Genomic DNA, 72,089 nt, shown 5'->3' with positions numbered 1-72,089 from the left:
GTTCCACATTCCCTTAATTTGTTCTGCTGGCATTACCTGCTATGGAAGTTTTGTTTTTCGAATACTGGATCATACAATTATGGAAACCATGACAAATATTACGAGGTGAAGGTTTGTTTGAGTTCAAAAAGTGTTGCGCAGTGAACGTTGTAACAACAAATCGCATCGGACTAGCTCGGCTATGCTAGGAGATAAGTAGCGAGAGGTACGTTTCCCCGGCTGAGCTTGTGGTCATGTATGTTTAGCAATAAGAGCCCTTGAGTATACACATATTTTATTCATTTCGCTTGAGAGAGGCGAAGACGGCACGGGTCACATTGCACTTTCGGAACCTCGATAGGAGTGATCAGTCACACGAGGTGCCTTGAGATCCTCTTCCTTTGGTTCTCGTTGACTGAAATCTTCCATAGGAACCATCTATGCTCGGTCTATTACGCTCAGCAGTCTGGCATCGCAGTTTGGCAAACCGTTCCTCTTTATGCTCGGGCATTTCCGCTGCTTGCTTAGCCTTGTTACGCTCATTCTTCCTTTGCTGCAGCTTGCGCTACTGTTTACGCTCTGCCGGCGGCTGCGTTTCACTGGAGGCGAAACGGTAGCCGCTCGTGTGTTGTTCGACGTCATTGCACGTGAATGATCCCTAATCACCATCATCATCAGCCTACCTATACCCACTGCAGGGCGAAGGCCTCTCCCATATTTCTCCATTTAACCCGGTTCTTTGCTAGCTGTATCCACTTGACGGCTGCGAACTTCTTAACCTCATCCGCCCACCTAACTTTCTGCCGACCCCTGCTGTGCTTGCCTTCCCTTGGAATCCAGTTTGTTACCCTAAGCGACCATCGGTTTTCCTCTCTTCGTACGACATGTCCTGCCCATGCCCATTTATTCTTCACAATTTCCACTAGAATGTCGGTAACTTGAGTTATTTCTCTGACCCACTCTGCACGCTCCCTATCTCCTAATCTTACCCCTACCATTTTTCGTTCCATAGCCCTCTGGGTTGTCCTCAACTTAAGTAGAGCCCTCTTGGTTAGCCTCCACGTTTCAGCCTCATAGGCGAGTACATGTAAGACGCGACTGTTGCACACTTTCCTATTGAGCGATACCGGTAAGCTTCTAGTCATAATCTGCGAGTGGTTGCCAAATGGGCTCCATTCCAATCTTATTCATCTTGTTATATCCTTTTCATGGCCCGGATCGGCGGTTACTACCTGTCCTAAGTAGACATATTCGCCTACTACTTCCAGTGCTTCGCTGCCTAAAGTAAACTGCTGTTCCTTCCCGAGGCTGTTGAACATTCCCTTAGTCTTCTGCATATTGATTTTCAAGCCCAACTTTCTACCTTTCCTGTCTAGGTCATCAATCATTATTTGCAGTTCTTGCCCCGAGTTACTTAGCAAGGCAATGTCATCAGCAAATCGCAGATTACTGAGATATTCGCCATCTACCCTTATCCCTAACTGCTCCCCATTCCAAGTCTGAATACTTCTAAGAAAGCTGTGAATAGTACTGGGGAGATTGTGTCTCCTTGCCTAACATCTTTTCTTATGGGAATTTTGTTTCTTTATGCAGAACTATGGTTGCAGTGCAGCCACTATATATAACTTCCAGCACTCACGTACGGCTCGTCTACCCCCCGATTTCGCAATGCCTGCATCCCTGCCGAGGTTTCAACGGAGTGAAATGCTTTTTCGTAATATTTGAAGGCTATGTATAAGGGCTGGTTATATTCCGAACATTTTTCTATCACCTGGTTGATAGTATGGATATGATCGATAGTAGAGTACCGATTTCGAAAACCTGCTTGATCCTTTGCTTGATTGCAGTCTGACGTTGTCCTGATTCTATTAGCGATTACCTTAGTAAATACTTTATACGTAACAGACAGTAAGCTAATTGGGCTGTAATTTTTAAGGTTCTTAGAGTCCCCTTTCTTATGAATGAGGATAATGTTTGCATTCTTCCATGGTTTCGGAACCATCGATGACACCAGGCACTGCGTATACAGTGTGGTCTCTTTTTTAGCACGATATCCCCTCCGCCCTTCAACAAATCCGCAGTTATCTGATCCTCTCCAGCTGAGGTCCCTTTCTTCATAGTTTCTAACGCTTCCTTGACCTCGTCCTTCGTCACGGGTGGAACGTCTAACTGTTTTTCCCTACCGCCAATCTCCATACGGTCCTGACTGCTTTGGCTACTGTAGAGATCTGTATAGAACTCCTCGGTTACATTGACGATCTTGTCGATATTCGTGATGACGTTGCCCCCCTTGTCCCTTATCGTATACATCTGGTTTTTGCCTATGCCCAATTTCTTCTTTACCGCTTTAAGGCTTCCACCGTTCTTTACAGCAAGCTCAATTTTCTCCATGTTATACTTCCTTATATCGACCAACGTGCGCTTATTTATTTGCTTTGATATCTCGGCCAATTCTATCTCGTCTGTTGGATTGGAAGATTTTACACTCTCACGGTTCTAATCAAATCTTTCGTCTCTTATACAGCTTGCCGGAATCCTCTCTAACTATCCTACGCCTACTTCTACAGCGCTTTCAGTAATGATATCTCTGAAAGTATTGTACATTGCTTCTAGGGTAATGTCGCCATCCTCGGTTAGAGCTGAATATCTATTCTGTAGCGAGATTCTGAACTCTTCTGCCCTCCCTTTCACCGCTAATTCGTTGATGGGTTTCTTTCCTACTAATCTGTTGCTTTCCTTGTTCAGGTTTAGGTTAATTCGAGACCTCACCATCCTGTGGTCACTGCATTGCAACTTTCCCGATTACCTCTACACCTTGCATAATGGCGGGGGTTGAACACAGTATGAAGTCATTTTCATTTTCGTCTCTCCGTTAGCACTTTTCCATGTCCATTTCCAGTTCTTCTGTTTGCTGAAGAAGCTATTCATAATTCTTAAGTTATGGCACTGTGCAAACTCAACTGGCAACTCTCCTCTGCTGTTCCTAGAACCAATGCCATAGTCACCTACTGCCTGGTCTCCTGCCCGCTTTTTCCCTACCTTGGCACTGAAGTCGCCCATTAGTACTGCGTCTTTACTTTTCGCATTGCCGATTCTACATCTTCGTTAAAGCTTTCAACTGCCTGGTCATCATAACTACATGTAGGTGCATAGGCCTGTACAACCTTGAGCTTATAACGCTTATTAAGCCTAATTACGATGCCTGCCACCCTCTCGTTAATACTATAAAATTCATCTATATTACCCGCTATATACTTGTTGGCAAGGAGACCTACTCCTAGTTGTCGCCTCTCTGATGAACCTCCATAACCCAGTGCATGCCCATCCTTCAGTACAATATATGCCTCATTCGGCCCCTTAACCTCACTAATTTCTATGACATCCCATTTCATACCCTCTAGTTCCTCTACCAGCACTGTTAAACTAGCTTCACTAGCTAGGGGTCTAGCGTTAAACGTTGCCAGGGTCAGTTTCCAAGGGCGGCCTGTCCAGCGGAGCCTGGAATTCTTAGCACCCCCTGCTGCGTCACAGGTCTCACCGCTGCCGTGGTCAGTTGTTACGCAGCCGCTGGTGACTGAGGGCTGGGATTTTATGGAACTAATCATGAGAGGTTGCAACCAATTACTGCACCAGGGTGGCCAACTCCTGTTCTGGTGAGGGAGTGCGTTGTTGGAGGTGTTCACCGGCATCAGGTCGCACCCCAAACCTGTTTGTGCAATTCCATCGACACGCGAAGTTTTTTTTTAATCCCGTGGATTATTGCGTGGCACCGGGATTTGAGCCCCGGTACTCTTGTATGCGAGGCAAAAGTTCTGCTGCTACGCCACTGCTGCACCCTCCTAATGATCCCTCGGTGGTCGTAATTACTCCGTTGCTCTACACTACCGCTCTTCTTTTTTTCTTTCCACTTTCTCTCCCGCCTTTCTGCCTTCCCTCAGAGCGCGGGTCAGGTTTGCACAGAGCAAAGACAGATGCTGCGCCTTTCCTTTCCTCTGAACCTATTTTTATTGTTATTATTATTATTACACCGCATCTTGGCATCACCGCTTGCCAAGGAGTTCTTTTTGTTCGGGCATCTCTGCAACTCTGCATCTTATCGTCTCCGCTTGGCAAGACTTTCTTAAGACTCTTTGTTTGGGCACCGCACCTCACTCGCGAGGCAGCTGTCGTTTGGCGTATGAGCACTTGCGGTCAAACTGGCACACGACGAAATGCGATTCTGACTAGAGTAGCGCAGCTTTCGCTACATAAGAATGATACACCCAAAATTGAAGCGTCATCGAGAAGTCTTTCTGTAACGAAAGCTAGACTCGCACGAACTTTCGATTTCGCCTTGGCCGCATTCTGAGGAGTTACACAGCCGTTGACTAGCAACCGCGCCATGAGGAGGATGCCACGCGCTCGCAGCGACATTCGGAATAACGTCACACCGCGGGGTCGATGTCGGCATGAAAAAACAACAACAACTACAGCTGGAATCGAAGCTCCATCCCTCGAATTTCGAGCAAACGCTGTGCAAAATGCGCCACACCCAGAATCTTGTGTACCGCATCTCAATTCCCTTCTCCTGCGTGTTAATAATTGCAGTGATGATGATAGTCTTGTCAGCAGCGCATTTCAGACGAGCGTGTACTGAGCTTTGGACATGATAGGATTAGACTAGATAAAATTGACGGGATTGGATTGGACCCAATTTGAATGGTTTGGATTGAATTGGAAAGTATTGGATTGGATTGAATTTCACTGGAATGAAGTGTACTTGATTAGACTGGATCGGTGTACACTGGTTGGATGGTATTAGATTGTTTTTGTGAGGAGTGGGCAGCCCAGCACAAGGCACTATTGCTTTTGAAACGCATATTCTGGCCACCGCGAATTTTTCCTTCAGCACTCAGAAATAAGCTTTCCAAATGCCGACTTGTGCTGTAAGTTTTTAAGAATAATTGGGTGTAAATGTTTCTTCTGTACTGATTCCCATCATGGAAATGATCGGTGGAATGTTGGAAACTATTTTTCACATTCATGTCAAATAGTTGAGCTTGACGATGATGCACTGGCTGCCAGGCGCACTGAAAATTGCCAGCAGTGCCTTCAATTCGCCACTGATGCACCTGGTGCATGTACAAAGGGCACACGGGATAGGACACGAAATAAAGCGTGTTTTAATCCAGAAATATGCTCCTTCAGTGACATAAAAGTGAACCATTTGCCCTGAATAGCATAGACCATTATCCAAGGCTTACACTGCAGAGTGAATACTGTACCAGGCTGTGCTCTCTCTGGCTTCGTGTGGCTCTCCGCCGTCCGTACTGAGCATGCGCGAGGAGCGAGTAATGTCACTGCGCGCAAGTAGCGACCCTAGCCGTCGCCGCAGGGGGGTCGAGGATGATACCAGCTATGATGACTTGACCAAACATAAAGAGACGAAAGCTTTGCCAAGCGGAGACGCCGAGAGCAGAGCGAAATAAATAAGCGAGATCTACGGAGTAGTTAGAACCGCCTGGAGATCTTTAACGCGCAGTGATGTCAACGTTGACTGACAAAGCATAGCACACTGACTTCTCTCCATTTCGCCTTCATGGAAACGCAGCCGCCGGCAGAGCGTAAAAAGCGGAGCAAAGCAGCAGCAAAGAGCGACTGAGAGCAAGACGGCGATGAGAGCAATGAAGATGCCCGAACAGAGAGGGGGACGGTTTGCCAAACGGTGATGCCAGACTGCCGAGCGTAATATACCAAGACATAATCGCCGAGACGGGGGCTATGAGAAAGTTCAGTGAATGGGAATCAACAGAAGGGGATCTGACTCTCATTGCTAAACTAAGATGACCACAACAAGCTATGCAACGGAAACGTACCTCTCGCTACATATATCATGGCATAACTGAGCCGGATGATATAAAAGTGAAGAAGTGAGCGAAAAAATTAGCAATGGCTTAGCTCAGCTATGCCAGGGAAACGTACTTCTCGCTACGTATATCTTGGCATAGCTGAGCTAAGACAGTGCTAATTTGTTTTCTCACTGCGCTTTTATATCATCCAGCTCACAAATTTCCTCTCTTCAGGTTTCTTTTGGCTACTCTTTTAGTAGCTAGAGTTGACCATGCAAGAATTTCCCTACCTTTGATATTCCCTTGTTGCAGCAGTGATGATGTACTGATGACCTACAATAATATTGGCGGTTTTAGCGAAAGCTCTTTCAGAATAGTTTTTGCACGATTTCGCAAGGCAACAAACGATTTGATGGTTGTAACTATGGTTATGAATGAGATTGCTTTATAAGTACTCGCGATAGCGTATGTAATACCACTTTTTCTTTACGCGCTTGTTTCCATATTTTACTTGAAGGTAATTTTTGGGGAACGAAAGCACCCTAACCACTCAAGTTGATTCACATTTAACAAGACAATACCTGAAGTTCCTCACAGAGTAGTATAGCTAACGCGATAATACCCCTTTGTTGTCACCCTATACTCCCGGACAACTTCTGGCTATGCAGGCAGAGCTTCAATCGAAAACGTCATCTCACTGCACAGTGTAATATAGTCCCTTCGTAAAGGTCGAGGATCGTTATATAGGATATTACTTCTTTACGGGATTTTTCACGTTAATATTATATCACTACTCTATTACGACGCAAGGAAGGAGGAGGAAACAATTTTATTTAACGCATTACATTAAGCTCTAAGAATGTGCTGGGCCAGGGTCACCAAGGCCAACTGATCTTGCAGCTGGTCAGAGGCTAACCAAGCCCGCCACGTTGGGGGAGGAGGGTGTGGAAAGTGAGGAGATTGGAGGGCGACATGGCATGAAAAGATGCAATGCTCCAAGTTTGCATAGTGTTCTGGGCAATTTGGGCATGCAGGGAAATATATGATTCTGTATAGAAAAGATCGGGCAGGAGTAAGCAGTGTATTTAGTTGTATGCGTCTAAAAATGCGGATTTGCGTGGTAGTGAGAGATTTATCAGGAAGAGGAAGTGTACGGAAAGTTTCTCTAATGTTGTCGTAGTGAACGTTGATTTCTTTTTTGTAGTGAAGAGTAGTGTCCCACGTTGGTGGATAAGGCCAGGGAATCCCAGGCGCCCGGTGTTGAAGTTCACGGGCGAGGCGATGCACTAAGCTTTTGCAACGTTATTTCAGTGCATTTTGAAATGAATGCTGTACACTGAGCTAAATGGGTGGCTGCGCCATATGGTGGGAATCACCCGAAGTGTATGTTGGCTGCTTCTGCTGCGTCTTCGCGCCGGTTTCTGCACGCTTTCGCAGTGCGCTTGAATCAAGTTCACTTAAAGCCTTAAGGATTCTAAAGAAAGTTATTTCTGCGTTTTAGCCTGCTCAGGAACTTTAATTTAGAACAAAGGTTTAGCAAAAGACGAAACCATAACTCAAGTAGATATTCCAGAAATACATGGTGTAACACCGTGACGGAAGCTCCGCGCCCGTGGACTTGGCTGTATAGCCAGAAATAGTTTCGCTTGAATCTGAACTGTGTGGCTGACATCTATGGTGAACAAATTACTTGTGAATAAAACTTAATTCAGCCAACTTAAAATCTCGTCGTGCTTCAAAGAAACGCAAGATGGAAGATATCCCTCGTTTTTATGAAAGAAGTAATGAAAAAGTTTCCTGCCCTGCTGGCCTTATATAGGAACGAAATAGGACGCTGCAAAATTTACACTGAGTTTTTCCCCGATGCGCAATTATATGAAAATTCGCTATCATAAGGGTGGACAGAATTCACTCAAGTCTCTAGCGATGCGATACTTGAACAACGTTAAGTGCGGTTGTCCCTCTGAACAGATCAATACGGAAGACAGCAAAGGACATTTTTCTGAGATAAAAATGTGAGAGCGAATACAGCCCTTGTAAGTTATATAGCGCAAAAGGTATCAGCAACCACAACATGAACAACGCTCCCGTAGCGAGATGACGCCGTGGTTGGCTTACTTGGCCCAGGCCCACTTGAGAATCATGTCATGCTATAAGAATGCTATAAGAATAAAGGATCGCCTTTTTCTGTCGTAATGTGCACCGAGTACTGAAGTGTACTTTATCTTACGTTAATTGGACGCGATGAAGTGGCCTTGTATTAACAAGACTGAACTAAATTTGAACGCCGTGTTAGGTTTGAGGAGCAGCGGCAAGTTGGAATACTGCAAGAAGCATCGAGAAGGGCGTGGGGAAAGGGACAACATCATGCGATATGTCTTTACCAGCATGTACTCCGTTAGGTACGTTGAGTCCCAGAGAATACCTATAAACACATTTTAGCATTTCAAGTTGCGAGAAAACGTTTACTGCATGTCTGATTCCGTTCAGAGTTTGTAACATTGGCGAAATTATGTGCTTCCCGTCGATGTGGTTCAGTAAATACAGCCCACAACTGCCGCCACTGAGAACGCAGGTTTCTACTGTGTCCCGCCGCCGCTTTCCGATGGAGAGGAAATTGAAGGCCCCTGTGTGGCCTTCTATGAGTGCCCACTAAATATCTCGATCAAAAGCTTTTAAACACTACATTACGGCGTCTCTCACAGCTGAAACCACGTTCAGATGGTAAATGCTCTAACACATTGCGCTGGTTGTCATAAAGAATTAGTTCGTGGGAAGACAAATATTTAGTAAAATACAGTGGTTGTTTCCTGTAAATGCCTTATCTCTATTAAAGAGAAGCTGAAATGCTTTTTTTGTCATTTTCCCGAGATGTGCAAAATAGAATATATGAAAGCTGTAGATTAAGCTACAAAATGTTTTCGCGCTACCATATAAAGTTATGACGTACTATACTATTAAATTGGCGACAATTCTCCGGCTTCTCCTCACAGCAGTGTAGCAGCATGGTGAAACGAGACAAAAACGTCATTACTGGTTACGTTTAGGGTTTCAACATGTTTAGCCCAATTCATTCTGCGAATTACTCGATTCCTCCGAACGACGCCTCGCGACCTTTACCTTAATTGGCTTCGGTCTTTTTCCTCAGAGCAATCGTTTCCGCGTTGAAAATACATCATTTCCAGACATGACTTCATCACAGGTGTCCCCACTTGTCGCCGTGTACTGCGGAGAAAGCTGAATGCTGAAATAGTTTTTTTAGCGATTCTGTAGTGAATTTAATTTACGCATAACGGCTTGAGATTAATTAACTTTAGCCTTCACCCATTCGAGTAAATAAATTTAGTAGAATTTTTAAATCTCTTCTGCTTCCCTTTAACGATAGTTTCGTCTCTGTTGTGTTTGCAGAGGCCACTATGGAACGGAAAGTCTTTCAGCGGAATCTCCTGACGGTCACCCAAGGGCTGGCAGAAATTCTTGAACTACTACGAAGCCTGCAATTCTACAATTATTTTTAAGGCAATAATGACCACAATTCTTTAAGCGGTTCATAGCGCCAATACCTTGGCAGCGTGTACGTGGCCAGTAAACAAACCCGTCTGAAAAAGGTGTATCTCGGGTCTCCTTTGCGACAAATCGACAATGTCGCTTCTTGAATCTCCACCCATTTAGAGTTCACTGTAAGACGATTTTTATCTGTCCCTTTGTGATTTGTGCCAGCGGTCCCTTCATGTTGTTGGCAGCGTAGGAAATTACATTACCTCCTTAGTGTTCAGTGATCGTTTGAGTAAATTTCCATGAAACGAGGCCGAAGTTCCGTATGCCAAGGAAGATTGGAATTCGTGTTGCAATGGTGAAATTAAATAAAATAAATAAAACAAGTTTGAACGAGTGATAATCAACGCTCTTTTTTTTCCACAAGTACCCAGAATACTCATTTGGAGGCGGTATTACAAAGGCGCACACCAAACACACTAAGAACCAATTGTGAGCGTTCAGAGTACTGCATAACTAATAATTATAACACCACGCAAAAAAACAACGCCAACACAGCGAAACAAAATTAATGCTCGCTAAAGGAGAGAGAAAGATATCCTCAGAAAGCTACTATCCGAAGGAGTTTGAAAATTTCACACCTGGTACACTGAATGCAGAAAGTAGCCCACTGTAAGAAAAACTGCTCGAAATTTGTTGGAGGCACTCAGAACTCTCTGAAGTAAGGTCAGGCTTAAGACTTTCCTTCGACTGTTTGCACTCATTTGCCGCTTTTTCAGACAATAGCTTTTTCTCTTTTTTTTTAATGTTTCGCTCCGTTCTCTCTTTTTTTTCTAGGTCTTTTTGCTTTTTGCGGATTCCACGTTTTTTTCCCTTCATTGTTTTTGCTGTTTTACTGTTTTCATTAACAGAACTTGAAGATGGTCTAGATGTTGCAGTGTAACTTCACGAAAGGTAAACGCGCACAGGAAGACACACTCTCGAGTGCAGACTACCCAGCGCGTGTCCTGTGTCGTCTTCACTGATTGTCGTGCCGTCCTGTGTCGTCTTCTTTTGTACTTTTACTCTTTGTCAAGTTACTGTATTTTCTTTTATTAATCTTCCTGCTTTACTGTTCACTGATTGTTTTTTTTAATTGCAATGCAAATATGAGGCTTGATGAAGCTTTTCTGCTTTTCTGCATGGGTTGCACAGTTTCGAACTTTTTGCGCCACTTCCACGTCTCTGGCTATTTTGACATCTACGCAGGATATCGATGTCTATTGCTCTTTCGACGTCGAATTCACTTATCTGGATGTAAATAATCAACTAACTACTCCACATCAACAAAATTTGTGCATGAAGATATTTTCATCCTACACCTCATAAAGCAGTTATTTTGATCATAAATTACTTCACTCTTCGAGAGCTACAGTGTGACACCCTCTTCTGACGGACATTGTTTTAGCACTCTGTTAGCTTTAAAGGCCGCCGCATTAATAAATTTTGGAAAGACGAAACATGCATTAGAATGACATTGAGCAAACGTAACTAACCCCAAAATCACATGGATGGAGGATTTAGCCAAATTGACTGCAGGAACTTCAGTGGCAATATCAAATGGTGAGTTGTTGCACTCCGATATTGCGACGTTGTAGCGTATGGTTCTGGTTAGTTGGTTAGATAGTTATATGGGGTTTATCGCACATAATCAACAACGGCTATCATGCGCTGAACTCACGGTTAGATGTATGGATTACTGTATTTGCCCTGAAAAATTGGATTTCTTGAGAAATGTAAAACATTTGTGAAAAATGATCAAGTGGATGTTCTCCTAAATTCAGTCCTGGATAAAATAGTTGATTATGACTATAAAAAAACAGGTTTAGATGTCTGAATTACTATACTTGCCGAAAAAAAATATTTTTCTTGTTTAATGTTTAAAATTGTGAAAATTGAAAGTGCATGTTCTCCTAAAAGCAGTGTTGGATGAATTAGTATGTGCTGACTGTAAAATAAAGTAAAATGTTTTTCGCTCAGATCCTCGAGATATTTGCGTGCAAATAAATGTTTACTTATAGTTAGCTCATCACCACAGAATTTACATAGTTGTTTGTCTTTCTTTGTTAGTAAAACATTGTGCGTACGATCTGTGTGCCCTATATTTAGATGACATAGAACTACATCTCAATTCTTGATGTTTACATGGTTTCTGCTCTCTTAATGTTGTCTTCATATATTGGAACTTATGTTTTGTTTCATTGTTTCAAGCAGCCTTTTACTTGGCTCTTAGTTTGCTGTTCACTTGCAGCGGTGGCGTAGAGGTAGAGCATCCACCTCGCTTGCAAGATGACCGAGGTTCAAATCACTGTGCTGGGCAATTATCCACCCGATAAAAAAAAGAAATATCCGCCTGTCGATGGAATTGTATAAACAGGTTTGAGATGCGCCCTGATAACGGTGAACATCTTTAGGAACGCCCTCCTTCACAAGAAAATGAGTCGGTCACCCTGGTCCAGTAATTGGTCGAACTCTTCCATGAATATTTCTATAATACCTCTGTTCTCAGTCACCAGCGGCTGCGGAGCAACTCACCACAGCGGCGGTCAGACCTGTGACGCAGACAGGGATGCTAAGTATTCCTGGCTAAGCTGGAAAGGCCGCCATTGGAAGCTGACACTGGCAACGTTTAATGCTACAATACTAGCTAGTGAAACTGATTTAGCAGTGCTGTTAGAGAAACTAGAGGTTATGAAATGGGAAGTACTAGTGCTTAGCAAGGATAGGAGACCGAATGAGGCATATACTGGATTGAAGGACGAGCATGTACTATGTTATCGAGGTTGACCGGATGGGCGAGAAATAAGAGTATATTTTCCTCTTTCTACCTGACGTAAAACCCCGCTGATAATGTGTTGGCGAAGAGGATTCTGCACGCTAAAAACGGCCATACGCGCAGGACATAATAACATTTCTGAGTGCTTGGTAATCAGAGGTTTTGTATAAGTGTTCACGGAATGAAACTGTTTCTCCGAAGATAGATTCTTCAGTTTGTTATTTTGGAAAGCTACATGGGGGGGGGGGGGGGAACTCGTTCGACAATTGTTGTATGCTCTGTACTGAAGGCCTTCGTATAGCATGCAATGAAGAAAATGTGTATTGGTGGAAACAGGTGCTTCGATTTTATTGTTGCTGAAGAATACATAATGATCATGAGTATTACCTCCGTAACAGTCATTTGAGCAGAAGTAGAAATAACCTGAATATTAGCATGTTCATTTGTCACCAGTAAGTCACCTAGTTTATTCGTGCTGTGCAGCCCGAAATACTGGGCAATATGGTTAAGATGTAGGAGATTTTATCGAGAGGTAAGAAAAAGACGTCATATTACAATCTCCCTAAAGCTTCATCATTTTATCCAGTACTGCGGCAACATGGCATCAATAAATGACATGATCCACCAATGACCCAAGATGCAGTGCACATGTTAAAATGCCGGCTGTCTCTGGCCCAGCTCAAATCACTTTATTAAAGATACAATACAAATACACATTATGTAACCTCCAGTATCTAAGCAGAAGCACTTGTCCTCACAAAAGCTGCCGAGGGCATGCACACATCATATACACCGTGTGCCGTTTCCAAAAATAACTTGCAAATCATGAATGTTTATAGAATATGTGTCACATGGCATATCCAAGCACATGCACATGGGGAATAACATGGTGAAATTACAAACGTATTTATTTCTAAAGACTGCATGCAATATATATATATCGCGTGTCTTCTACTCTTCCACATGGCCAGATAGAAAAGAGCAGAAAAAATGCTATTGTTTGTGCCATCATTTCCTAGACATTGTAAAAACAAGGCAGTGATATCCAGTGCAATAAAAAACTAGCACATATAATTCACTAGGCAGAAATCAAATAGCCTTCCCTATATGACCATTCACTTATCTTGTAAAGGAGCACTGAACAAGGGTAAAGGGGGTAAGCCTTAGTTCGCAGGTTGAGCCAACGTCCCGACAAGTGGACTTGTCTTCGTCTGGGCAAAGCGATCATCACTGGCAGAGGTTTAATTATGCTTTTGCTTCCGAAGAAGAAAAGCTTGGGAGGGGGAGGATGCTTGCGAAGAAAGTAGGTCATGGAGTGAAAAAAATGTTTTTGCAGTAGGTATTTCTTATCCTGGAACCATGGATCCTGTGGCCGGCAGAAGAAATAAAAGTGGCAGAACCAGGAACAACCACAATGCCGGGCAGATGAATAGTCACTACTTAAGCAAGTTTGGTGCATCTACACCTTACAAAGCGACAAAGAAATGAACATAGCTAAGGGAGATAATTCTTAAAACTTTCTGCAAAAGGAGTAGGGGGAGAGAAGGACAAAGAAACAGAATAATAACTGCACAGTGAACCACAACCGACATGCATAAGAGAGGTCGAGGGCAAACTCAAGTAACAAGTTATAAGGAGGAAATGTGTTTGGAGAACCATCTGCAGCTTGCTATAGCGGAGGGGAATAGAGTGTACATCTACTGTGAATAAACTGTATAATTCGCGCTATGTGGGATTTGTTTTACCGAATAGTTATGATGCAGAGGGGATATACTTAAGGGATTCTAACATTAATTTAGAGATATTTATTCCTGCTGGTTGCAATGTTCTAAATTGATGAATTAGATATGCCTTTCTATGTTTTTTGTCCGTTGCAGATTTAAAGCTTGACATGAGAATATATAATTCAATTTCTTCGAACTTCTGGGCTTTGTGATTGAAATGCTGGGAAGTTGCTATCAGAAGGTATTTCCCTGTGTGTCCGATGGCCATTAGGCCTTATGTTCATTGGTTGCCCTGTCTCTCCGATGTGCGGCTTATGACACAAAGAGCATTCTAGAAGGTAGACAATGTTTGAAAATGTGCACATAAAGCCTGCTTTTATGTGAAAAGTAAAATCGCATGCATTACTTTTTAGCTATGGTGTCTTTTTGTATATGACTGCACGTCTTACATCTAGGTAGAGAGCAAGAATGTGGTTGTGTTGGATGCTTGTTGTCGAGTTTCGAATGTACTAGAACACCTCTGAGGTTTGCGTTACGTTTGTGTGTTACACTTACAAACATAAAATACAAACTTAACGCAAACCTCAGAGATATTCTAGTACATTCTGTCCTCTATAAGTATTCCACCTATTTTCGACCCACTCGACCAACTCGACCTATTTAACTCCACTACTGCTTTGCGCCATGGTGAATGCCGCGGGAGTATCCAGCCAATCGCATCTCTTCTGTACTCTGAGGAACCTGACGATGCGCCGCACTCTGGTGTGACTGCGATCAGCCCCCTTCACCTTCACCGATTCTGGAATTTGGCCAAAATATTTTTTTGTGGCTGCCCAAAATATAAGCTGCATCCTTTGCTGCCTTTAGAGTGACGTGCGCTGCGCCTCTGCATAAGGCTTTCACAGTCAGTCTCCACCACTGTTCTTTATTTGGAGGCCCACATTCCGGACCCTAACTCCGGTTCCCGCCTCCTAACTGTCAGAACAATCTTGCGGTCATATGAGGCTACTCCCGGTGTGGCTATACCTATTTTTGTGTACAACCCGGCCCTTCTTACTCACCGGTGGCCAAGGTTCCGCATGCTCCAGGTTATTTTCACGCAAAGAATTTTAACAAAAGGTAAACGACTTGCGCAAAAAGTAGATGAAGAAAGAGACGTGACAACAAGACAGAGCGCACTGTGTCTTGTTGTCGCGTCTCTTTCTTCATCTACTTTTTGCGCAAGTCGTTTACCTTTTGCTAATATGAACCAACTCGCCCAGAAGAGAGTACTTAAAGAATTTTAGCAAACATGATTTAGACCTCGGTACTCTGACTCCTACTGGTTGCTCAACGTCCATTGTCGATATCAATTTTTATACTATACTTCCATCTTATGTGAAGCACTTACCTTCAAGTCTAATAAACAGTCTCCTATCTGATAACCTTGAGAAGTTCTCCGATCCCACTGTAATCGTCACTGATGCATCTGTGACTGCGTAAAAAGGAGCGATTGCAATTTTTTCAGACTCTTTCCTTTAGGTTTCCGCTGTGCGTCCCGGATTACAGACCAATCATTTTAGCAGAGATTATGGCAATCGGCCTTGCCCTATTAAAAATTCCTCGCAAAAGATCAAACATAATATTTCGACAAGACTCTCTGTTTTGTTGTCACTGGAGTCAGGACGGGATGCCCTTTTGAGCCGGTCACTAAAGCATTTCATGTCAGGATGAGTGAAATAAATACGCTTCATCTGAGACCCCGGTCACTGCGGCCTTTTTCGAAACGAAGTGGCAGACGTTTTGGCTAAATCAGCTCTTGATGCCCCTGTTCTATGCACCATTCCTAATATTTGTTTTTTTGTAATGTCCCGTTTTCAGCCTTATCAATACATAGCCTCCTCATGCAATGATCTCTTGCTATCTACACCAGAATACCAACATCTCCCATACTCATGGAAAGTTCGTTCATGTAAATCATGGTAGAGTTAGGTAAGGCTGACTCTCATGAGATGCAGAATTCCCTGCCTAAATTTTCACTTATGCAGATGCGGGTTCAGGCCCACAAACCTTTGCGAGACTTGCGGTGAGATTGAAAACACTGAACATTTTCTTCTAGCTTGCCGAAGGATTTCACATCAGTGGAGGGTGCATTTAGAAATTCCAATAGCACAATTGGGATTTACGTTGTCGGTCCCGCTTCTGCTCTCCTTCGGAGCGAGTGCGAAAGGATTTGCGTTGCCTCAAACTTTTCAGTATTTTAGATGACTACATCACAGCTGCGGACACAATTCCTTGCTATTTGTATTCCAAATTTTCAAACTTCCAAATTTTTAGCTTCATAGTTTTTTCCTTTCGTTAAATTTTGTGATGTTAAATCTTAGGTTTTTGTTTCATTGAGAATTAATTTAACACACTAATTCAGTATCTGTAGGACATTTGAAAGTCCACACTGAACCCTGGCCAATCCCCCTTCGTCGGTATATGCCATTAATCAAGGAAGACGCAGAAGAAGAAGAAGAAGACGAAGAAGAAGAAGAGCTTCTCGCTGGCAACAGACTGTCGCTCGTCAGGGCACTTCTTGATCCGAAAACAATTTTTCTCTCGCCGATCATCCTCTGAGCCCTGGGTTACTCCAGCCAAGGTGCGTGTACTGCCTCCTGGTCTCGTTTTTATGATTTGGATTCGGACCTATTTCAGAGACACAAGGTAATGGGCCGCGCTGACGTTCCCTTCGCGTGATGGCTCTGCTGTGGTATCTGAGTTTCTGATAAGACCTTCATGTCTTCGAATGATGAGTTGCAGTTCTCCGCATATCAGCAATGCGCCAGAATAGGTGGCAGCATCGGTATTGGTATGTGCGGTTCAATATACTGAAGCCACTTTAGGGTAAGAGAGAAGGTTGATTTACCTTCACGCCATCGTGGCAATATGTGCGATCCCCAAGATGGGGCGTAGTCTCTGGAATTGCAAAGTTTGGATTAGGCGGACCTCTTTGGTGCGCGTTCTGGCATGTCTCGGTGTTACCGTGGGCGTTGCCTTGTCCTTTGTAAGCACCAGCGTAAAGAAATAAATCAAATATATGAATAAGTAATCTCTGCACCGGGCATCCATTCTCCATCCCTTGGAAGCCCAAGTCGAGCCGATTTTGCCGTACACGGGATTTTTTAGATCTTTATTGCCTTTGAGGCTGTAGGATACAATGTAACAGAACGGTACAGAACAATACTAAACAGTGCAGTATACAATAGAATATAGCACAATAATATACAGTGAAATATAATACAATATGATATAGTAGTTTGCAATAATTGCCTGCTACACAGCATCATGAAACATACATCATAAGTCTTCTTGTCCATCGAAAGCATGATAGTAGCGATGACAATGACGCTGCAATTAATGAATGACAATTATGACATTAGCAACGATAATGACGCAGCACTTGTGATAATGAACATGTGAACAAGGGTGATGCATCTTATGCGCCTGGAACGCTTAGGCTTTCACATTTCTGCAGTGTTGATTCTGCAGTGCTCTTGGAAATTTAGAGCTCAGCTCTTTGGCGCCCGTTCTTTGTTTCGCAGTAAGCATTAACATAATCACCGGCGCAAATACTGTCTTTCATAACCGCCTCCGCGCTATCCTATGGTACCATAGGATAGAGCGTCAAGGAAAGATGTGCCAGTGACAAAAGCTCTGATGTGGTTTAATTAGGTTACTAATCGGAGGCAATAACAATAATAATTAGTTCACAGAACAGGAAAGGCGCAATGTCCATCAGATCTACTCTGTGCACACCTTAACCGCGCCGTAAAGGTTGGAAGGAAGAGGAAAGGAACAGCGAGATGAGTGAAAGAGGTGCAGTAGCTGAGGGCTCCGTATTATTTCGACCACCTGGGGATCTTTACCGTGCACTGACTTTGCACAGCACACGGACGCCTCATCGTTTTGCCTCCATCGAAACTTGGAGCCAGTAAATAGGTTTGCAGGAAAGCAAAGGCCAAATATAGGTAACTCGCGAAATAGAACCTAGTTGGCACAGAATATGTGTGAAAAAAAAAACGGCGTCTGTATTTGGACATGCGCGACTTGCTCTAATTCTATGGCTCGCTCTGTCGAAAAGCTTCAACAGCTAAGGAGCTATGCTCAAATTTCGCATTACAAGGTATCGTAATCGTCGGCATTTTTTTTATGATATGAAGCTTTCGGTTCTGTATATTCACTTATACACTGTGGTATATTTTGTAATCTTTCGGGGTAACAAGCTGAGGTTTCAACAAAGGTGTTTTTCTGAATTGATTGAAGATGTTCCCGTTGTTTTCTCTTTTTTTCTTCTTTATCGAGTGTGGTCAACCGAACACTTGCTATACTTTGGGCATTTATAATGTGACAAACTTCGTAGAAATATTTCGTAACACTGCACCCTATTTTGCTTACTATAGCCTCAAGCTGGTCCCCAAAGACGGAATTGACCCTGGATGATTACGACCCGATGCCCGACGACGACCTAATCTGCGCCATCTGCCGCTCGGTGCTGCGGGAGCTGGTGGAGCGCCACTGCCGGCATATCTTCTGCCGTCAATGCACCGAGAAATGGGTTCGCACCGACAACAGCTGCCCCGTGTGCCGCGATCTGGACATCGGAGTCTTCAATCCCGATCTTCCACTCGTTCAGAATAGGCTTAACAACCTGAAGGTAAGTGCACCTGGTGCACCTAACCTTACTAAAGTACATTTTATTGTAAATATGTACCTGGCTTATCACAGAAAGAATGGCGAAAATCCCGTTTTTAAAGCGGATATTTATCGGCCATTTATTCCAACTTATGTATTCTAGAATTTTAATTAAAAAACCTCTTCTTTCAGTCAGTTTACAGCAAGTGGGATGCCTTTCTTTGTGACGTATTATTTGTACCTTTCGAGGACTTGCTTGTAGCCTTCTTGAACTGTTTTTCTGTCTGCCGTTGCCCTACTTGAATTGGAGGTGCTTGCTTTCGTGGTCTACGATTGCATCTTCGTCTTATTCGCTCGACCAGTGCATAGAATGCCTATATATACGATTGCACGTGCAGATATAGGTCTACTATGAAGCGTGACTAAATTGAACATTCAAAGAAATAATAAACCACTAATGCTTTCTAGAGACGGCGATTATAGGGAGAATCCTATGCGCTATTTGATACCTGGTCACTGCTGCCCCGTGAGTGCTGATGAGAGTGGTAACAAACCGCGCATAAAGTGTTCTTTGTAGGCAGATCTGTTCTGCGCCATTTGCTTTTGTGGGCAAGCTGTCAAAAATTATAGCAACTAATATGCACTACTACTGTGGCTTAACATAAAGGGTATGTAGATTAGATCAAATGGTTCCTGGCTATTAGTGCAAACCTTCACGGCTGAAAGACAAAAGAGAGTTAGTACTATGAACCTTTGTTCAAGTTTTATTTTGTATAACTGTCCATCATTATGGTATACTGTCGTAATCAAGACCGCGTTAATGTCTCGCGCTTTGGTGCTTGTGCAAAAAATGTGATATGTATTCCATGGAGTAAAACTTGACTTGAGATCAGAAGCTTATCAAAATGTTAAGTTACCGTAGCAGCACTGATATGCAGAAAAATATTGGGAGTGTGTTGACAATTTCTAGCCATAGATGAGTCCAGTAAACTGCCAACTTAAACTAATATTGGATGAAAGGTTGTGGTGCAGGATACATTGTTTCCAATGGATCCTTATTATTTTATATATGCGAAAGCTTTTGAATAGCGCGTGTGTATATGCTTTAGTCATGATGAAACATATTTATATTGTAAACATGGGTGAGGATTTCAATGCACAGAATTGTTATTAGTTGCTCGAAGACATAAATTGGAATGCAAATATATGTCAAAATTATATACAGACATTTTTTTTTGTTTCAATAAAATGAAATTAGAATGGGGTCTTAACATAACTGGACGCGGAACTCTGAATGCGTTCATATTCCCGCAAGGGAGCCTCATGTGCTCCGCTGTGATTCTTTTTTGAGATATCAATGTAAGCAATACGGCAGAATATTCCGGCGCTGTTTATGGCGTTCAGGAACTCGAAAATAGTATACATTAGTATTTTTGGTCCACTAAACTTAACTAGTTCAGAAGTGTGGTTTGTGGCACCCCATTCTCGTAACCTGCACTCAGTGGGTAAGTAGGGCCGGGCTAAAAAAAGGGTATATTAACGCGGTAGCGTTAAGGAGCTCGTGTCGCAGAAAAGCCAGTGTCGTCTGCGTCGGCGGCGTTGGCCGCGAGCGATAAATCTCGGCATGCACTTCATAAATAAAAAGCAACTTCCAAGATGGGCTGGGTGGGAATCGAACCAGCTGTCACCACCTGAGCGCTACTATTCAGTTACCGACGGGAATGCCTCGAACTTGTTTGGTCATTGACTAAATGTCGCCCTTATTTGTTTGGGATGCCCTTTTGTGCAGTGACAGACCACCATGCCTTGCGTTGGTTGTCGTCACGTAAGGACCCTACGGGGCGCTTAGGTTGCTGAACCTTGCGCTTACAGGAATACACATTTGGTATTGTCTGCCGATTGCATCAAGACGCTGACTGTTTTTCCCGCCATCCCGCCGATCTTCCTTGGATACTTCACTGTACTGGGGCCGACTTACGGACTCCGCTCACAATTATGTGAGCCTGACGTCAAAATAGCGCGTGATGCAGCATTGATACGTCAATCGTGACGAAGTACGAAATCGTCCAATTACCAGCAACTTGTAGCATGGCTTCGCCCCGGGAGTGCCGATTTCCTTTCAAACGTTATAGCCACAACCGTGGCACGAACCCGGTAAGGGACCGTCCCCTAACGTTTTGTAACATGACGTAATAAATACGCAATAAATAAAACAAAGTTTTATTTTGGCAAGGTACTATTTTTGATATTGAATATAGCATTAGGCGTAAGTAGAAGCGTTATTAGTCTTGTAATTTTACTCGCTGTTAGGTAACTTCGCATGCTTCGAGGGTGCGCGAGCGGCATCAAGGCGTGCACATGGCGGCCTGCAAGCAAACAACTGATTCCCTGACGAGGTGCTGTTTTAACGCGGTAGCGTTCAGTTGCTCGTGTCGCAGAAAAGCCGGTGTCGTCGGTGTCGGCGGCGATGGCCGTGAGCGATACATCCCGGCATGCACTTCATAAATAGAAAGCAACTTCCAAGATGGGCTGGGTGGGAATCTAACGAGGGTCTCCGGAGTGTGAGACGGAGACGCTATCATTCAGCCACGAGTCGATGCTTGAAAGCGGTACAAAAGCGCTTCTAGTGAATGCGGTGTTGCCTTAGAAACGTGCCGTAGAACGTTATACTGCAGTGTATATCGGTAATTATGAGCATGTTACTTAAAGAAGTCGCAGTTACATGAGTAGCGAAGTACGTGTCCGCTACATTTCTTCTGCGCTCTGCGCACATGCTGAGCCGTCTTGCGGCAAACACAGAAGAACCCCTCCTCGCAATGTGCGGCGCTGCCCCGACACGTGGCGCCACTCGCCCCTGACGTTTCGCCGTGCACCCTCACGGGTTTTAGAATCAAGCGTCTTTCCTTTCTTTAGATCACTATCTTCGCTCACCCGCTACTCCCCTTCGGGCCGCGTGGGTACCGGTGCGAGGATGCCCCGATATCCTTGCGTTTAATAAGTTTTCTCGACGAGACGCAATAACGCTATCGCGTTCACTCTTGAAGGCGAAGCTTAAGCGTCCTCCAAATTTTTATTTCCTCCGACCTGATGTTCACCTCTGCTGAGGTTAAAGGCATAGGAAATAACTGGCTTATTTGGTTTATGGTGTTTTACGTCCCAAAGAGACTCAGGCTCTCAGAGATGCTGCTGTAGAGGGCTGAGGAAATTTCTGCCGCCTGATTTCTTACCACCCACAGGCACCGCACACTTTACGAGTGCCTCAGTATTCGCCTCTGTCAAAAAGCTGCCGGCATTTGATCACGCGTCATCGGGTTGAGCAGTCCAGATGCTCAACCACTGACACTGCAGAGGGGACTTGGAAAAATTGTGTCTAATGAACTCGTTTTGCTCCTGGCTCAGTGATTCCTTCCATTGTAAGACACCCCTAAATACAGCTCGTGCGGCAAAATGCACATATGTCCCCTTCTTTAAATTGAATTTATGGCCGTGTAGTATTGTATCTGCCTCACATTAGGGAGGCACCAGCTTCCATCCTAGGCGCCACTGGTTACCTACCAGATATCCAATCGGATCAATATCCTCAGTCCTGATAATGTGCTTCTCAGAATGCTTGGTAAAGGGTTCTGGACAACCTCGTCGCTATGAAGGATCCCGTAATGCGTTCCTTTATCAATTTCAAGTGTATAAATTGAACAAGCAGCCATTTTTCAACTGAAGCGTTGCCCCTGCATTGGCTATAAAGGAACAAATATGTGGTGGTCTGTGGATGGAGCGAACGCCTCGTATTCTAGAGGTACCAGTTGTGGTTACTTAGCTGCCGGAGATTAAACGTTCTTTCAATGAGCACGAGATGTCCAGCAGCCAGTTTCGAGGCCTTTATAAGGTGTAGCGCTTGCGAACGGGCTCAGTAAAAATCGCCAATTTCTAGATCTTGCAAACTTTCAGAGTTTGTTATGTGTTTCAGGTTTTTGCTGATTGCAAACTAGGAGCAAACTATCAGTACTATAAAGCAAATTGTTAACATTTAATACGCAAAGAAACGACAGAACTCCGTAGCTTATATGCTTCAAAAATGTTAATAAACATCGATTGGTGCTGTCCGGATACCAAAGAAAGGCGAAGAGGTAGAAATTACGCTTATCTTTTCTGATTTGTTTTCGAATATGACTTACCTACCCTCCTTTTCGTTTTCAAAATCAGAAACTAGTGCAGATGCACTACTGAACGCACTGAAATATTCTCTCTTGTTAATCGCAGGTCAAGTGTGGCAACGCCGGTTGCACTGCCCGCGTGCCTGCAGACAGCTACGCTAGCCATGCCAGGTTGTGCGAGTACCGCGAGCTGGGCTCTCCCAAAGAGGCACGTCTACTGAGGACCCCATACGAGGCAGCCGACACTGAAGCCAACGCTCGCGGCTTACTCGCGTGCGAAAAGGGCTGCGGGCTGATATTCACCTCCGAGCGTCTTCAAAAGCCACAACTGTCTGGAGAAGCTCAGGCGCAAGCTTAATGGTGAACCTAAGTCTTCACCTTGCATTCATCATTTATTTGATAATACAAGTAACCATTTATTTATTCGGTGACTTCTTGAAACGAGAAATATTATCAATCGTATTTTGCACTAAAGCAACCTTGCCCACACATCCTTTCGCGGGAGATGTAGATTGTATCCTTGACTCAAGCATTACCTTCAGCTCACGTAACTGGCACTGCTATGGTGAAGGAGTGAGTGGATAGATCTTCTGCTCCTCTTGGCACCTTAGATGTGTTCCGAGCCGGGAGACTTCAAGAAACTGCAACATACATAGCTGTTCATGTGGCACCCAGCAATAGCAGAACCAACGAGAAAACAAACATGCATTACTGACGCTATGAAGTAGTCAAAAGATTTTGATGCTATGCTTTCCCCTCCTTCCTTTCCGCTTTCGTGCCTTATGCGAAAGTTCATGTGTCATCAGTCTTAAATTATTTGTTAATTGATTACATGATTATATAAAGAGAGATGTTGCAACCGCATGTATTTTTCATGGTTCATACGTGATGACGAGCTTCCGACTCGGCACTGTTGTCACTGTTCCACATTCCCTTAATTTGTTCTGCTGGCATTACCTGCTATGGAATTTTTGTTTTTCAAATACTGGATCATACAATTATGGAAACCATGACAAATATTACGAGGTGAAGGTTTGTTTGAGTTCAAAAAGTGTTGCGCAGTGAACGTTGTAACAACAAATCGCATCGGACTAGCTCGGTTATGCTAGGAGATAAGTAGCGAGAGGTACGTTTCCCCGGCTGAGCTTGTGGTCATGTATGTTTAGCAATAAGAGCCCTTGAGTATACACATATTTTATTCATTTCGCTTGAGAGAGGCGAAGACGGCACGGGTCACATTGCACTTTCGGAACCTCGGTAGGAGTGATCAGTCACACGAGGTGCCTTGAGATCCTCTTCCTTTGGTTCTCGTTGACTGAACTCTTCCATAGGCCCCATCTATGCTCGGTCTATTACGCTCAGCAGTCTGGCATCGCAGTTTGGCAAACCGTTCCTCTTTATGCTCGGGCATTTCCGCTGCTTGCTTAGCCTTGTTACGCTCATTCTCCCTTTGCTGCAGCTTGCGCTACTGTTTACGCTCTGCCGGCGGCTGCGTTTCACTGGAGGCGAAACGGTAGGCGCTCGTGTGTTGTTCGACGTCATTGCACGTGAATGATCCCTAATTACCATCATCATCAGCCTACCTATACCCACTGCAGGGCGAAGGCCTCTCCCATATTTCTCCATTTAACCCGGTTCTTTGCTAGCTGTATCCACTTGACGGCTGCGAACTTCTTAACCTCATCCGCCCACCTAACTTTCTGCCGACCCCTGCTGTGCTTGCCTTCCCTTGGAATCCAGTTTGTTACCCTAAGCGACCATCGGTTTTCCTCTCTTCGCACGACATGTCCTGCCCATGCCCATTTATTCTTCACAATTTCCACTAGAATGTCGGTAACTTGAGTTATTTCTCTGACCCACTCTGCACGCTCCCTATCTCATAATCTTACCCCTACCATTTTTCGTTCCATAGCCCTCTGGGTTGTCCTCAACTTAAGTAGAGCCCTCTTGGTTAGCCTCCACGTTTCAGCCTCATAGGCGAGTACATGTAAGACGCGACTGTTGCACACTTTCCTCTTGAGCGATACCGGTAAGCTTCTAGTCATAATCTGCGAGTGGTTGCCAAATGGGCTCCATCCCGATCTTATTCTTCTAGTTATATCCTTTTCATGGTCCAGATCTGCGGTTACTACTTGTCCTAAGTAGACATATTCTTCTACTACTTAAAGTGCTTCGCTGCCTAACGTAAACTGCTGTTCCTTCCCGAGGCTGTTGAACATTCTCTTATTTTTCTGCATATTGATTTTCAAGCCCACCTTTCTACTTTTTCTGTCTAGGTCATCAATCATTATTAGCAGTTCATCCCCCGAGTTACTTAGCAAGGCAATGTCATCAGCAAATCGCAGATTACTGAGATATTCTCCATCTACCCTTATCCCTAACTGCTCCCATTCCAAGTCTGAATACTTCTAAGCAAGCTGTGAATAGTACTGGGGAGATTGTGTCTCCTTGCCTAACATCTTTTTTTTTATGGGAATTTTGTTTCTTTATGCAGAACTATGGTTGCAGTGCAGCCACTATATATAACTTCCAGCACTCACGTACGGCTCGTCTACCCCCTGATTTCGCAATGCCTGCATCCCTGCCGAGGTTTCAACGGAGTGAAATGCTTTTTCGTAATATATGAAGGCTATGTATAAGGGCTGGTTATATTCCGAGCATTTTTCTATCACCTGGTTGATAGTATGGATATGATCGATAGTAGAGTACCGTTTTCGAAAACCTGCTTGATCCTTTGCTTGATTGCAGTCTAAGGTTGTCCTGATTCTGTTGGCGATTACCTTAGTAAATACTTTATACGTAACAGACAGTAAGCTAATTGGGCTGTAATTTTTAAGGTTCTTAGAGTCCCCTTTCTTATGAATGAGGATAATGTTTGCATTCTTCCATGGTTTCGGAACCATCGATGACACCAGGCACTGCGTATACAGTGTGGTCTCTTTTTTAGCACGATATCCCCTCCGCCCTTCAACAAATCCGCAGTTATCTGATCCTCTCCAGCTGAGGTCCCTTTTTTCATAGTTTCTAACGCTTCCTTGACCTCGTCCTTCGTCACGGGTGGAACGTCTAACTGTTTTTCCCTACCACCAATCTCCATACGGTCCTGACTGCTTTGGCTACTGTAGAGATCTGTATAGAACTCCTCGGTTACATTGACGATCTTGTCGATATTCGTGATGACGTTGCCCCCCTTGTCCCTTATCGCATACATCTGGTTTTTGCCTATGCCCAATTTCTTCTTTACCGCTTTAAGGCTTCCACAGTTCTTTACAGCAAGCTAATTTTGTCCATGTTATACTTCCTTATATCGACCAACGTGCGCTTTTTTATTAGCTTTGATATCTCGGCAAATTCAATCTGGTCTGTAGGATTGGAAGCTTTTACACTCTCACGGTTCTAATCAAATCTTTCGTCTCCTTAGACAGCTTGCCGGTATCTACTCTAACTATCCTACGCCTACTTCTACAGCGCACTCAGTAATGATATCTCTGAAAGTATTGTACATTGCTTCTAGGGTAATGTCGCCATCCTCGGTTAGAGCTGAATATCTATTCTGTAGCGAGATTCTAAACTCTTCTGCCCTCCCCTTCACCGCTAATTCGTTGATGGGTTTCTTTCCTACTAATCTGTTGCTTTCCTTCTTCAGGTTTAGGTTAATTCGGGACCTCACCATCCTGGGGTCACTGCATTGCAACTTTCCCGATTACCTCTACATCTTGCATAATGGGGGGGGGGGAGGGGTTGAACACAGTATGAAGTCATTTTCATTTTAGTCTCTCCATTAGCACTTTTCCATGTCAATTTCCAGTTCTTCTGTTTGCTGAAGAAGCTATTCATAATTCTTAAGTTATTGCGCTGTGCAAACTCAACTGGTAACTCTCCTGTGCTGTTCCTAGAACCAATGCCATAGTCACCTACTGCCTGGTCTTCTGCCCGCCTTTTCCCTACCTTGGCACTGAAGTCGCCCATTAGTAATGCGTCTTTACTTTTCGCATTGCCGATTCTACATCTTCGTTAAAGCTTTCAACTGCCTGGTCATCATAACTACATGTAGGTGCATAGGCCTGTACAACCTTGAGCTTATAACGCTTATTAAGCCTAATTACGATGCCTGCCACCCTCTCGTTAATACTATAAAATTCATCTATATTACCCGCTATATACTTGTTGGCAAGGAGACCTACTCCTAGTTGTCGCCTCTCTGATGAACCTCCATAACCCAGTGCATGGCCATCCTTCAGTACAATATATGTCTCATTCGGCCCCTTAACCTCACTAATTTCTATGACATCCCATTTCATACCCTCTAGTTCCTCTACCAGCACTGTTAAACTAGCTTCACTAGCTAGGGTTCTAGCGTTAAACGTTGCCAGGGTCAGTTTCCAAGGGCGGCCTGTCCAGCGGAGCCTGGAATTCTTAGCACCCCCTGCTGCGTCACAGGTCTCACCGCTGCCGTGGTCAGTTGTTACGCAGCCGCTGGTGACTGAGGGCCGGGATTTTATGGAACTGATCATGAGAGGTTGCAACCAATTACTGTACCAGGGTGGCCAACTCCTGTTCTGGTGAGGGAGTGCGTTGTTGGAGGTGTTCACCGGCATCAGGTCGCACCCCAAACCTGTTTGTGCAATTCCATCGACACGCGAAGTTTTTTTTTAATCCCGTGGATTATTGCGTGGCACCGGGATTTGAGCCCCGGTACTCTTGTATGCGAGGCAAAAGTTCTGCTGCTACGCCACTGCTGCACCCTCCTAATGATCCCTCGGTAGTCGTAATTACTCCGTTGCTCTACACTACCGCTCTTCTTTTTTTCTTTCCACTTTCTCTCCCGCCTTTCTGCCTTCCCTCAGAGCGCGGGTCAGGTTTGCACAGAGAAAAGACAGATGCTGCGCCTTTCCTTTCCTCTGAACCTATTTTTATTGTTATTATTATTATTACACCGCATCTTGGCATCACCGCTTGCCAAGGAGTTCTTCTTTTTGTTCGGGCATCTCTGCAACTCTGCATCTTATCGTCTCCGCTTGGCAAGACTTTCTTAAGACTCTTTGTTTGGGCGCCGCACCTCACTCGCGAGGCAGCTGTCGTTTGGCGTATGAGCACTTGCGGTCAAACTGGCACACGACGAAATGCGATTCTGACTAGAGTAGCGCAGCTTTCGCTACATAAGAATGATACACCCAAAATTGAAGCGTCATCGAGAAGTCGTTCTATAACGAAAGCTAGACTCGCACGAACTTTCGATTTCGCCTTGGCCGCATTGTGAGGAGTTACACAGCCGTTGACTAGCAACCGCGCCATGAGGAGGATGCCACGCGCTCGCAGCGACATTCGGAATAACGTCACACCGCGGGGTCGATGTCGGCATGAAAAAACAACAACTACAGCTGGAATCGAAGCTCCATCCCTCGAATTTCGAGCAAACGCTGTGCAAAATGCACCACACCCAGAATCTTGTGTACCGCATCTCAATTCCCTTCTCCTGCGTGTTAATAATTGCAGTGATGATGATAGTCTTGTCAGCAGCGCATTTCAGACGAGCGTGTACTGAGCTTTGGACATGATAGGATTAGACTAGATAAAATTGACGGGATTGGATTGGACCCAATTTGAATGGTTTGGATTGAATTGGAAAGTATTGGATTGGATTGAATTTCACTGGAATGAAGTGTACTTGATTAGACTGGATCGGTGTAATCTGGTTGGATGGTATTAGATTGTTTTTGTGAGGAGTGGGCAGCCCAGCACAAGGCACTATTGCTTTTGAAACGCATATTCTGGCCACTGCGAATTTTTCCTTCAGCACTCAGAAATAAGCTTTCCAAATGCCGACTTGTGCTGTAAGTTTTTCAGAATAATTGGGTGTAAATGTTTCTTCTGTACTGATTCCCATCATGGAAATGATCGGTGGAATGTTGGAAACTATTTTTCACATTCATGCCAAATAGTTGAGCTTGACGATGATGCAATGGCTGCCAGGCGCACTGAAAATTGCCAGCAGTGCCTTCAATTCGCCACTGATGCACCTGGTGCATGTACAAAGGGCACACGGGATAGGACACGAAATAAAGCGAGTTTTAATCCAGAAATATGCTCCTTCAGTGACATAAAAGTGAACCATTTGCCCTGATTAGCATAGACCAATATCCAAGGCTTACACTGCAGAGTGAATACTGTACCAGGCTGTGCTCTCTCTGGCTTCGTGTGGCTCTCCGCCGTCCGTACTGAGCATGCGCGAGGAGCGAGTAATGTCACTGCGCGCAAGTAGCGACCCTAGCCGTCGCCGCAGGGCGGTCGAGGATGATACCAGCTATGATGACTTGACCAAACATAAAGAGACGAAAGCTTTGCCAAGCGGAGACGCCGAGAGCAGAGCGAAATAAATAAGCGAGATCTACGGAGTAGTTTAAACCGCCTGGAGATCTTTAACGCGCAGTGATGTCAACGTTGACTGACAAAGCATAGCACACTGACTTCTCTCCATTTCGCCTTCATGGAAACGCAGCCGCCGGCAGAGCGTAAAAAGCGGAGCAAAGCAGCAGCAAAGAGCGACTGAGAGCAAGACGGCGATGAGAGCAATGAAGATGCCCGAACAGAGAGGGGGACGGTTTGCCAAACGGTGATGCCAGACTGCCGAGCGTAATATACCAAGACATAATCGCCGAGACGGGGGCTATGAGAAAGTTCAGTGAATGGGAATCAACAGAAGGGGATCTGACTCTCATTGCTAAACTAAGATGACCACAACAAGCTATGCAACGGAAACGTACCTCTCGCTACATATATCATGGCATAACTGAGCCGGATGATATAAAAGTGAAGAAGTGAGCGAAAAAATTAGCAATGGCTTAGCTCAGCTATGCCAGGGAAACGTACTTCTGGCTACATATATCTTGGCATAGCTGAGCTAAGACAGTGCTAATTTGTTTTCTCACTTCGCTTTTATATCATCCAGCTCACAAATTTCCTCTCTTCAGGTTTCTTTTGGCTACTCTTAGTAGCTAGAGTTGACCATGCAAGAATTTCCCTACTTTTGATATTCCCTTGTTGCAGCAGTGATGATGTACTGATGACCTACAATAATATTGGCGGTTTTAGCGAAAGCTCTTTCAGAATAGTTTTTGCACGATTTCGCAAGGCAACAAACGATTTGATGGTTGTAACTATGGTTATGAATGAGATTGCTTTATAAGTACACGCGATAGCGTATGTAATACCACTTTTTCTTTACGCGCTTGTTTCCATATTTTACTTGAAGGTAATTTTTGGGGAACCAAAGCACCCTAACCACTCAAGTTGATTCACATTTAACAAGACAGTACCTGAAGTTCCTCACAGAGTAGTATAGCTAACGCGATAATACCCCTTTGTTGTCACCCTATACTCCCGGACAACTTCTGGCTATGCAGGCAGAGCTTCAATCGAAAACGTCATCTCACTGCACAGTGTAATATAGTCCCTTCGTAAAGGTCGAGGATCGTTATATAGGATATTACTTCTTTACGGGATTTTTCACGTTAATATTATATCACTACTCTATTACGACGCAAGGAAGGAGGAGGAAACAACTTTATTTAACGCATTACATTAAGCTTTAAGAATGTGCTGGGCCAGGGTCACCAAGGCCAACTGATCTTGCAGCTGGTCAGAGGCTAACCAAGCCCGCCACGTTGGGGGAGGAGGGTGTGGAAAGTGAGGAGACTGGAGGGCGACAGGGCATGAAAAGATGCAATGCTCCAAGTTTGCATAGTGTTCTGGGCAATTTGGGCATGCAGGGAAATATATGATTCTGTATAGAAAAGATCGGGCAGGAGTAAGCAGTGTATTTAGTTGTATGCGTCTAAAAATGCGGATTTGCGTGGTAGTGAGAGATTTATCAGGAAGAGGAAGTGTACGGAGAGTTTCTCTAATGTTGTAGTGAACGTTGATTTCTTTTTTGTAGTGAAGAGTAGTGTCCCACGTTGGTGGATAAGGCCAGGGAATCCCAGGCGCCCGGTGTTGAAGTTCGCGGGCGAGGCGATGCGCTAAGCTTTTGCAACGTTATTTCAGTGCATTTTGAAATGAATGCTGTACACTGAGCTAAATGGGTGGCTGCGCCATATGGTGGGAATCACCCGAAGTGTATGTTGGCTGCTTCTGCTGCGTCTTCGCGCCGGTTTCTGCACGCTTTCGCAGTGCGCTTGAATCAAGTTCACTTAAAGCCTTAAGGATTCTAAAGAAAGTTATTTCTGCGTTTTAGCCTGCTCAGGAACTTTAATTTAGAACAAAGGTTTAGCAAAAGACGAAACCATAACTCAAGTAGATATTCCAGAAATACATGGTGTAACACCGTGACGGAAGCTCCGCGCCCGTGGACTTGGCTGTATAGCCAGAAATAGTTTCGCTTGAATCTGAACTGTGTGGCTGACATCTATGGTGAACAAATTACTTGTGAATAAAACTTAATTCAGCCAACTTAAAATCTCGTCGTGCTTCAAAGAAACGCAAGATGGAAGATATCCCTCGTTTTTATGAAAGAAGTAATGAAAAAGTTTCCTGCCCTGCTGGCCTTATATAGGAACGAAATAGGACGCTGCAAAATTTACACTGAGTTTTTCCCTGATGCACAATTATATGAAAATTCGCTATCATAAGGGTGGACAGAATTCACTCAAGTCTCTAGCGATGCGATACTTGAGCAACTTTAAGTGCGGTTGTCCCTCTGAACAGAACAATACTGAAGACAGCAAAGGACATTTTTCTGAGATAAAAATGTGAGAGCGAATACAGCCCTTGTAAGTTATATAGCGCAAAAGGTATCAGCAACCACAACATGAACAACGCTCCCGTAGCGAGATGACGCCGTGGTTGGCTTACTTGGCCCAGGCCCACTTGAGAATCATGTCATGCTATAAGAATGCTATAAGAATAAAGGATCGCCTTTTTCTGTCGTAATGTGCACCGAGTACTGAAGTGTACTTTATCTTACGTTAATTGGACGCGATGAAGTGGCCTTGTATTAACAAGACTGAACTAAATTTGAACGCCGTGTTAGGTTTGAGGAGCAGCAGCAAGTTGGAATACTGCAAGAAGCATCGAGAAGGGCGTGGGGAAAGGGACAACATGATGCGATATGTCTTTACCAGCATGTACTCCGTTAGGTACGTTGAGTCCCAGAGAATACCTATAAACACATTTTAGCATTTCAAGTTGCGAGAAAACGTTTACTGCATGTCTGATTCCGTTCAGAGTTTGTAACATTGGCGAAATTATGTGCTTCCCGTCGATGTGGTTCAGTAAATACAGCACACAACTGCCGCCACTGAGAACGCAGGTTTCTACTGTGTCCCGCCGCCGCTTTCCGATGGAGAGGAAATTGAAGGCCCCTGTGTGGCCTTCTATGAGTGCCCCCTAAATATCTCGATCAAAAGCTTTTAAACACTACATTACGGCGTCTCTCACAGCTGAAACCACGTTCAGATGGTAAATGCTCTAACACATTGTGCTGGTTGTCATAAAGAATTAGTTCGTGGGAAGACAAATGTTTAGTAAAATACAGTGGTTGTTTCCTGTAAATGCCTTATCTCTATTAAAGAGAAGCTGAAATGCTTTTTTTGTCATTTTCCCGAGATGTGCAAAATAGAATATATGAAAGCTGTAGATTAAGCTACAAAATGTTTTCGCGCTACCATACAAAGTTATGACGTACTATACTATTAAATTGGCGACAATTCTCCGGCTTCTCCTCACAGCAGTGTAGCAGCATGGTGAAACGAGACAAAAACGTCATTACTGGTTACGTTTAGGGTTTCAACATGTTTAGCCCAATTCATGCTGCGAATTACTCGATTCCTCCGAACGACGCCTCGCGACCTTTACCTTAATTGGCTTCGGTCTTTTTCCTCAGAGCAATCGTTTCCGCGTTGAAAATACATCATTTCCAGACATGACTTCATCACAGGTGTCCCCACTTGTCGCCGTGTACTGCGGAGAAAGCTGAATGCTGAAATAGTTTTTTTAGCGATTCTGTAGTGAATTTAATTTACGCATAACGGCTTGAGATTAATTAACTTTAGCCTTCACCCATTCGAGTAAATAAATTTAGTAGAATTTTTAAATCTCTTCTGCTTCCCTTTAACGATAGTTTCGTCTCTGTTGTGTTTGCAGAGGCCACTATGGAACGGAAAGTCTTTCAGCGGAATCTCCTGACGGTCACCCAAGGGCTGGCAGAAATTCTTGAACTACTACGAAGCCTGCAATTCTACAATTATTTTTAAGGCAATAATGACCACAATTCTTTAAGCGGTTCATAGCGCCAATACCTTGGCAGCGTGTACTTTACCAGTAAACAAACCCGTCTCCAAAAGGTGTATCTCGGGTCTCCTTTGCGACAAATCGACAATGTCGCTTCTTGAACCTCCACCCATTTAGAGTTCACTGTAAGACTATCTTTATCTGTCCCTTTGTGATTTGTGCCAGCGGACCCTTCATGTTGTTGGCAGCGTAGGAAATTACATTACCTCCTTAGTGTTCAGTGATCGTTTGAGTAAATTTCCATGAAACGAGGCCGAAGTTCCGTATGCCAAGGAAGATTGGAATTCGTGTTGCAATGGTGAAATTAAATAAAATAAATAAAACAAGTTTGAACGAGTGATAATCAACGCTCTTTTTTTCCACAAGTACCCAGAATAATCATTTGGAGGCGGTATTACAAAGGCGCACACCAAACACACTAAGAACAAATTGTGAGCGTTCAGAGTACTGCATAACTAATAATTATAACACCACGCAAAAAAACAACGCCAACACAGCGAAACAAAATTAATGCTCGCTAAAGGAGAGAGAAAGATATCCTCAGAAAGCTACTATCCGAAGGAGTTTGAAAATTTCACACCTGGTACACTGAATGCAGAAAGTAGCCCACTGTAAGAAAAACTGCTCGAAATTTGTTGGAGGCACTCAGAACTCTCTGAAGTAAGGTCAGGCTTAACACTTTCCTTCGACTGTTTGCACTCATTTGCCGCTTTTTCAGACAATAGCTTTTTCTCTTTTTTTTTAATGTTTCGCTCCGTTCTCTCTTTTTTTTCTAGGTCTTTTTGCTTTTTGCGGATTCCACGTTTTTTTCCCTTCATTGTTTTTGCTGTTTTACTGTTTTCATTAACTGAACTTGAAGATGGTCTAGATGTTGCAGTGTAACTTCACGAAAGGTAAACGCGCACAGGAAGACACACTCTCGAGTGCAGACTACCCAGCGCGTGTCCTGTGTCGTCTTCACTGATTGTCGTGCCGTCCTGTGTCGTCTTCTTCTGTACTTTTACTCTTTGTCAAGTTACTGTATTTTCTTTTATTAATCTTCCTGCTTTACTGTTCACTGATTGTTTTTTTAATTGCAATGCAAATATGAGGCTTGATGAAGCTTTTCTGCTTTTCTGCATGGGTTGCACAGTTTCGAACTTTTTGCGCCACTTCCACGTCTCTGGCTATTTTGACGTCTACGCAGGATATCGATGTCTATTGCTCTTTCGACGTCGAATTCACTTATCTGGATGTAAATAATCAACTAACTACTCCACATCAACAAAATTTGTGCATGAAGATATTTTCATCCTACACCTCATAAAGCAGTTATTTTGCTCATAAATTACTTTACTCTTCGAGAGCTACAGTGTGACACCCTCTTCTGACGGACATTGTTTTAGCACTCTGTTAGCTTTAAAGGCCGCCGCATTAATAAATTTTGGAAAGACGAAACATGCATTAGAATGACATTGAGCAAACGTAACTAACCCCAAAATCACATGGATGGAGGATTTAGCCAAATTGACTGCAGGAACTTCAGTGGCAATATCAAATGGTGAGTTGTTGCACTCCGATATTGCGACGTTGTAGCGTATGGTTCTGGTTAGTTGGTTAGATAGTTATATGGGGTTTATCGCGCATAATAAACAACGGCTATCATGCGCTGAACTCACGGTTAGATGTATGGATTACTGTATTCGCCCTGAAAAATTGGATTTCTTGAGAAATGTAAAACATTTGTGAAAAATGATCAAGTGGATGTTCTCCTAAATTCAGTCCTGGATAAAATAGTTGATTATGACTATAAAAAAACAGGTTTAGATGTCTGAATTACTATACTTGCCGAAAAAAAATATTTTTTCTTGTTTAATGTTTAAAATTGTGAAAATTGAAAGTGCATGTTCTCCTAAAAGCAGTGTTGGATGAATTAGTATGTGCTGACTGTAAAATAAAGTAAAATGTTTTTCGCTCAGATCCTCGAGATATTTGCGTGCAAATAAATGTTTACTTATAGTTAGCTCATCACCACAGAATTTACATAGTTGTTTGTCTTTCTTTGTTAGTAAAACATTGTGCGTACGATCTGTGTGCCCTATATTTAGATGACATAGAACTACATCTCAATTCTTGATGTTTACATGGTTTCTGCTCTCTTAATGTTGTCTTCATATATTGGAACTTATGTTTTGTTTCATTGTTTCAAGCAGCCTTTTACTTGGCTCTTAGTTTGCTGTTCACTTGCAGCGGTGGCGTAGAGGTAGAGCATCCACCTCGCTTGCAAGATGACCGAGGTTCAAATCACTGTGCTGGGCAATTATCCACGCGATAAAAAAAAGAAATATCCGCCTGTCGATGGAATTGTATAAACAGGTTTGAGATGCGCCCTGATGACGGTGAACATCTTTAGGAACGCCCTCCTTCGCAAGAAAATGAGTCGGTCACCCTGGTCCAGTAATTGGTCGAACTCTTCCATGAATATTTCTATAATACCTCTGTTCTCAGTCACCAGCGGCTGCGGAGCAACTCACCACAGCGGCGGTCAGACCTGTGACGCAGACAGGGATGCTAAGTATTCCTGGCTAAGCTGGAAAGGCCGCCATTGGAAGCTGACCCTGGTAACGTTCAATGCTAGAATCCTAGCTAGTGAAACTGATTTAGCAGTGCTGTTAGAGAAACTAGAGGTTATGAAATGGGAAGTACTAGTGCTTAGCGAGGATAGGAGACCGAATGAGGCATATACTGGATTGAAGGACGAGCATGTACTGTGTTATCGAGGTTGACCGGAGGGGCGAGAACTAAGAGTATATTTTCCTCTTTCTACCTGACGTAAAACCCCGCTGATAATGTGTTGGCAAAGAGGATTCTGCACGCTAAAAACGGCCATACGCGCAGGACATAAGAACATTTCTGAGTGCTTGGTAATCAGAGGTTTTGTATAAGTGTTCACGGAATGAAACTGTTTCTCCGAAGATAGATTCTTCAGTTTGTTATTTTGGAAAGCTACGTGGGGGGGGGGGGGGGACCTCGTTTGACAATTGTTGTATGCTCTGTACTGAAGGCCTTCGTATAGCATGCAATGAAGAAAATGTGTATTGGTGGAGACAGGTTCTTCGATTTTATTGTTGCTGAAGAATACATAATGATCATGAGTATTACCTCCGTAACAGTCATTTGAGCAGAAGTAGAAATAACCTGAATATTAGCATGTTCATTTGTCACCAGTAAGTCACCTAGTTTATTCGTGCTGTGCAGCCCGAAATACTGGGCAATATGGTTAAGATGTAGGAGATTTTATCGAGAGGTAAGAAAAAGACGTCATAATACAATCTCCCTAAAGCTTCATCATTTTATCCAGTACTGCGGCAACATGGCATCAATAAATGACATGATCCACCAATGGCCCAAGATGCAGTGCACATGTTAAAATGCCGGCTGTCTCTGGCCCAGCTCAAATCACTTTATTAAAGATACAATACAAATACTGTGAGGCAGAAGAACGCACCAGCAAATTCACCTTTTTACTTCAGGTAGGCCGAAGCAGCAGCTACCGACTAGCCACAGCTTAGCAACACTTCGTCTTCTTCGCACGACCCGAAGACCGATGATGATTACGCTGAGATGAAGATGAAGGTCACTCACAGTGCTTACAACATTCCCCCTCTCGAACGAAAGCGACCATCCTGGTCGCAAATTAAATCTTAAGGTCGGCGGTTAAAGGGTTTCAAGCGCGACACGTGCACAATCTCGGTGCCGCGACACCGGCGATCGCGAACAGGCGATGCAGGTGTGATGAGATAGTTTACAGGGGAAGTTTGTTCCAGAACCGTGTACGGGCCAATAAAACGGCTCAGAAACTTTTCACACAGGCCGGGGATGCGAGTAGGTGTCCAGAGTAGCACTTCGTCTCCAGGGCGGAAAGACACTGAGCGATGAGTCGCATCATACGTGCTTTTCCTGGAAGCTTGAGTGGCTTCAGTTTGAAGGCGGGCACGATCACGGCAGTGGGCGATACGAGACACGAACTGTTCGTGGGAAGGCGCGGCAGAAGGAGTAGAAGCTGTGAAGAAAGATGCTTCGAGGGAGAAGGTAGGATGGCGGGCATAAACAAGAAAAAACGGAGAGTAGGTGGTGGTTCGTTGAACGGCAGTGTTGTAGGCGAAGGTTACAAAGGGGAGTAAAGAGTCCCAGTTGTTGTGCTGAGGGTGAATGTAGGTGGATAGCATATCAGAAAGGGTGCGATGAAAGCGTTCCGTGAGGCCATTGGTCTGAGGGTGGTAAGGAGATGTAGTTTTATGCACCGTGCCTGAAGCATGAAGCACTGCGGCGAGGACGGTGGAGAGGAACGACTTGCCACGATCGCTAAGGAGGAGGCGAGGGGCGCCGTGGCGAAGAAGTATGGTGTGGAGGAAGAAGTTGGCGATTTCGGAAGCGGAGCCGGAAGGAAGTGCTGCGGTTTCAGCGTATCGGGTGAGGTGGTCAACGGCAGTAACGACCCAGCGGTTGCCAGCTGGAGTCAAGGGCAGGGGTCCATACAAGTCGATTCCGACGACTTCGAAAGGTGTGGAAGGACATGGGAGAGGTTGCAAGAGACCGGCAGGAGGCGACGTGGACCGCTTGCGTCGTTGACAAGGGATGCAAGACGCTACGTATTTTAATACTGAGGTTGAAAGGCCAGGCCAGAAGAAACGACGTTTGATGCGGTCGTAGGTTTTGTGGTACCCAAGGTGACCTGCGGTGGGGTCGTCGTGAAAGGCTTGTAGAACTTGAGGACGCAGGGAAGAAGGAATTACGGGAACCCATGTGTGGCCCAGTGGGCTGTAGTTGTGCCAAAATAATGTGCCATCCTGTAACTTGAAATTTTTGAGCCGACGACGGAGACGGGCATTTGGAGGTCTAATAACACCGCTGAGACTATCAATCAGCTTTTGACAGTAAGGGTCAGCACTCTGGTGGTGAGCAAGATTGCAGGGTATATCTGGCATGGGAGCAATAGAGGCGGCGCTCAAAGACTGCATAACTGTAGGGTTTAAATGGCTTGACTCCGTTGGGACAGGAGAGGAATGCGAGGACATGGGTTGCGACGGCAAAGCAATAGGGCAACGAGAGAGAGCGTCGGCGTCCTTGTGCTTCTTGCCCGATTTGTAAGTGACAGTAAAGTCGTACTCTTGAAGGCGGAGGATCCACCGCCCGAGACGACCGGACAGATTTTTCAAAGTGGATAACCAGCATAGGGCGTGGTGGTCAGTGACGACTGTGAAGTGACGGCCGTACAGGTAAGGACGAAACTTCTGAACAGCCCAGACGACGGCGAGACATTCTTGTTCGGTAATAGTGTAGTTTTGTTCCGCAGAAGTCAGAGTTCGGCTCGCATAGGCAACAACATTTTCTGTAGAGGTGTTTTGGCGTTGCAGAAGGACAGCGCCAATGCCATGGCTACTGGCGTCGGTGTGCAAAATTGTCGGTGCTTTATCATCAAAATGGCAGAGGACGGGACCCGAAGTCAGAGCACGCTTCAGAGTTTCAAATGCTTCTTCGCAAGCAGGAGACCAGATGAAAGGCGTGTCGTTGTGAAGAAGCGCATGTAAAGGTGAGGCAATAGAGGCGAAATTGCGGATGAATCTGCGGAAGTATGATGCCAAGCCGAGGAAACTGCGGAGATCTTTGACCCGAGTTGGACGGGGAAAGTGCAGCGCAGCAGCGATTTTTTCAGGGTCAGGCTTAATTCCTTCGCTGCTTACGAGATGGCCAAGAACTTTAATGGATTTTGATGCAAAACGGCATTTCTTCGTGTTTAGCTGTAGGCCAGCGCTGGAAAGTGCTGTCAAAACTTCATCGAGACGAGTAAGGTGATCAGGAAATGACGAAGAAAAAATGACGATGTCATCTAAGTAACAGAGACATGTTTTCCATTTGAGGCCGCGGAGAACTGTGTCAATCATACGCTCGAATGTAGCAGGAGCGTTGCAGAGTCCAAAAGGCATTACATTGAATTCGTATAAACCGTCCGGTGTTGCAAAGGCGGTCTTCTCTTTATCATCTTCATTCATGGGGATCTGCCAGTAGCCTGATCTTAAGTCAAGGCTGGAGAAAAATTGGGCACCTTGCAAACAATCGAGGGCGTCGTCAATTCGAGGGAGGGGATACACATCCTTACGAGTTATTCTGTTTAGAGCACGGTAATCTACACAAAAACGAACCGAACCGTCTTTTTTTTGCACTAGCACAACAGGCGATGACCAGGAACTAGACGATGGGCGTATGATGTTGCGTGCAAGCATGTCAGCAACATTTTCCTGAATAACTTTGCGCTCGGTTGGGGAAACACGATAAGGCCGGCGTCTAACTATGCTTGATCCGTCGGTGAGTATGCGATGCGTTGCTGCAGCGGTTTGACCCAGTGTGCCGGAATTGACGTCGAACGAGTCTGCGTGCTTGTTCAATACAGCGAGCAATGCGTCTGTCTGGTCTGTTGTCAGGTCGGTGCTGATCGTGTGGCGAAGTGCTGCACTGAGCGAGGCAGGGGATGAATCAGAGCGATCGGAGGTGGAAATGGGAAGAAGTGTGACAGGCTGGGCGGAAGCAATTGATGCAACAGTAGAGTCGCGTCGCAGAAGAATGGGCTCTGATGTGGTGTTGAATGCGGCGAGAAGAGAAGAACCGCTGGAGAAGCGAAGAAGGGACACGATGATGATAATACCTCTTGACAGGAGACGAGGGCTGGGTGTAATCAGGACGTCGCCATCGGTGACGGCGTCAGAAGTCACAGATAGAATATCTTCGTTGCCCGGATAGAGGACGTGATCGGCAAGCATAACTACACGGGAAGAAAGTGGTTCTCTATCGGCAAGAATGTTGCATTCAGTGACTTCAATAGTGGGAGGGGAACACGTAATGACTGCTGAGGCGTTTTGGAGGAAATCCCAGCCGAAGATGAGTTGATGGACACAGGAGGATAGGACAGCAAACTCAATGAAGTGCAAGATGCCATCAATGGTGACTCGGGCTGTAGACGCTCCACAAGGGTTAATATTCTGTCCATTTGCAGCACGTAAAGGAGGACCGGTATAAGGTGTGCGCACCTTTCGCAGTTTTAAACACAAGTCAAGTTTCATAATAGAAATAGCGGCGCCGGTATCAATTAAAGCTTCCAGTTCATGTCCCTCAAGGAATACAGTCAACATGTTTGATGGGAGCAGAGGAGGAATTGGAGAGACGACAGGCGGTGCAGTTTTACCTCCGGAAACTGCACAGGTTAGTTTTCCGTTTGGCGGGCAGAAGCTGAAGATGGAGGGCGAAGGGGCGACGAAGTCCGGCGAAAGGGTGACGGGGAGCGACGACGCGATGGCCGTGCTGTCCTAGACCGGTCAGGAGAAGTCGACGGGGAGGAAGAGGGACGGAGGTCATTATCGGTGTAGTACTGGCGAGGAGGAAGCTGGTAGGCGTCGTCACGTCGAACGTACCCATAGCTCGCACGCTCATCTCGCAGTCGTCGGCGACAAACGCGTGTTACATGGCCGCGGATTCCGCAGTAGAAACATACTGGACGAGGTGGGAGAGGCCGCCAATTACCATACACCGGTGGTCGCGGGGACAGGGCGGCGAGGCTGGGTGGGACAGGCGCGTGATGGACAGGAGGACAAGGAGGAGGAGCCGCAGTGACTTCAGCATACGTCGGAACGTTCGGAGCATACGTCGGAGCTGGTGGTTCTGTAGCCATGGGACGATTGAGTGAAGTAAGCTCCTCCTTGATAATGCCACGCAACCCAGTAGATTGAGCAGGTGGGCGTGAGAAGGCAGGAACCGACGAAATATCATTGTGGAGCTCTTCCCGTATTATAGATCGTATGATGGTGCGCAGATCAGTTTCGGGAATTTGGCTCGGATCCCAGGTGTTGTTGAGGCGGCGCGACTGTAGATAGTCAAGTCGCTGGCAAGTGGCACGAATGTCTGCCACCGTGACGGGATTTTGGGCAGCTAGAGCTGCGTAGGCAAAAGAGCCAATTCCTTTTAAAATATGTCCGACACGTTCAGCCTCGACCATGCCATTGTTAACTCGCCGGCAAAGGGCGAGTACGTCCTCAATGTAGGATGTGTATGTCTCTCCTGGAAGCTGCACACGGGTCTCTAGCTTCTTTTGAAAAGAGGCCGGACCAGCACCAACAGTTCCAAATATCTGGCGGATCTGTGTCGTGAATTGAGGCCAGTCAGGAATGGCGTCCTCATGGTTGAGGAACCACGTCTTAGCCACGTCACTCAGGTAGAATGAGACGTTGAGTAGCTTCATAGAAGCGTCCCAACCGTTAAAAGCGCTCACCCTATCGTACTGCTGTAGCCAGTCTTCGACGTCGTCACCGCGGAGACCGGCGAAAACCGGAGGGTCGCGCTGACGTGAGGTAACTGACCAAGTTGGGTGGGTCAAATGGTGCTGAGCAAGTGCACCTTGGGACGTCAGTGGTGCAGAGGTGGCATGGGCAGCCGTGGGATGCCCATCGGTAGCTACAGGCGCCGGAACGGTGAGAGCAGGGGGATGTGACTGCGCCATGGCGGTTGATGTGCCGCCAAGAACACGACCGGAACGGAGCTCCAGGGGGTGCCGCGTTGAGGACGCTGGGATCAGGAGTCACTTCCACCACTTGTGAGGCAGAAGAACGCACCAGCAAATTCACCTTTTTACTTCAGGTAGGCCGAAGCAGCAGCTACCGACTAGCCACAGCTTAGCAACACTTCGTCTTCTTCGCACGACCCGAAGACCGATGATGATTACGCTGAGATGAAGATGAAGGTCACTCACAGTGCTTACAATACACATTATGTAACCTCCAGTATCTAAGCAGAAGCACTTGTCCTCACAAAAGCTGCCGAGGGCATGCTCACATCATATACACCGTGTGCCGTTTCCAAAAATAACTTGCAAATCATGAATGTTTATAGAATATGTGTCACATGGCATATCCAAGCACATGCACATGGGGAATAACATGGTGAAATTACAAACGTATTTATTTCTAAAGACTGCATGCAATATATATATCGCGTGCCTTCTACTCTTCCACATGGCCAGATAGAAACGAGCAGAAAAAATGCTATTGTTTGTGCCATCATTTCATAGACATTGTAAAAACAAGGCAGTGATATCCAGTGCAATAAAAAACTAGCACATATAATTCACTAGGCAGAAATCAAATAGCCTTCCCTATATGACCATTCACTTATCTTGTAAAGGAGCACTGAACAAGGGTAAAGGGGGTAAGCCTTAGTTCGCAGGTTGAGCCAACGTCTCGACAAGTGGACTTGTATTCGTCTGGGCAAACGAATCATCACTGGCAGAGGTTTAATTATGCTTTTGCTTCCGAAGAAGAAAAGCTTGGGAAGGGGAGGATGCTTGCGAAGAAAGTAGGTCATGGAGTGAAAAAAATGTTTTTGCAGTAGGTATTTCTTATCCTGGAACCATGGATCCTGTGGCCGGCAGAAGAAATAAAAGTGGCAGAACCAGGAACAACCACAATGCCGGGCAGATCAATAGTCACTACTTAAGCAAGTTTGGTGCATCTACACCTTACAAAGCGACAAAGAAATGAACATAGCTAAGGGAGATAATTCTTAAAACTTTCTGCAAAAGGAGTAGGGGGAGAGAAGGACAAAGAAACAGAATAATAACTGCACAGTGAACCACAACCGACATGCATAAGAGAGGTCGAGGGCAAACTCAAGTAACAAGTTATAAGGAGGAAACGTGTTTGGAGAACCATCTGCAGCTTGCTATAGCGGAGGGGAATAGAGTGTACATCTACTGTGAATAAACTGTATAATTCGCGCTATGTGGGATTTGTTTTACCGAATAGTTATGATGCAGAGGGGATATACTTAAGGGATTCTAACATTAATTTAGAGATATTTATTCCTGCTGGTTGCAATGTTCTAAATTGATGAATTAGATATGCCTTTCTATGTTTTTTGTCCGTTGCAGATTTAAAGCTTGACATGAGAATATATAATTCAATTTCTTCGAACTTTTGGGCTTTGTGATTGAAATGCTGGGAAGTTGCTATCAGAAGGTATTTCCCTGTGTGTCCGATGGCCATTAGGCCTTATGTTCATTGGTTGCCCTGTCTCCGATGTGCGGCTTATGACACAAAGAGCATTCTAGAAGGTAGACAATGTTTGAAAATGTGCACATAAAGCCTGCTTTTATGTGAAAAGTAAAATCGCTTGCATTACTTTTTAACCATGGGGTCTTTTTGTATATGACTGCAAGTCTTACATCTAGGTAGAGAGCAAGAATGTGGTTGTGTTGGATGCTTGTTGTCGAGTTTCGAATGTACTAGAACACCTCTGAGGTTTGCGTTACGTTTGTGTGTTACACTTACAAACATAAAATACAAACTTAACGCAAACCTCAGAGATATTCTAGTACATTCTGTCCTCTATAAGTATTTCACCTATTTTCGACCCACTCGACCAACTCGACCTATTTAACTCCGCTACTGCTTTGCGCCATGGTGAATGCCGCGGGAGTATCCAGCCAATCGCATCTCTTCTGTACTCTGAGGAACCTGACGATGCGCCGCACTCTGGTGTGACTGCGATCAGCCCCCTTCACCTTCACCGATTCTGGAATTTGGCCAAAATATTTTTTTGTGGCTGCCCAAAATATAAGCTGCATCCTTTGCTGCCTTTAGAGTGACGTGCGCTGCGCCTCTGCATAAGGCTTTCACAGTCAGTCTCCACCACTGTTCTTTATTTCGAGGCCCACATTCCGCACCCTAACTCCGGTTCCCGCCTCCTAACTGTCAGAACAATCTTGCGGTCATATGAGGCTACTCCCGGTGTGGCTATACCTATTTTTGTGTACAACCCGGCCCTTCTTACTCACCGGTGGCCAAGGTTCCGCATGCTCCAGGTTATTTTCACGCAAAGAATTTTAACAAAAGGTAAACGACTTGCGCAAAAAGTAGATGAAGAAAGAGACGTGACAACAAGAAAGAGCGCACTGTGTCTTGTTGTCGCGTCTCTTTCTTCATCTACTTTTTGCGCAAGTCGTTTACCTTTTGCTAATATGAACCAACTCGCCCAGAGAGTACTTAAAGAATTTTAGCAAACATGATTTAGACCTCGGTACTCTGACTCCTACTGGTTGCTCAACGTCCATTGTCGATATCAATTTTTATACTATACTTCCATCTTATGTGAAGCACTTACCTTCAAGTCTAATAAACAGTCTCCTATCTGATAACCTTGAGAAGTTCTCCGATCCCACTGTAATCGTCACTGATGCATCTGTGACTGCGTAAAAAGGAGCGATTGCAATTTTTTCAGACTCTTTCCTTTAGGTTTCCGCTGTGCGTCCCGGATTACAGACCAATCATTTTAGCAGAGATTATGGCAATCGGCCTTGCACTATTAAAAAATCCTCGCAAAAGATCAAACATAATATTTCGACAAGACTCTCTGCTTTGTTGTCACTGGAGTCAGGACGGGATGCTCTTTTGAGCCGGTCACTAAAGCATTTCATGTCAGGATGAGTGAAATAAATACGCTTCATCTGAGACCCCGGTCACTGCGGCCTTTTTCGAAACGAAGTGGCAGACGTTTTGGCTAAATCAGCTCTTGATGCCCCTGTTCTATGCACCATTCCTAATATTTGTTTTTGTAATGTCCCGTTTTCAGCCTTATCAATACATAGCCTCCTCATGCAATGATCTCTTGCTATCTACACCAGAATACCAACATCTCCCATACTCATGGAAAGTTCGTTCATGTAAATCATGGTAGAGTTACGTAAGGCTGACTCTCATGAGATGCAGAATTCCCTGCCTAAATTTTCACTTATGCAGATGCGGGTTCAGGCCCACAAACCTTTGCGAGACTTGCGGTGAGATTGAAAACGCTGAACATTTTCTTCTAGCTTGCCGAAGGATTTCACATCAGTGGAGGGTGCATTTAGAAATTCCAATAGCACAATTGGGATTTACGTTGTCGGTCCCGCTTCTGCTCTCCTTCGGAGCGAGTGCGAAAGGATTTGCGTTGCCTCAAACTTTTCAGTATTTTAGATGACTACATCACAGCTGCGGACACAATTCCTTGCTATTTGTATTCCAAATTTTCAAACTTCCAAATTTTTAGCTTCATAGTTTTTTCCTTTCGTTAAATTTTGTGATGTTAAATCTTAGGTTTTTGTTTCATTGAGAATTAATTTAACACACTAATTCAGTATCTGTAGGACATTTGAAAGTCCACACTGAACCCTGGCCAATCCCCCTTCGTCGGTATATGCCATTAATCAAGGAAGACGCAGAAGAAGAAGACGAAGAAGAAGAAGAGCTTCTCGCTGGCAACAGACTGTCGCTCGTCAGGGCACTTCTTGATCCGAAAACGATTTTTCTCTCGCCGATCATCCTCTGAGCCCTGGGTTACTCCAGCCAAGGTGCGTGTGCTGCCTCCTGGACTCGTTTTTATGATTTGGATTCGGACCTATTTCAGAGACACAAGGTAATGGGCCGCGCTGACGTTCCCTTCGCGTGATGGCTCTGCTGTGGTATCTGAGTTTCTGATAAGACCTTCATGCCTTCGAATGATGAGTTGCAGTTCTCCGCATATCAGCAATGCGCCAGAATAGGTGGCAGCATCGGTATTGGTATGTGCGGTTCAATATACTGAAGCCACTTTAGGGTAAGAGACAAGGTTGATTTACCTTCACGCCATCGTGGCAATATGTGCGATCCCCAAGATGGGGCGTAGTCTCTGGAATTCGAAAGTTTGGATTAAGCGGACCTCTTTGGTGCGCGTTCTGGCATGTCTCGGTGTTACCGTGGGCGTTGCCTTGTCGTTTGTAAGCACCAGCGTAAAGAAATAAATCAAATATATGAATAAGTAATCTCTGCACCGGGCATCCATTCTCCATCCCTTGGAAGCCCAAGTCGAGCCGATTTTGCCGTACACGGGATTTTTAAGATCTTTATTGCCTTTGAGGCTGTAGGATACAATGTAACAGAACGGTACAGAACAATACTAAACAGTGCAGTATACAATAGAATATAGCACAATAATATACAGTGAAATATAATACAATATGATATAGTAGTTTGCAATAATTGCCTGCTACACAGCATCATGAAACATACATCATAAGTCTCCTTGTCCATCGAAAGCATGATAGTAGCGATGACAATGACGCTGCAATTAATGAATGACAATTATGACATTAGCAACGATAATGACGCAGCACTTGTGATAATGAACATGAGAACAAGGGTGATGCATCTTATGCGCCTGGAACGCTTAGGCTTTCACATTTCTGCAGTGTTGATTCTGCAGTGCTCTTGGAAATTTAGAGCTCAGCTCTTTGGCGCCCGTTCTTTGTTTCGCAGTAAGCATTAACATAATCACCGGCGCAAATACTGTCTTTCATAACCGCCTTCGCTCTATCCTATGGTACCATAGGATAGAGCGTCAAGGAAAGATGTGCCAGTGACAAAAGCTCTGATGTGGTTTAATTAGGTTACTAATCGGAGGCAATAACAATAATTATTAGTTCACAGAACAGAAGGCGCAATGTCCATCAGATCTACTCTGTGCACACTTTAACCGCGCCGTAAGGGTTGGAAGGAAGAGGAAAGTGACAGCGAGATGAGTGAAAGAGGTGCAGTAGCTGAGGGCTCCGTATTATTTCGACCACCTGGGGATCTTTACCGTGCACTGACTTTGCACAGCACACGGACGCCTCAACGTTTTGCCTGCATCGAAACTTGGAGCCAGTAAATAGGTTTGCAGGAAAGCAAAGGCCAAATATAGGTAACTCGCGAAAGAGAACCTAGTTGGCACAGAACATGTGTGAAAAAAAAAAAAAACGGCGTCTGTATTTGGACATGCGCGACTTGCTCTAATTCTATGGCTCGCTCTGTCGAAAAGCTTCAACAGCTAAGGAGCTATGCTCAAATTTCGCATTACAAGGTATCGTAATCGTCGGCATTTTTTTATGATATGAAGCTTTCGGTTCTGTATATTCACTTATACACTGTGGTATATTTTGTAATCTTTCGAGGTAACAAGCTGAGGTTTCAACAAAGGTGTTTTTCTGAATTTTTTGAAGATGTTCCCGTTGTTTTCTCTTTTTTTCTTCTTTATCGAGTGTGGTCAACCGAACACTTGCTATACTTTGGGCATTTATAATGTGACAAACTTCGTAGAAATATTTCGTAACACTGCACCCTATTTTGCTTACTATAGCCTCAAGCTGGTCCCCAAAGACGGAATTGACCCTGGATGATTACGACCCGATGCCCGACGACGACCTAATCTGCGCCATCTGCCGCTCGGTGCTGCGGGAGCTGGTGGAGCGCCACTGCCGGCATATCTTCTGCCGTCAATGCACCGAGAAATGGGTTCGCACCGACTACAGCTGCCCCGTGTGCCGCGATCTGGACATCGGAGTCTTCAATCCCGATCTTCCACTCGTTCAGAATAGGCTTAACAACCTGAAGGTAAGTGCACCTGGTGCACCTAACCTTACTAAAGTACATTTTATTGTAAATATGTACCTGGCTTATCACAGAAAGGATGGCGAAAATCCCGTTTTTAAAGCGGATATTTATCGGCCATTTATTCCAACTTATGTATTCTAGAATTTTAATTAAAAAAGCTCTTCTTTCAGTCAGTTTACAGCAAGTGGGATGCCTTTCTTTGTGACGTATTATTTGTACCTTTCGAGGACTTGCTTGTAGCCTTCTTGAACTGTTTTTCTGTCTGCCGTTGCCCTACTTGAATTGGAGGTGCTTGCTTTCGTGGTCTACGATTGCATCTTCGTCTTATTCGCTCGACCAGTGCATAGAATGCCTGGAATACTGCAAGAAGCATCGAGAAGGGCGTGGGGAAAGGGACAACATGATGCGATATGTCTTTACCAGCATGTACTCCGTTAGGTACGTTGAGTCCCAGAGAATACCTATAAACACATTTTAGCATTTCAAGTTGCGAGAAAACGTTTACTGCATGTCTGATTCCGTTCAGAGTTTGTAACATTGGCGAAATTATGTGCTTCCCGTCGATGTGGTTCAGTAAATACAGCACACAACTGCCGCCACTGAGAACGCAGGTTTCTACTGTGTCCCGCCGCCGCTTTCCGATGGAGAGGAAATTGAAGGCCCCTGTGTGGCCTTCTATGAGTGCCCCCTAAATATCTCGATCAAAAGCTTTTAAACACTACATTACGGCGTCTCTCACAGCTGAAACCACGTTCAGATGGTAAATGCTCTAACACATTGTGCTGGTTGTCATAAAGAATTAGTTCGTGGGAAGACAAATGTTTAGTAAAATACAGTGGTTGTTTCCTGTAAATGCCTTATCTCTATTAAAGAGAAGCTGAAATGCTTTTTTTGTCATTTTCCCGAGATGTGCAAAATAGAATATATGAAAGCTGTAGATTAAGCTACAAAATGTTTTCGCGCTACCATACAAAGTTATGACGTACTATACTATTAAATTGGCGACAATTCTCCGGCTTCTCCTCACAGCAGTGTAGCAGCATGGTGAAACGAGACAAAAACGTCATTACTGGTTACGTTTAGGGTTTCAACATGTTTAGCCCAATTCATGCTGCGAATTACTCGATTCCTCCGAACGACGCCTCGCGACCTTTACCTTAATTGGCTTCGGTCTTTTTCCTCAGAGCAATCGTTTCCGCGTTGAAAATACATCATTTCCAGACATGACTTCATCACAGGTGTCCCCACTTGTCGCCGTGTACTGCGGAGAAAGCTGAATGCTGAAATAGTTTTTTTAGCGATTCTGTAGTGAATTTAATTTACGCATAACGGCTTGAGATTAATTAACTTTAGCCTTCACCCATTCGAGTAAATAAATTTAGTAGAATTTTTAAATCTCTTCTGCTTCCCTTTAACGATAGTTTCGTCTCTGTTGTGTTTGCAGAGGCCACTATGGAACGGAAAGTCTTTCAGCGGAATCTCCTGACGGTCACCCAAGGGCTGGCAGAAATTCTTGAACTACTACGAAGCCTGCAATTCTACAATTATTTTTAAGGCAATAATGACCACAATTCTTTAAGCGGTTCATAGCGCCAATACCTTGGCAGCGTGTACTTTACCAGTAAACAAACCCGTCTCCAAAAGGTGTATCTCGGGTCTCCTTTGCGACAAATCGACAATGTCGCTTCTTGAACCTCCACCCATTTAGAGTTCACTGTAAGACTATCTTTATCTGTCCCTTTGTGATTTGTGCCAGCGGACCCTTCATGTTGTTGGCAGCGTAGGAAATTACATTACCTCCTTAGTGTTCAGTGATCGTTTGAGTAAATTTCCATGAAACGAGGCCGAAGTTCCGTATGCCAAGGAAGATTGGAATTCGTGTTGCAATGGTGAAATTAAATAAAATAAATAAAACAAGTTTGAACGAGTGATAATCAACGCTCTTTTTTTCCACAAGTACCCAGAATAATCATTTGGAGGCGGTATTACAAAGGCGCACACCAAACACACTAAGAACAAATTGTGAGCGTTCAGAGTACTGCATAACTAATAATTATAACACCACGCAAAAAAACAACGCCAACACAGCGAAACAAAATTAATGCTCGCTAAAGGAGAGAGAAAGATATCCTCAGAAAGCTACTATCCGAAGGAGTTTGAAAATTTCACACCTGGTACACTGAATGCAGAAAGTAGCCCACTGTAAGAAAAACTGCTCGAAATTTGTTGGAGGCACTCAGAACTCTCTGAAGTAAGGTCAGGCTTAAGACTTTCCTTCGACTGTTTGCACTCATTTGCCGCTTTTTCAGACAATAGCTTTTTCTCTTTTTTTTTAATGTTTCGCTCCGTTCTCTCTTTTTTTTCTAGGTCTTTTTGCTTTTTGCGGATTCCACGTTTTTTTCCCTTCATTGTTTTTGCTGTTTTACTGTTTTCATTAACTGAACTTGAAGATGGTCTAGATGTTGCAGTGTAACTTCACGAAAGGTAAACGCGCACAGGAAGACACACTCTCGAGTGCAGACTACCCAGCGCGTGTCCTGTGTCGTCTTCACTGATTGTCGTGCCGTCCTGTGTCGTCTTCTTCTGTACTTTTACTCTTTGTCAAGTTACTGTATTTTCTTTTATTAATCTTCCTGCTTTACTGTTCACTGATTGTTTTTTTAATTGCAATGCAAATATGAGGCTTGATGAAGCTTTTCTGCTTTTCTGCATGGGTTGCACAGTTTCGAACTTTTTGCGCCACTTCCACGTCTCTGGCTATTTTGACGTCTACGCAGGATATCGATGTCTATTGCTCTTTCGACGTCGAATTCACTTATCTGGATGTAAATAATCAACTAACTACTCCACATCAACAAAATTTGTGCATGAAGATATTTTCATCCTACACCTCATAAAGCAGTTATTTTGCTCATAAATTACTTTACTCTTCGAGAGCTACAGTGTGACACCCTCTTCTGACGGACATTGTTTTAGCACTCTGTTAGCTTTAAAGGCCGCCGCATTAATAAATTTTGGAAAGACGAAACATGCATTAGAATGACATTGAGCAAACGTAACTAACCCCAAAATCACATGGATGGAGGATTTAGCCAAATTGACTGCAGGAACTTCAGTGGCAATATCAAATGGTGAGTTGTTGCACTCCGATATTGCGACGTTGTAGCGTATGGTTCTGGTTAGTTGGTTAGATAGTTATATGGGGTTTATCGCGCATAATAAACAACGGCTATCATGCGCTGAACTCACGGTTAGATGTATGGATTACTGTATTCGCCCTGAAAAATTGGATTTCTTGAGAAATGTAAAACATTTGTGAAAAATGATCAAGTGGATGTTCTCCTAAATTCAGTCCTGGATAAAATAGTTGATTATGACTATAAAAAAACAGGTTTAGATGTCTGAATTACTATACTTGCCGAAAAAAAATATTTTTTCTTGTTTAATGTTTAAAATTGTGAAAATTGAAAGTGCATGTTCTCCTAAAAGCAGTGTTGGATGAATTAGTATGTGCTGACTGTAAAATAAAGTAAAATGTTTTTCGCTCAGATCCTCGAGATATTTGCGTGCAAATAAATGTTTACTTATAGTTAGCTCATCACCACAGAATTTACATAGTTGTTTGTCTTTCTTTGTTAGTAAAACATTGTGCGTACGATCTGTGTGCCCTATATTTAGATGACATAGAACTACATCTCAATTCTTGATGTTTACATGGTTTCTGCTCTCTTAATGTTGTCTTCATATATTGGAACTTATGTTTTGTTTCATTGTTTCAAGCAGCCTTTTACTTGGCTCTTAGTTTGCTGTTCACTTGCAGCGGTGGCGTAGAGGTAGAGCATCCACCTCGCTTGCAAGATGACCGAGGTTCAAATCACTGTGCTGGGCAATTATCCACGCGATAAAAAAAAGAAATATCCGCCTGTCGATGGAATTGTATAAACAGGTTTGAGATGCGCCCTGATGACGGTGAACATCTTTAGGAACGCCCTCCTTCGCAAGAAAATGAGTCGGTCACCCTGGTCCAGTAATTGGTCGAACTCTTCCATGAATATTTCTATAATACCTCTGTTCTCAGTCACCAGCGGCTGCGGAGCAACTCACCACAGCGGCGGTCAGACCTGTGACGCAGACAGGGATGCTAAGTATTCCTGGCTAAGCTGGAAAGGCCGCCATTGGAAGCTGACCCTGGTAACGTTCAATGCTAGAATCCTAGCTAGTGAAACTGATTTAGCAGTGCTGTTAGAGAAACTAGAGGTTATGAAATGGGAAGTACTAGTGCTTAGCGAGGATAGGAGACCGAATGAGGCATATACTGGATTGAAGGACGAGCATGTACTGTGTTATCGAGGTTGACCGGAGGGGCGAGAACTAAGAGTATATTTTCCTCTTTCTACCTGACGTAAAACCCCGCTGATAATGTGTTGGCAAAGAGGATTCTGCACGCTAAAAACGGCCATACGCGCAGGACATAAGAACATTTCTGAGTGCTTGGTAATCAGAGGTTTTGTATAAGTGTTCACGGAATGAAACTGTTTCTCCGAAGATAGATTCTTCAGTTTGTTATTTTGGAAAGCTACGTGGGGGGGGGGGGGGACCTCGTTTGACAATTGTTGTATGCTCTGTACTGAAGGCCTTCGTATAGCATGCAATGAAGAAAATGTGTATTGGTGGAGACAGGTTCTTCGATTTTATTGTTGCTGAAGAATACATAATGATCATGAGTATTACCTCCGTAACAGTCATTTGAGCAGAAGTAGAAATAACCTGAATATTAGCATGTTCATTTGTCACCAGTAAGTCACCTAGTTTATTCGTGCTGTGCAGCCCGAAATACTGGGCAATATGGTTAAGATGTAGGAGATTTTATCGAGAGGTAAGAAAAAGACGTCATAATACAATCTCCCTAAAGCTTCATCATTTTATCCAGTACTGCGGCAACATGGCATCAATAAATGACATGATCCACCAATGGCCCAAGATGCAGTGCACATGTTAAAATGCCGGCTGTCTCTGGCCCAGCTCAAATCACTTTATTAAAGATACAATACAAATACTGTGAGGCAGAAGAACGCACCAGCAAATTCACCTTTTTACTTCAGGTAGGCCGAAGCAGCAGCTACCGACTAGCCACAGCTTAGCAACACTTCGTCTTCTTCGCACGACCCGAAGACCGATGATGATTACGCTGAGATGAAGATGAAGGTCACTCACAGTGCTTACAACATTCCCCCTCTCGAACGAAAGCGACCATCCTGGTCGCAAATTAAATCTTAAGGTCGGCGGTTAAAGGGTTTCAAGCGCGACACGTGCACAATCTCGGTGCCGCGACACCGGCGATCGCGAACAGGCGATGCAGGTGTGATGAGATAGTTTACAGGGGAAGTTTGTTCCAGAACCGTGTACGGGCCAATAAAACGGCTCAGAAACTTTTCACACAGGCCGGGGATGCGAGTAGGTGTCCAGAGTAGCACTTCGTCTCCAGGGCGGAAAGACACTGAGCGATGAGTCGCATCATACGTGCTTTTCCTGGAAGCTTGAGTGGCTTCAGTTTGAAGGCGGGCACGATCACGGCAGTGGGCGATACGAGACACGAACTGTTCGTGGGAAGGCGCGGCAGAAGGAGTAGAAGCTGTGAAGAAAGATGCTTCGAGGGAGAAGGTAGGATGGCGGGCATAAACAAGAAAAAACGGAGAGTAGGTGGTGGTTCGTTGAACGGCAGTGTTGTAGGCGAAGGTTACAAAGGGGAGTAAAGAGTCCCAGTTGTTGTGCTGAGGGTGAATGTAGGTGGATAGCATATCAGAAAGGGTGCGATGAAAGCGTTCCGTGAGGCCATTGGTCTGAGGGTGGTAAGGAGATGTAGTTTTATGCACCGTGCCTGAAGCATGAAGCACTGCGGCGAGGACGGTGGAGAGGAACGACTTGCCACGATCGCTAAGGAGGAGGCGAGGGGCGCCGTGGCGAAGAAGTATGGTGTGGAGGAAGAAGTTGGCGATTTCGGAAGCGGAGCCGGAAGGAAGTGCTGCGGTTTCAGCGTATCGGGTGAGGTGGTCAACGGCAGTAACGACCCAGCGGTTGCGAGCTGGAGTCAAGGGCAGGGGTCCATACAAGTCGATTCCGACGACTTCGAAAGGTGTGGAAGGACATGGGAGAGGTTGCAAGAGACCGGCAGGAGGCGACGTGGACCGCTTGCGTCGTTGACAAGGGATGCAAGACGCTACGTATTTTAATACTGAGGTTGAAAGGCCAGGCCAGAAGAAACGACGTTTGATGCGGTCGTAGGTTTTGTGGTACCCAAGGTGACCTGCGGTGGGGTCGTCGTGAAAGGCTTGTAGAACTTGAGGACGCAGGGAAGAAGGAATTACGGGAACCCATGTGTGGCCCAGTGGGCTGTAGTTGTGCCAAAATAATGTGCCATCCTGTAACTTGAAATTTTTGAGCCGACGACGGAGACGGGCATTTGGAGGTCTAATAACACCGCTGAGACTATCAATCAGCTTTTGACAGTAAGGGTCAGCACTCTGGTGGTGAGCAAGATTGCAGGGTATATCTGGCATGGGAGCAATAGAGGCGGCGCTCAAAGACTGCATAACTGTAGGGTTTAAATGGCTTGACTCCGTTGGGACAGGAGAGGAATGCGAGGACATGGGTTGCGACGGCAAAGCAATAGGGCAACGAGAGAGAGCGTCGGCGTCCTTGTGCTTCTTGCCCGATTTGTAAGTGACAGTAAAGTCGTACTCTTGAAGGCGGAGGATCCACCGCCCGAGACGACCGGACAGATTTTTCAAAGTGGATAACCAGCATAGGGCGTGGTGGTCAGTGACGACTGTGAAGTGACGGCCGTACAGGTAAGGACGAAACTTCTGAACAGCCCAGACGACGGCGAGACATTCTTGTTCGGTAATAGTGTAGTTTTGTTCCGCAGAAGTCAGAGTTCGGCTCGCATAGGCAACAACATTTTCTGTAGAGGTGTTTTGGCGTTGCAGAAGGACAGCGCCAATGCCATGGCTACTGGCGTCGGTGTGCAAAATTGTCGGTGCTTTATCATCAAAATGGCAGAGGACGGGACCCGAAGTCAGAGCACGCTTCAGAGTTTCAAATGCTTCTTCGCAAGCAGGAGACCAGATGAAAGGCGTGTCGTTGTGAAGAAGCGCATGTAAAGGTGAGGCAATAGAGGCGAAATTGCGGATGAATCTGCGGAAGTATGATGCCAAGCCGAGGAAACTGCGGAGATCTTTGACCCGAGTTGGACGGGGAAAGTGCAGCGCAGCAGCGATTTTTTCAGGGTCAGGCTTAATTCCTTCGCTGCTTACGAGATGGCCAAGAACTTTAATGGATTTTGATGCAAAACGGCATTTCTTCGTGTTTAGCTGTAGGCCAGCGCTGGAAAGTGCTGTCAAAACTTCATCGAGACGAGTAAGGTGATCAGGAAATGACGAAGAAAAAATGACGATGTCATCTAAGTAACAGAGACATGTTTTCCATTTGAGGCCGCGGAGAACTGTGTCAATCATACGCTCGAATGTAGCAGGAGCGTTGCAGAGTCCAAAAGGCATTACATTGAATTCGTATAAACCGTCCGGTGTTGCAAAGGCGGTCTTCTCTTTATCATCTTCATTCATGGGGATCTGCCAGTAGCCTGATCTTAAGTCAAGGCTGGAGAAAAATTGGGCACCTTGCAAACAATCGAGGGCGTCGTCAATTCGAGGGAGGGGATACACATCCTTACGAGTTATTCTGTTTAGAGCACGGTAATCTACACAAAAACGAACCGAACCGTCTTTTTTTTGCACTAGCACAACAGGCGATGACCAGGAACTAGACGATGGGCGTATGATGTTGCGTGCAAGCATGTCAGCAACATTTTCCTGAATAACTTTGCGCTCGGTTGGGGAAACACGATAAGGCCGGCGTCTAACTATGCTTGATCCGTCGGTGAGTATGCGATGCGTTGCTGCAGCGGTTTGACCCAGTGTGCCGGAATTGACGTCGAACGAGTCTGCGTGCTTGTTCAATACAGCGAGCAATGCGTCTGTCTGGTCTGTTGTCAGGTCGGTGCTGATCGTGTGGCGAAGTGCTGCACTGAGCGAGGCAGGGGATGAATCAGAGCGATCGGAGGTGGAAATGGGAAGAAGTGTGACAGGCTGGGCGGAAGCAATTGATGCAACAGTAGAGTCGCGTCGCAGAAGAATGGGCTCTGATGTGGTGTTGAATGCGGCGAGAAGAGAAGAACCGCTGGAGAAGCGAAGAAGGGACACGATGATGATAATACCTCTTGACAGGAGACGAGGGCTGGGTGTAATCAGGACGTCGCCATCGGTGACGGCGTCAGAAGTCAGAGATAGAATATCTTCGTTGCCCGGATAGAGGACGTGATCGGCAAGCATAACTACACGGGAAGAAAGTGGTTCTCTATCGGCAAGAATGTTGCATTCAGTGACTTCAATAGTGGGAGGGGAACACGTAATGACTGCTGAGGCGTTTTGGAGGAAATCCCAGCCGAAGATGAGTTGATGGACACAGGAGGATAGGACAGCAAACTCAATGAAGTGCAAGATGCCATCAATGGTGACTCGGGCTGTACACGCTCCACAAGGGTTAATATTCTGTCCATTTGCAGCACGTAAAGGAGGACCGGTATAAGGTGTGCGCACCTTTCGCAGTTTTAAACACAAGTCAAGTTTCATAATAGAAATAGCGGCGCCGGTATCAATTAAAGCTTCCAGTTCATGTCCCTCAAGGAATACAGTCAACATGTTTGATGGGAGCAGAGGAGGAATTGGAGAGACGACAGGCGGTGCAGTTTTACCTCCGGAAACTGCACAGGTTAGTTTTCCGTTTGGCGGGCAGAAGCTGAAGATGGAGGGCGAAGGGGCGACGAAGTCCGGCGAAAGGGTGACGGGGAGCGACGACGCGATGGCCGTGCTGTCCTAGACCGGTCAGGAGAAGTCGACGGGGAGGAAGAGGGACGGAGGTCATTATCGGTGTAGTACTGGCGAGGAGGAAGCTGGTAGGCGTCGTCACGTCGAACGTACCCATAGCTCGCACGCTCATCTCGCAGTCGTCGGCGACAAACGCGTGTTACATGGCCGCGGATTCCGCAGTAGAAACATACTGGACGAGGTGGGAGAGGCCGCCAATTACCATACACCGGTGGTCGCGGGGACAGGGCGGCGAGGCTGGGTGGGACAGGCGCGTGATGGACAGGAGGACAAGGAGGAGGAGCCGCAGTGACTTCAGCATACGTCGGAACGTTCGGAGCATACGTCGGAGCTGGTGGTTCTGTAGCCATGGGACGATTGAGTGAAGTAAGCTCCTCCTTGATAATGCCACGCAACCCAGTAGATTGAGCAGGTGGGCGTGAGAAGGCAGGAACCGACGAAATATCATTGTGGAGCTCTTCCCGTATTATAGATCGTATGATGGTGCGCAGATCAGTTTCGGGAATTTGGCTCGGATCCCAGGTGTTGTTGAGGCGGCGCGACTGTAGATAGTCAAGTCGCTGGCAAGTGGCACGAATGTCTGCCACCGTGACGGGATTTTGGGCAGCTAGAGCTGCGTAGGCAAAAGAGCCAATTCCTTTTAAAATATGTCCGACACGTTCAGCCTCGACCATGCCATTGTTAACTCGCCGGCAAAGGGCGAGTACGTCCTCAATGTAGGATGTGTATGTCTCTCCTGGAAGCTGCACACGGGTCTCTAGCTACTTTTGAAAAGAGGCCGGACCAGCACCAACAGTTCCAAATATCTGGCGGATCTGTGTCGTGAATTGAGGCCAGTCAGGAATGGCGTCCTCATGGTTGAGGAACCACGTCTTAGCCACGTCACTCAGGTAGAATGAGACGTTGAGTAGCTTCATAGAAGCGTCCCAACCGTTAAAAGCGCTCACCCTATCGTACTGCTGTAGCCAGTCTTCGACGTCGTCACCGCGGAGACCGGCGAAAACCGGAGGGTCGCGCTGACGTGAGGTAACTGACCAAGTTGGGTGGGTCAAATGGTGCTGAGCAAGTGCACCTTGGGACGTCAGTGGTGCAGAGGTGGCATGGGCAGCCGTGGGATGCCCATCGGTAGCTACAGGCGCCGGAACGGTGAGAGCAGGGGGATGTGACTGCGCCATGGCGGTTGATGTGCCGCCAAGAACACGACCGGAACGGAGCTCCAGGGGGTGCCGCGTTGAGGACGCTGGGATCAGGAGTCACTTCCACCACTTGTGAGGCAGAAGAACGCACCAGCAAATTCACCTTTTTACTTCAGGTAGGCCGAAGCAGCAGCTACCGACTAGCCACAGCTTAGCAACACTTCGTCTTCTTCGCACGACCCGAAGACCGATGATGATTACGCTGAGATGAAGATGAAGGTCACTCACAGTGCTTACAATACACATTATGTAACCTCCAGTATCTAAGCAGAAGCACTTGTCCTCACAAAAGCTGCCGAGGGCATGCTCACATCATATACACCGTGTGCCGTTTCCAAAAATAACTTGCAAATCATGAATGTTTATAGAATATGTGTCACATGGCATATCCAAGCACATGCACATGGGGAATAACATGGTGAAATTACAAACGTATTTATTTCTAAAGACTGCATGCAATATATATATCGCGTGCCTTCTACTCTTCCACATGGCCAGATAGAAACGAGCAGAAAAAATGCTATTGTTTGTGCCATCATTTCATAGACATTGTAAAAACAAGGCAGTGATATCCAGTGCAATAAAAAACTAGCACATATAATTCACTAGGCAGAAATCAAATAGCCTTCCCTATATGACCATTCACTTATCTTGTAAAGGAGCACTGAACAAGGGTAAAGGGGGTAAGCCTTAGTTCGCAGGTTGAGCCAACGTCTCGACAAGTGGACTTGTATTCGTCTGGGCAAACGAATCATCACTGGCAGAGGTTTAATTATGCTTTTGCTTCCGAAGAAGAAAAGCTTGGGAAGGGGAGGATGCTTGCGAAGAAAGTAGGTCATGGAGTGAAAAAAATGTTTTTGCAGTAGGTATTTCTTATCCTGGAACCATGGATCCTGTGGCCGGCAGAAGAAATAAAAGTGGCAGAACCAGGAACAACCACAATGCCGGGCAGATCAATAGTCACTACTTAAGCAAGTTTGGTGCATCTACACCTTACAAAGCGACAAAGAAATGAACATAGCTAAGGGAGATAATTCTTAAAACTTTCTGCAAAAGGAGTAGGGGGAGAGAAGGACAAAGAAACAGAATAATAACTGCACAGTGAACCACAACCGACATGCATAAGAGAGGTCGAGGGCAAACTCAAGTAACAAGTTATAAGGAGGAAATGTGTTTGGAGAACCATCTGCAGCTTGCTATAGCGGAGGGGAATAGAGTGTACATCTACTGTGAATAAACTGTATAATTCGCGCTATGTGGGATTTGTTTTACCGAATAGTTATGATGCAGAGGGGATATACTTAAGGGATTCTAACATTAATTTAGAGATATTTATTCCTGCTGGTTGCAATGTTCTAAATTGATGAATTAGATATGCCTTTCTATGTTTTTTGTCCGTTGCAGATTTAAAGCTTGACATGAGAATATATAATTCAATTTCTTCGAACTTTTGGGCTTTGTGATTGAAATGCTGGGAAGTTGCTATCAGAAGGTATTTCCCTGTGTGTCCGATGGCCATTAGGCCTTATGTTCATTGGTTGCCCTGTCTCCGATGTGCGGCTTATGACACAAAGAGCATTCTAGAAGGTAGACAATGTTTGAAAATGTGCACATAAAGCCTGCTTTTATGTGAAAAGTAAAATCGCTTGCATTACTTTTTAACCATGGGGTCTTTTTGTATATGACTGCAAGTCTTACATCTAGGTAGAGAGCAAGAATGTGGTTGTGTTGGATGCTTGTTGTCGAGTTTCGAATGTACTAGAACACCTCTGAGGTTTGCGTTACGTTTGTGTGTTACACTTACAAACATAAAATACAAACTTAACGCAAACCTCAGAGATATTCTAGTACATTCTGTCCTCTATAAGTATTTCACCTATTTTCGACCCACTCGACCAACTCGACCTATTTAACTCCGCTACTGCTTTGCGCCATGGTGAATGCCGCGGGAGTATCCAGCCAATCGCATCTCTTCTGTACTCTGAGGAACCTGACGATGCGCCGCACTCTGGTGTGACTGCGATCAGCCCCCTTCACCTTCACCGATTCTGGAATTTGGCCAAAATATTTTTTTGTGGCTGCCCAAAATATAAGCTGCATCCTTTGCTGCCTTTAGAGTGACGTGCGCTGCGCCTCTGCATAAGGCTTTCACAGTCAGTCTCCACCACTGTTCTTTATTTCGAGGCCCACATTCCGCACCCTAACTCCGGTTCCCGCCTCCTAACTGTCAGAACAATCTTGCGGTCATATGAGGCTACTCCCGGTGTGGCTATACCTATTTTTGTGTACAACCCGGCCCTTCTTACTCACCGGTGGCCAAGGTTCCGCATGCTCCAGGTTATTTTCACGCAAAGAATTTTAACAAAAGGTAAACGACTTGCGCAAAAAGTAGATGAAGAAAGAGACGTGACAACAAGAAAGAGCGCACTGTGTCTTGTTGTCGCGTCTCTTTCTTCATCTACTTTTTGCGCAAGTCGTTTACCTTTTGCTAATATGAACCAACTCGCCCAGAGAGTACTTAAAGAATTTTAGCAAACATGATTTAGACCTCGGTACTCTGACTCCTACTGGTTGCTCAACGTCCATTGTCGATATCAATTTTTATACTATACTTCCATCTTATGTGAAGCACTTACCTTCAAGTCTAATAAACAGTCTCCTATCTGATAACCTTGAGAAGTTCTCCGATCCCACTGTAATCGTCACTGATGCATCTGTGACTGCGTAAAAAGGAGCGATTGCAATTTTTTCAGACTCTTTCCTTTAGGTTTCCGCTGTGCGTCCCGGATTACAGACCAATCATTTTAGCAGAGATTATGGCAATCGGCCTTGCACTATTAAAAAATCCTCGCAAAAGATCAAACATAATATTTCGACAAGACTCTCTGCTTTGTTGTCACTGGAGTCAGGACGGGATGCTCTTTTGAGCCGGTCACTAAAGCATTTCATGTCAGGATGAGTGAAATAAATACGCTTCATCTGAGACCCCGGTCACTGCGGCCTTTTTCGAAACGAAGTGGCAGACGTTTTGGCTAAATCAGCTCTTGATGCCCCTGTTCTATGCACCATTCCTAATATTTGTTTTTTGTAATGTCCCGTTTTCAGCCTTATCAATACATAGCCTCCTCATGCAATGATCTCTTGCTATCTACACCAGAATACCAACATCTCCCATACTCATGGAAAGTTCGTTCATGTAAATCATGGTAGAGTTACGTAAGGCTGACTCTCATGAGATGCAGAATTCCCTGCCTAAATTTTCACTTATGCAGATGCGGGTTCAGGCCCACAAACCTTTGCGAGACTTGCGGTGAGATTGAAAACGCTGAACATTTTCTTCTAGCTTGCCGAAGGATTTCACATCAGTGGAGGGTGCATTTAGAAATTCCAATAGCACAATTGGGATTTACGTTGTCGGTCCCGCTTCTGCTCTCCTTCGGAGCGAGTGCGAAAGGATTTGCGTTGCCTCAAACTTTTCAGTATTTTAGATGACTACATTACAGCTGCGGACACAATTCCTTGCTATTTGTATTCCAAATTTTCAAACTTCCAAATTTTTAGCTTCATAGTTTTTTCCTTTCGTTAAATTTTGTGATGTTAAATCTTAGGTTTTTGTTTCATTGAGAATTAATTTAACACACTAATTCAGTATCTGTAGGACATTTGAAAGTCCACACTGAACCCTGGCCAATCCCCCTTCGTCGGTATATGCCATTAATCAAGGAAGACGCAGAAGAAGAAGACGAAGAAGAAGAAGAGCTTCTCGCTGGCAACAGACTGTCGCTCGTCAGGGCACTTCTTGATCCGAAAACGATTTTTCTCTCGCCGATCATCCTCTGAGCCCTGGGTTACTCCAGCCAAGGTGCGTGTGCTGCCTCCTGGACTCGTTTTTATGATTTGGATTCGGACCTATTTCAGAGACACAAGGTAATGGGCCGCGCTGACGTTCCCTTCGCGTGATGGCTCTGCTGTGGTATCTGAGTTTCTGATAAGACCTTCATGCCTTCGAATGATGAGTTGCAGTTCTCCGCATATCAGCAATGCGCCAGAATAGGTGGCAGCATCGGTATTGGTATGTGCGGTTCAATATACTGAAGCCACTTTAGGGTAAGAGACAAGGTTGATTTACCTTCACGCCATCGTGGCAATATGTGCGATCCCCAAGATGGGGCGTAGTCTCTGGAATTCGAAAGTTTGGATTAAGCGGACCTCTTTGGTGCGCGTTCTGGCATGTCTCGGTGTTACCGTGGGCGTTGCCTTGTCGTTTGTAAGCACCAGCGTAAAGAAATAAATCAAATATATGAATAAGTAATCTCTGCACCGGGCATCCATTCTCCATCCCTTGGAAGCCCAAGTCGAGCCGATTTTGCCGTACACGGGATTTTTAAGATCTTTATTGCCTTTGAGGCTGTAGGATACAATGTAACAGAACGGTACAGAACAATACTAAACAGTGCAGTATACAATAGAATATAGCACAATAATATACAGTGAAATATAATACAATATGATATAGTAGTTTGCAATAATTGCCTGCTACACAGCATCATGAAACATACATCATAAGTCTCCTTGTCCATCGAAAGCATGATAGTAGCGATGACAATGACGCTGCAATTAATGAATGACAATTATGACATTAGCAACGATAATGACGCAGCACTTGTGATAATGAACATGAGAACAAGGGTGATGCATCTTATGCGCCTGGAACGCTTAGGCTTTCACATTTCTGCAGTGTTGATTCTGCAGTGCTCTTGGAAATTTAGAGCTCAGCTCTTTGGCGCCCGTTCTTTGTTTCGCAGTAAGCATTAACATAATCACCGGCGCAAATACTGTCTTTCATAACCGCCTTCGCTCTATCCTATGGTACCATAGGATAGAGCGTCAAGGAAAGATGTGCCAGTGACAAAAGCTCTGATGTGGTTTAATTAGGTTACTAATCGGAGGCAATAACAATAATTATTAGTTCACAGAACAGAAGGCGCAATGTCCATCAGATCTACTCTGTGCACACTTTAACCGCGCCGTAAGGGTTGGAAGGAAGAGGAAAGTGACAGCGAGATGAGTGAAAGAGGTGCAGTAGCTGAGGGCTCCGTATTATTTCGACCACCTGGGGATCTTTACCGTGCACTGACTTTGCACAGCACACGGACGCCTCAACGTTTTGCCTGCATCGAAACTTGGAGCCAGTAAATAGGTTTGCAGGAAAGCAAAGGCCAAATATAGGTAACTCGCGAAAGAGAACCTAGTTGGCACAGAACATGTGTGAAAAAAAAAAAAAACGGCGTCTGTATTTGGACATGCGCGACTTGCTCTAATTCTATGGCTCGCTCTGTCGAAAAGCTTCAACAGCTAAGGAGCTATGCTCAAATTTCGCATTACAAGGTATCGTAATCGTCGGCATTTTTTTATGATATGAAGCTTTCGGTTCTGTATATTCACTTATACACTGTGGTATATTTTGTAATCTTTCGAGGTAACAAGCTGAGGTTTCAACAAAGGTGTTTTTCTGAATTGATTGAAGATGTTCCCGTTGTTTTCTCTTTTTTTCTTCTTTATCGAGTGTGGTCAACCGAACACTTGCTATACTTTGGGCATTTATAATGTGACAAACTTCGTAGAAATATTTCGTAACACTGCACCCTATTTTGCTTACTATAGCCTCAAGCTGGTCCCCAAAGACGGAATTGACCCTGGATGATTACGACCCGATGCCCGACGACGACCTAATCTGCGCCATCTGCCGCTCGGTGCTGCGGGAGCTGGTGGAGCGCCACTGCCGGCATATCTTCTGCCGTCAATGCACCGAGAAATGGGTTCGCACCGACTACAGCTGCCCCGTGTGCCGCGATCTGGACATCGGAGTCTTCAATCCCGATCTTCCACTCGTTCAGAATAGGCTTAACAACCTGAAGGTAAGTGCACCTGGTGCACCTAACCTTACTAAAGTACATTTTATTGTAAATATGTACCTGGCTTATCACAGAAAGGATGGCGAAAATCCCGTTTTTAAAGCGGATATTTATCGGCCATTTATTCCAACTTATGTATTCTAGAATTTTAATTAAAAAAGCTCTTCTTTCAGTCAGTTTACAGCAAGTGGGATGCCTTTCTTTGTGACGTATTATTTGTACCTTTCGAGGACTTGCTTGTAGCCTTCTTGAACTGTTTTTCTGTCTGCCGTTGCCCTACTTGAATTGGAGGTGCTTGCTTTCGTGGTCTACGATTGCATCTTCGTCTTATTCGCTCGACCAGTGCATAGAATGCCTATATATACGATTGCACGTGCAGATATGGGTCTACTATGAAACGTGACTAAATTGAACATTCAAAGAAATAATAAACCACTAATGCTTTCTAGAGACGGCGATTAGAGGGAGAATCCTATGCGCTATTTGATACCTGGTCACTGCTGCCCCGTGAGTGCTGATGAGAGTGGTAACAAACCGCGCATTAAGTGTTCTTTGTAGGCAGGTCTGTTCTGCGCCAGTTGCTTTTGTGGGCAAGCTGTCAAAAATTATAGCAACTGATATGCACTACTACTGTGGCTTAACATAAAGGGTATATAGATTAGATCAAATGGTTCCTGGCTATTAGTGCAAACCTTCACGGCTGAAAGACAAAAGAGAGTTAGTACTATGAACCTTTGTTCAAGTTTTATTTTGTATAACTGTCCAGCATTATGGTATACTGTCGTAATCAAGACCGCGTTAATGTCTCGCGCTTTGGTGCTTGTGCAAAAAATGCGATATGTATTCCATGGAGTAAAACTTGACTTGAGATCAGAAGCTTATCAAAATGTTAAGTTACCATAGCAGCACTGATATGCAGAAAAATATTGGGAGTGTGTTGACAATTTCTAGCCATAGATGAGTCCAGTAAACTGCCAACTTAAACTAATATTGGATGAAAGGTTGTGGTGCAGGATACATTGTTTCCAATGGATCCTTATTATTTTATATATGTGAAAGCTTTTGAATACTGCGTGTGTATATGCTTTAGTCATGATGAAACATATTTATATTGTAAACATGGGTGAGGATTACAATGCACAGAATTGTTAATAGTTGCTCGAAGACATAAATTGGAATGCAAATATATGTCAAAATTATATACAAACATTTTTTTTTGTTTTAATAAAATGAAATTAGAATGGGGTCTTAACATAACTGGACGCGGAACTCTGAATGCGTTCATATTCCCGCAAGGGAGCCTCATGTGCTCCGCTGTGATTCTTTTTTGAGATATCAATGTAAGCAATACGGCAGAGTATTTCGACGCTGTTTATGGCGTTCAGGAACTCGAAAATAGTATAGATTAGTATTTTTTTTCCACTTAACTTAACTAGTTCAGAAGTGTGGTTTGTGGCACCCCCTTCTCGTAACCTTCACTCATTGAGTAAGTAGGGCCGGGCTATCAAAAGGGTATATTAACGCGGTAGCGTTAAGGAGCTCGTGTCGCAGAAAAGCCGGTGTCGTCTGCGTCGGCGGCGTTGGCCGCGAGCGATAAATCCCGGCATGCACTTCATAAATAAAAACCAACTTCCAAGATGGGCTGAGCTGTCACCACCTGAGCGCAACTATTAAGTTACCGAACGGGAATGCCTCGAACTTGTTTGGTCATTGACTAAATGTCGCCCTTATTTGCTTGGGATGCCCTTTTGTGCAGTGACAGACCACCATGCCTTGTGTTGGTTGTCGTCACGTAAGGACCCTACGGGGCGCTTAGGTTGCTGAACCTTGCGCTTACAGGAATACACATTTGGTATTGTCTGCCGATTGCATCAAGACGCCGACTGTTTGTCCCGCCATCCCGCCGATCTTCCTTGGATACTTCACTGTACTGGGGCCGACTTACGGACTCCGCTCACAATTATGTGAGCCTGACGTCAAAATGTTGGGCGCGTGACGCAGCATTGATACGTCAATCGTGACGAAGTACGAAATCGTCCAATTACCAGTAACTTGTAGCATGGCTTCGCCCCGGGAGTGCCGATTTCCTTTCAAACGTTATAGCCACAACCGTGGCACGAACCCGGTAAGGGACCGTCCCCTAACGTTTTGTAACATTACGTAATAAATACGCAATAAATAAAACAAAGGTTTATTTTGGCAAGGTACTATTTTTGATATTGAATATAGCATTAGGCGTAAGTAGAAGCGTTATTAGTCTTGTAATTTTACTCGCTGTTAGGTAACTTCGCATGCTTCGAGGGTGCGCGGGCGGCATCAAGGCGTGCACATGGCGGCCTGCAAGCAAACAACTGATTCCCTGACGAGGTGCTGTTTTAACGCGGTAGCGTTCAGTTGCTCGTGTCGCAGAAAAGCCGGTGTCGTCGGTGTCGGCGGCGATGGCCGTGAGCGATACAACCCGGCATGCACTTAATAAATAAAAAGCAACTTCCAAGATGGGCTGGGTGGGCATCTAACCAGGGTCTCCGGAGTGTGAGACGGAGACGCTATCACTCAGCCACGAGTTCGATGCTTGAAAGCGGTACAAAAGCGCTTCTAGTGAATGCGGTGTTGCCTTAGAAACGTGCCGTAGAACGTTATACTGCAGTGTATATCGGTAATTATGAGCATGTTACAGAAGTCGCAGTTACATGAGTAGCGAAGTACGTTTCCGCTACATTTCTTCTGCGCTCTGCGCACATGCTGAGCCATCTTGCGGCAAACACAGAAGAACCCCTCCTCGCAATGTGCGGCGCTGCCCCGACACGTGGCGCGCCACTCACCCCTGACGTTTCGCCGTGCACCCTCACGGGTTTTAGAATCAAGCGTCTTTCCTTTCTTTAGATCACTATCTTCGCTCACCCGCTACTACCCTTCGGGCCGCGCGGGTGCCGGTGCGGGGATGCCCCAATACCCTTGCGTTTATTAAGTTTTCTCGACGAGGTGCAATAACGCTATCGCGTTCCACTCTTGAAGGCGAAGCTTAAGCGTCCTCCAAATTTTTATTTCCTCCGACCTGATGTTCACCTCTGCTGAGGTTAAAGGCATAGGAAATAACTGGCTTATTTGGTTTATGGTGTTTTACGTCCCAAAGAGACTCAGGCTCTCAGAGATGCTGTTGTAGAGGGCTGAGGAAATTTCTGCCGCCTGATTTCTTACCACCCACAGGCACCGCACTCTTTACGAGTGCCTCAGTATTCGCCTCTGTCAAAAAGCTGCCGGCATTTGATCACGCGTCATCGGGTTGAGCAGTCCAGATGCTCAAGTACTCTGACACTGCAGAGGGGACTTGGAAAAATTGTGTCTAATGAACTCGTTTTGCTCCTGGCTCAGTGATTCCTTCCATTGTAAGACACTCCTAAATACAGCTCGTGCGGCAAAATGCACATATGTCCCCTTCTTTAAATTGAATTTATGGCCGTGTAGTATTGTATCTGCCTCACATTAGGGAGGCACCAGCTTCCATCCTAGGCGCCACTGGTTACCTACCAGATTTCCAATCGGATCAATATCCTCAGTCCTGATAATGTGCTTCTCAGAATGCTTGGTAAAGGGTTCTGGACAACCTCGTCGCTATGAAGGATCCCGTAATGCGTTCCTTTATCAATTTCAAGTGTATAAATTGCACAAGCAGCCATTTTTAAACTGAAGCGTTGCCCCTGCATTGGCTATAAAGGAACAAATATGTGGTGGTCTGTGGATGGAGCGAACGCCTCGTATTCGGGAGGTACCAGTAGTGGTTACTTAGCTGCCGGAGATTAAACGTTCTTTCAATGAGCACGAGATGTCCAGCAGCCAGTTTCGAGGCCTTTATAAGGTGTAGCGCTTGCGAACGGGCTCAGTAAAAATCGCCAATTTCTAGATCTTGCAAACTTTCAGAGTTTGTTATGTGTTTTAGGTTTTTGCTGATTGCAAACTAGGAGCAAACTATCAGTACTATTAAGCAAATTGTTAACATTTAATATGCAAACAAACGACAGAACTCCGTAGCTTATATGCTTCAAAAATGTTAATAAACATCGATTGCTGCTATCCGGATACCAAAGAAAGGCGAAGAGGTAGAAATTACGCTTATCTTTTCTGATTTGTTTTCGAATATGACTTACCTACCCTCCTTTTCGTTTTCAAAATCAGAAACTAGTGCAGATGCACTACTGAACGCACTGAAATATTCTCTCTTGTTAATCGCAGGTCAAGTGTGGCAACGCCGGTTGCACTGCCCGCGTGCCTGCAGACAGCTACGCTAGCCATGCCAGGTTGTGCGAGTACCGCGAGCTGGGCTCTCCCAAAGAGGCACGTCTACTGAGGACCCCATACGAGGCAGCCGACACTGAAGCCAACGCTCGCGGCTTACTCGCGTGCGAAAAGGGCTGCGGGCTGATATTTACCTCCGAGCGTCTTCAAAAGCCACAATTGTCAGCAGAAGCTCAGGCGCAAGCTTAATGGTGAACCTAAGTCTTCACCTTGCATTCATCATTTATTTGATAATACAAGTAACCATTTATTTATTCGGTGACTTCTTGAAACGAGAAATATTATCAATCGTATTTTGCACTAAAGCAACCTTGCCCACACATCCTTTCGCGGGAGATCTAGATTGTATCCTTGACGCAAGCATTACCTTCAGCTCACGCAACTGGCACTGCTATGGTGAAGGAGTGAGTGGATAGATCCTCTGGTCCTCTTGGCACCTTAGATGTGTTCCGAGCCGGGAGGCTTCAAGAAACTGCAACATACATAGCTGCTCATGTGGAACCCAGCAATAGCAGAACCAACGAGAAAACAAACATGCATTACTCACGCTATCACTATCCAAAAGATTTTGATGCTATGCTTTCCCCTCCTTCCTTTCCTCTTTCCTGCCTTATGCGAAAGTTCGTGTGTCATCAGTCTTAAATTATTTATTAATTGCTTACATGATTATATAAAGACAGATGTTGCAACCGCATGTATTTTTCATGGTTCATACATGATGACGAGCTTCCGACTCGGCACTGTTGTCACTGTTCCACATTCCCTTAATTTGTTCTGCTGGCATTACCTGCTATGGAAGTTTTGTTTTTCAAATACTGGATCATACAATTATGGAAACCATGACCAATATTACGTGGTGAAGGTTTGTTTGAGTTCAAAAAGTGTTGCGCAGTGAACGTTGTAACAACAAATCGCATCGGACTAGCTCGGCTATGCTAGGAGATATGTAGCGAGAGGTACGTTTCCCCGGCTGAGCTTGTGGTCATGTATGTTTAGCAATAAGAGCCCTTGAGTATACACATATTTTATTCATTTCGCTTGAGAGAGGCGCAGACGGCACGGGTAAACATTGCACTTTCGGAACCTCGATAGGAGTGATCAGTCACACGAGGTGCCTTGAGATCCTCTTCCTTTGGTTCTCGTTGACTGAACTCTTCCATAGGCCCCATCTATGCTCAGTCTATTACGCTCAGCAGTCTGGCATCGCAGTTTGGCAAACCGTTCCTCTTTATGCTCGGGCATTTCCGCTGCTTGCTTAGCCTTGTTACGCTCATTCTCCCTTTGCTGCAGCTTGCGCTACTGTTTACGCTCTGCCAACGGCTGCGTTTCACTGGAGGCGAAACGGTAGCCGCTCGTGTGTTGTTCGACGTCATTGCACATGAATGATCCCTAATCACCATCATCATCAGCCTACCTATACCCACTGCAGGGCGAAGGCCTCTCCCATATTTCTCCATTTAACCCGGTTCTTTGCTAGCTGTATCCACTTGACGGCTGCGAACTTCTTAACCTCATCCGCCAACCAAACTTTCTGCCGACCCCTGCTGTACTTGCCTTCCCTTGGAATCTAGTTTGTTACCCTAAGCGACCATCGGTTTTCCTCTCTTCGCACGACATGTCCTGCCCATGCCCATTTATTCTTCACAATTTCCACTAGAATGTCGGTAACTTGAGTTATTTCTCTGACCCACTCTGCACGCTCCCTATCTCCTAATCTTACCCCTACCATTTTTCGTTCCATAGCCCTCTGGGTTGTCCTCAACTTAAGTAGAGCCCTCTTGGTTAGCCTCCACGTTTCAGCCTCATAGGCGAGTACATGTAAGACGCGACTGTTGCACACTTTCCTCTTGAGCGATAACGGTAAGCTTCTAGTCATAATCTGCGAGTGGTTGCCAAATGGGCTCCATCCCGATCTTATTCTTCTAGTTATATCCTTTTCATGGTCCACATCTGCGGTTACTACTTGTCCTAAGTAGACATATTCGCCTACTACTTAAAGTGCTTCGCTGCCTAACGTAAACTGCTGTTCCTTCCCGAGGCTGTTGAACATTCTCTTAGTCTTCTGCATATTGATTTTCAAGCCCACCTTTCTACTTTTTCTGTCTAGGTCATCAACCATTATTTGCAGTTCATCCCCCGAGTTACTTAGCAAGGCAATGTCATCAGCAAATCGCAGATTACTGAGATATTCTCCATCTACCCTTATCCCTAACTGCTCCCATTCCAAGTCTGAATACTTCTAAGCAAGCTGTGAATAGTATTGGGGAGATTGTGTCTCCTTGCCTAACATCTTTTTTTTATGGGAATTTTGTTTCTTTATGCAGAACTACGGTTGCAGTGCAGCCACTATATATAACTTCCAGCACTCACGTACGGCTCGTCTACCCCCTGATTTCGCAATGCCTGCATCCCTGCCGAGGTTTCAACGGAGTGAAATGCTTTTTCGTAATATATGAAGGCTATGTATAAAAGCTGGTTATATTCCGAGCATTTTTCTATCACCTGGTTGATGGTATGGATATGATCGATAGTAGAGTTCCGTTTTCGAAAACCTGCTTGATCCTTTGCTTGATTGCAGTCTAAGGTTGTCCTGATCGTATTAGCGATTACCTTAGTAAATACTTTATACGTAACAGACAGTAAGCTAATTGGGCTGTAATTTTTAAGGTTCTTAGAGTCCCCTTTCTTATGAATGAGGATAATGTTTGCATTCTTCCATGGTTTCGGAACCATCGATGACACCAGGCACTGCGTATACAGTGTGGTCTCTTTTTTAGCACGATATCCCCTCCGCCCTTCAACAAATCCGCAGTTATCTGATCCTCTCCAGCTGAGGTCCCTTTTTTCATAGTTTCTAACGCTTCCTTGACCTCGTCCTTCGTGACGGGTGGAACGTCTAACTGTTTTTCCCTACCGCCAATCTCCATACGGTCCTGACTGCTTTGGCTACTGTAGAGATGTGTATAGAACTCCTCGGTTACATTGACGATCTTGTCGATATTCGTGATGACGTTGCCCCCCTTGTCCCTTATCGCATACATCTGGTTTTTGCCTATGCCCAATTTCTTCTTTACCGCCTTAAGGCTTCCACCGTTCTTTACAGCATGCTCAATTTTCTCAATGTTATACTTCCTTAAATCGGCCACCTTGCGCTTATTGATTAGCTCTGATATGTCGGCCAATTCTATCTGGTCTGTTGAATTGGAAGCTTTCATACTCTCTCGTTTCTAATCAAATCTTTCGTCTCCTTAGACAGCTTGCCGGTATCTACTCTAACTATCCTACGTCTACTTCTACCGCGCACTCAGTAATGATATCTCTGAAAGTATTGTACATTGCTTCTAGGGTAATGTCGCCATCGTCGGTTAGAGCTGAATATCTATTCTGTAGCGAGATTCTAAACTCTTCTGCCCTCCCCTTCACCGCTAATTCGTTGATGGGTTTCTTTAATACTAATCTGTTGCGTTCCTTCTTCAGATTTAGGTTAATTCGGGACCTCACCATGCTGTGGTCACTGCATTGCAACTTTCCCGATTACCTCTACATCTTCCATAATGGCGGGGGTTGAACACACTATGAAGTTCATTTTATTCTCTCCATTAGCACTTTTCCATGTCAATTTCCAGTTCTTCTGTTTGCTGAAGAAGCTATTCATAATTCTTAAGTTATTGCGCTGTGCAAACTCAACTGGCAACTCTCCTCTGCAGTTTCTAGAACTAATGCCATAGTCACCTACTGCCTGGTCTCCTGCCTGCTTTTTCCCTACCTTGGCACTGAAGTCGCCCATTAGTAATGCGTCTTTACTTTTCGCATTGCCGATTCTACATCTTCGTTAAAGCTTTCAACTGCCTGGTCATCATAACTACATGTAGGTGCATAGGCCTGTACAACCTTGAGCTTATAACGCTTATTAAGCCTAATTACAATGCCTGCCACCCTCTCGTTAATACTATAATATTCATCTATATTACCCGCTATATACTTGTTGGCAAGGAGACCTACTCCTAGTTGTCGCCTCTCTAATGAACCTCCATAACCCAGTGCATGCCCATCCTTCAGTACAATATATGCCTAATTCGGCCCCTTAACCTCACTAATTTCTATGACATCCCATTTCATATCCTCTAGTTCCTCTACCAGCACTGTTAAACTAGCTTCACTAGCTAGGGTTCTAGCGTTAAACGTTGCCAGGGTCAGTTTCCAAGGGCGGCCTGTCCAGCGGAGCCTGGAATTCTTAGCACCCCCTGCTGCGTCACAGGTCTCACCGCTGCCGTGGTCAGTTGTTACGTAGCCGCTGGTGACTGAGGGCCGGGATTTTATGGAACTAATCATGAGAGGTTGCA

The 72,089-nt window shown here is 44.9% G+C and overlaps 1 protein-coding gene across 1 annotated transcript; it reads left to right on the top strand.

Moving 5' to 3' along the window:
- The first annotated feature begins 45,190 nt into the window (after window positions 1-45,190).
- LOC146184246 (V(D)J recombination-activating protein 1-like) lies at window positions 45,191-67,935 on the top strand. Its single transcript, XM_084608516.1, has 6 exons — window positions 45,191-45,251; window positions 47,147-47,400; window positions 47,741-47,838; window positions 60,811-60,848; window positions 63,203-63,456; window positions 67,684-67,935. The coding sequence occupies exons 1-6, from the start codon at window positions 45,191-45,193 to the stop codon at window positions 67,933-67,935; spliced, it is 957 nt and encodes a 318-aa protein (XP_084464642.1).
- The last annotated feature ends 4,154 nt before the right edge of the window (window positions 67,936-72,089 follow it).

This window comes from Amblyomma maculatum, chromosome 7, assembly GCF_055883805.1.
Source record: "Amblyomma maculatum isolate TAMU_Amacu chromosome 7, ASM5588380v1, whole genome shotgun sequence".
NCBI lineage: Eukaryota > Metazoa > Arthropoda > Arachnida > Ixodida > Ixodidae > Amblyomma > Amblyomma maculatum.
Note: the sequence above shows the minus strand (reverse complement) of the source record. Positions and strands in the feature narration are given on the sequence as shown.

What these genes read in the sequence shown, in the direction of transcription:
- LOC146184246 (XM_084608516.1), top strand. Translation starts at nt 45,191, where the DNA reads ATGCCATTAATCAAGGAAGACGCAGAAGAAGAAGACGAAGAAGAAGAA. An exon ending in ATAGGCTTAACAACCTGAAG is followed by an intron (nt 47,401 to 47,740) that starts GTAAGTGCACCT and finishes TCGCTCGACCAG; the next exon opens with TGCATAGAATGCCTGGAATA. An exon ending in ACCAGCATGTACTCCGTTAG is followed by an intron (nt 47,839 to 60,810) that starts GTACGTTGAGTC and finishes TCACTTATGCAG; the next exon opens with ATGCGGGTTCAGGCCCACAA.